Below are 61,511 nucleotides of genomic sequence, written 5' to 3'. Positions count from 1 at the left end.
ACTGAAACCATGTACTGGTTGGATTTTGGCTGTAATCTACCTGGAATGTTGCTGATTTCTGACTGGATTCTGCTGGAAAATATGAATCAGTGGACATAACCCCAGGAAAATATGTACAGGATGCATGGTCACTTATACAACCAGTCAATTCAGATGGATTGACTGGATTATGGCTACATTCTTTGAGTTTTCATTGTAATCTGGCAGGATTGTGGCTGGAATCAGACACTAACTTTGTCCTATTGGATCAGAAATGTGACTATAAAACGCCACTCAACGCAACCACTCAATCTCAGCTCAGTCGCTGGATTCTTGTATGATGTATTCTAGATACAAAATTGCCTTAATGGACTTGATCCCATAACTATAAATAGAAGACTAATTTAGGGTCATTATTAGAATCAGTCGTGTTAGTATTTCACCAGGCTGGAGTGTAGATGTATTCAGACAGCAATTTTTTTTCTTAGTGGAGAGGAAATGTATGGAGCTCCAGAAAATAAATGCAAGATATTTTAAACATAACAATTACTGAGCTAAAAATGGAACCAGACTAGACTTTGGTAGGATTCCATCTGAATTCAAACTGGTCTCAGACTGGATTATGGACCTATTCTGGTTATTGATTTCTGATGCAATCTAGCTGGATTATTGCTGGATTGTACATTGATTTTGACTGACTTGTGGTGCATTTGAGTTGGATTGTAGCTGGAATCAGCCAGCGGCTTTGTCTTAGTGGAAATGGAATTTGCTCCTAGAAAAATAAAGGAAAGGATCATTTATGGTCATCATCGTTCTGGCTGCACCACAGAAGAACTTTTCCTTCACAAATGTCAGTTGTTTTGGTGGAACTTCATTTTATTTTAAGGAAATTACCTTTTTTGTAGAAGATTTATTTTAATGATAATGTATCTTGGACTTTAAAGAGCTGCATTTGAGCACAAAAACAAAATAAACGGGATTATCTGACAGGGCTTCATAATTTTTTTTTTTCAGTCATTTGTTAGTTAGGATTATTTTCTGTTTCTCTCAGCATGGTTGTGGTGGTTAATGTTGTTACCTAGGTCTGGATTTAACCTGTCGTCTCACATTTTCTTGGGCTTAACTCTATATTTTACCACTAAGTTTTAACCCTGTGCACTGTCTCCTTGCCCGACACAGCCTGTTTGTTTGATTTCCTTCTGACTGGCCCGTCGCAACGTGGCTCTGACAGTCATCCACTCCAGCAGCTTAACAAATAGGATTAGAGCGAAGAGGAAAAAAATCTCCGGCAGTAGCAGCAAAGTCCCATCTGCTCACCTGAGAGGAAGCGGCCTGCAGACAGCACACACTTTAGGATCTCTTTTGTCTTCTCTTTTTCTGTTTCTTCTGCCATGAGAACTGGTGGATGGATGAGCGGGAAGTTGCTGATGAGCTGAGAACGTGGAAATAAGGAGCAGCGAGTCCAGGGTGGATCTTTCGGGGAGGTGGTTTTCTTTTTGAGAAATGGTTGGAAAGTGTGGGAAGCTGGTGCTGTGGGTGCTTGGGGCCATGCTGCTTTCATGCTGCTTGTACATGGAAACAGGTCTGTATGTTGATGTTATTAACAGTTATTTCTTTCCTTTTATTGATAAAATGCTCTGAATGATAGTGCTGCTTTACAAAGTAAAAGCACAGTGTCATCAGCAAAATATCACAGTAAAAGTCATGACCGATGTATCACACGCTTTGATTCTTTTAATAAAAATTTTCTAGTATGAGCTGAAGAATTGCATAACAGGGGAAAAACAGCACCATCAGTCAAGTGAAAGTTTGGAGTAGCACTAATTCTATTTACTTTGGTCAGATTATTGATCCTGACACATCGAATCTTCAGTAGTGTTTTCCTGCTGGAGCCATTTTAATCAGCGGCTCCTAATCTGGGGAGGTGTGGCCCTCAAATGGGCCGTCAAAGGAAGACCAGTGACACATTAAAAATGGGAAGGATGGGATAGAGTTTAAGGAGGAATATACAATAGAATTATACCTCTGGTACTCAGTGTGGTAACTTACTATGTTACAATGAGGTCAAACTCAAACTGCAACAATAACCTTCAATAAAGTTTAAACCTGCTCCCTTAAAATCAACTAATTTATCAACTAGTCAATCAACCAAAGGCTATTTGGCAAATATTTTGATTAGGTGATTATAATTTAAAGCACTGTTAGTTCCGGTCCTAACAGAAATAAAAAATAAAAAACCTGACAAAAACAGACAGAACCTATAATTTGTTTTTAAATATGAAGTAACTTTAAGGTAACAGTCAGGTACCTGTAAAGCAGTACCATGTACTTTAGCTGTCCTTAATATTAAGTATAAAGCAGCACTAATATTAATTTAAACCACAGATGCCACCTTTGAGCTGGAGGTGGGTTTGGAGGAGAGTGGAGAATCTACAGGAGAGCCAATGGCAGCCTCTGATGAGTTGTTATACAGACGACACGGCGCTCTATCTCGAAGGAAGAGGGACGTCTTGTTTCCCAGCGGAGTCAAGCTTTGCTCTCAGGAGACGTTCGACCAAGCTATTGCGAACCACCTCAGCTACTTCCATCTCAGAGGTACATCTCTCCGCCCATCTGCACTTCTTTCGATTCACCTGCCTTAATTTTGATATTTGTGCCTGCAGGCGACAAGGTTTTCCCCTTCATCTTCTCTTCAAAGCTAGAGCGTTTTCACTTAGGCTCTGATCAAAGCATAAGCTTGAGCAGCAAGTCTGCTGTCACCTCTGTGGCAGAGGTCAGAGGTCATGCAACGCCAGATGCACTGTTTCTTAACAAGCCGATCAGCTCGTTCAGCCTTTTGGTTTCAGTTCTGTCAATTGTGTTGAGTTGCTGGGATTTTGAGCAGATTTAAAGCATGAGTCAAATCTCTACTTTAATCAAGTTTATCCCTCTATATCAATCAAAAAACATCTCTCTGTATTTAAGTCTAGCTATGGCTTACACCTTAACACAACAACACAGACATAAGCACTTAAAGAAACCACTGAGTAAAGCTCACATGGTTCCAAGGTGAACAATCAGCTTCAAACCTTTATTACAGTGAAAACATGTCTCTGTGTGTCCCAGTCTCTATTTGGGTCAAAAGAAACAGAACAATCATTAAAAAGTTCAGATTTTTTTTTAAATAGCAGCAAAATGAGCCAAAGCAAACTGGACCAACACATGAGCTAAATTAACTTTATTGCTGTTACAGCAAATGTTGGCAGGAGTCATGCAACAGGATTTAACACAATGCACTCAAATACACAAAGAACCACAAATACAACAGCTTCGTAATTCATCCGTCTCATAACCTGAACATATTAAAATAATACAATGATCAGTAATAATGGGGGAAAAAAAGCCCAAAGTAAACACAACGGGGAAGGTTTCAGAAACAAGCACTGAATGCTTTTGGCATGAAAGGATTTCTTTCACATGCCTCATAATCTTACTGTTGATTTGATTGAATTCATGTAAACAGACTCATAAATGACATTTTGTACAGAACAAAAAATCTTTTTAATTAAATAGCAAATGAAACATCTGTGTTTCTTTTCTCTGATGCCAGAAACAAAAAAAAGTATTTCCTCGTTTATACTGATGCTATTTTCTGACCTTCATTGCTGGAATTTGTTCCTTGATTTAAATTTCTCTGATCACATACTGTCCCTGTGTCATGTGCATGATTATAACATTAAAATTAGTTATGCTTATGATTTCATCAATGCTTGGACGTGGTTTCTGCTGGCATGATGCTAACTAAAAACTAATCCCACACCAATAACTAACAACCCCTTAAACACATTCACACATTCAGTTTTTTTTTCCTTTGGGGGGGTATTCTTGGTTCAAACTTTGTATAAAGCAACAGCAATGTGATATTGCTGAAGAAACAGACGTTATTACAGGGTTTCATCAATCACCTCAGCTCTGCTCAGATGAATTATGTTTTTTCCCTCAAAGTGCAGATGTGGTTGAAATTACATCTCATCAACCATCCATCATGTTTCTTTCCCTCCAGCTCTTTTTAGGCCTCGTTTCTTTTCCATTGCACTTTCTCTTCAGATTCATTGATTTCTTTGAGCACATTCACATTACTATGTAACTTACTACAACTACTATATGTCCACTGTAGCCCCAGGAGATTAGCATTAAGAAATGTGTTCAAAGTGACAAAAAGCAACAAATAGAAGCAGCACCGTGGCTTTTTTGTTGGTGGATGGATCTTGGCCTGAAGACAAAGGTGTTTTTAAAATGTACTTGCTTTAGATGTGGACCGGATTTATAATATGGAAATGTTGTACCCTCTCAAAAACACTTGAGTGGAGCACCACTTGGTTGAATAACAGAGCACTATCTAAAGAAGCCTCTAATCATATGGAATTACAGATATTTATATACATTTATAGTCTAATTTTAGTCTCTTTTTTGATTTCCATTGTTTTTGACCACCTTGGGTCTTTTTGCAGATTCCTCTGTGATAATTTCCCTTTCATCCCCCAAAAAAGTAAAGAAATCTGGGAAAATATCACAGCAGCTTATGGAAAACATTCACTTATTCTTATTATAAAGGCATTTTTAACTCACTCAAGAAAAGATGTATCCACTGTCCATATAAGTAAAAATAAAAGGCAGCTAGCCCTTCTGCAAGTATCAACACAGTAAATACATAATAATTCCTCTTCTCTTCAGACTTGAGGGTTGATATGATTTACCTGTTGAGTTTTCACATTTACATTACGTCAGATATAGGTTAAAAGTCCTATCAGTCAGAGCTTGCAGGGGTGCTATTAGTTGTTGAAGTAAAAAAATGGAGGCAGACAAAAAGCTGCTTGTTTGGGCAAGATTATGTCTAAAATAGTCATGTAGCTTTGTGAGGACCACAAACCTGACAAGTGACAGCCTTACAGACAACTTTTGTTTTTTAATGTGGACCCAACAGTAAATTTTACCTTTCAGGATCTTATTATCTTCAGTAATTGGTGTCTCTGTGTGTTTTAGTGTGTCAGGAGACAGTTTGGGAGGCCTTTAAGATCTTCTGGGATCGGCTGCCCGAGCGGGATGAGTACCAGGGCTGGGTGAGCCGCTGCATGGATGGCTCCATCAGTGTCATGGACATAGGCAGATTCTTCAGCCAATCAGAGGAGCATCGGAGTCTCATCAGGAGTGTAAGAACACCACTAAAGCTAATAATTGATCCATTAATTGATATCTTAAACAATAATAAAAATATTTATAAGTTGCAGCCCTGCTTTCAGATAGTGGTATTGGTGCAAAACGTTTTATTCTCCACTGTTCTCATCATTATACATTTACAAAAAGAAGATTGCTGTGGTTTTCCATTCTTCCCCATCCACGTTAAATTAAAATTAACAGGCTAAAGCAAACCATATTCGTGCTTCTTTGGGAAGTTGTAAATTTTGGTGATATTCTTTGCTGATTATGTGTTTTTCTGTATTTCAGAGAGTTGCTCTGGTTGCTGCAATGAACATGTAAGTTACCAGCAATTAGACAGTCAAATGTGTTATTGTGTAAACTGTACAAATATAAATTTAACAAATCACTAAGTGACGTGTCATGTCCATGGATATCTTGAAAAGTAAAAAACAGTAAATAATGTTGTCAGGTCAGACAGGACTATTTAACGATTTGAACTTTGAAAGCTTTCAAGCAACAAAATCTTAATCAACAACTTTGATAATACTGCTAATTATAAACAGTCTACATGTAATTCAGCAGCACAGTCACACAGTGGTTAGCACGGTTGCCTCACAGCAAAAAAGTCCTAAGTATAATTCAACCATTAGGGTCTTTCTGTGTGGACTTTGCATGTTCTCCCCATATTTGCGTCCATATTAGTCCGGCTTCCTCCCACAGCCCAAAGACATGCAGTTAGTGGGGTTAGGTTAATTGTTGAATCTAAATTACCCATAGGTGTGAATGTGAGTGAGAATGGTTGTCTGTCTCTATGTGTTGGCCCAGTGACAGACTGGCGACCTGTCCAGGGTGTACCCTGCCCCTCACCCTATGGTAGCTGGGATAGCTCCGCGCCACCCTGAATTGGATAAGTGGAAGAGAATGGATGGATACATGTAATTCTTAGTTTATTGCTTTCCTAGAACATTATTTTTAACTTAATAAGTCTGTGGTCTTTAAAATAAAATATCTCACTTCAATACAACACATTGTACAACGCTAGTTCAAAGCAAATTATGAGTTTATGCACTATGTATAGCCTAACAGTATTAAATTAAGTTTAATCAGTATTAAATCAATAAGATTTCTGAGGACTTGACACTGAGGTAAATGGTTTGTTAGACTTTTTGTACCAGCAGTGATTAGTTCAAAAACTAAAAGTGGTGGTTGTGTATTTACATCTATGTTGTGTTTGATCACCTGCTGCAGTGTGCCCATCAGCCCTACTCCATGCAGGTAGGCCTGCAGACACTGAACACCAACCACAGAGCTGGGCTGGAGTCAGACAGTGGAATTAGGAGACCTATTTTGCTAATTTAGTGCTCTATATTCTGACTCTGGGATTTCAGAACTTATTACTTATTATTTATAATTGCTGAATCTCTATGCAGCCCTTCAGAATCAGAATACTCTATAAATTTCTAAGGAAATTGCTCCAAATCAATAAGGAGGGTAAATGACTGAACTAAATTAAATAATGTATATATTACAAAGTGAAATCAGGTCCTAATATATATATACAAATATAAATATCGAGAATATTACAGAGATTAAACACATGTGACTGACATTGTACTCTAAACTGTTTCTTTAACACCCCCATCCCACCCTACCCCCTTTTCTGGAAGCCAGCTGAGGGGCAAACATCAGACTTTCTGAGCTGTGTGTGGTAAATAAATGCATGACATAGTTCAGACAGTTGAAAGAACAGTGGTTAACTCATTATTTAACACTATGTCTATGTTTACAGCATATATCTGACAGTGTTCGTTGGCATTAGCACTAAGATCAAAATGTATCAGAGTAGAAAATAAATAAAAAAAAATGTCAACTTTAGTCTAATCTAGAGATTTTGAAGAGCTTTAATGACTCCATCCCAGAGACAGAAAACTGAGCTTTGTTGCTTTCTACTCTGGCAGGACGCTGGCCAGTTTTAGAGGTTGGAGAAGAGAAAGGGAAGTGCTCGCGTGCGTGGCTTGTTTATCATCTCTGCTTTCTTTGGCTTGCTGCATGTTTATTTATTTATTTTACAGTTGTGTGGTTTTTGTTAATAAAAATTCCTCAGTCCAGCTGCATGGGAATTGTTGCAGTTTAATAAATTTAAAGGGGAATGCCAACTATTTTAAGGATTCACAGATGTTTTGTGTACATTGACAATGAATGAGGCTCCAGGGTTTGTGGACCTGTAGGGTTTGGTAAATGTTGGACATAAATACGAGACTTTAAAATTGTTCTTCTCACTAAACTGGGAAACAAGAAGGACATAGAAACCTTAAAACAGATGATGTTCCCCTTTAGAAGTCACATTATCATGCTTTATATGTCTTTTGTAGCACATCAAATCTTTGTTTACTAGACAAAGTTAGACTTCACAGCACACCATCACAGAAGAGGACAAAAACAGAAGTATTAAAGAAGCTGGCACTGTCCTACTGGTTAAATGATGTTTCTCTCAGCTGAGTGCTAGAGGAGATAAATCACGTTTTTGCTAAATGCTTTGCTTTTTGTCTCTGTTTGTCTTGTAGCTCGGAGACACCGACCACTCAGACTGGAGATGCAGTGACCGAGATCTCACCAGGTAAATATTTTTGATATCAGGGAGTCTCCATTACCCTTTCAATGTTCTAATGAGCTTTTAATACAATAAGCAGTTATTCTTAAGATACTACTAGATGCTTTAGTTATTTTCCAGTGTATCAGAAATAATTCCCATCATGGTAATCAGTTCATCTGGCAATATTTGTCTTTTGAGCTCTGTGCTCTGGTCAGTATAAGCCAGTTATTCAAAACGTCCTTAACTTCGACCAATTTTTTTTTTAAGAACACAAAGTACATGAAGATATTTTTGGTAGTAACTTAGTAACTTGGCAGACAGAGCCTTTTACTCTGTTTGGTCAGAAAGCTCAGCTTTGTCCAGAAACACGTTTTGGACAAAAGCCAATCACGGCTCACTGTAGCCTCAACATGTGGCTACACGTGTACACAAGGTGGACCATTGCTGATTACTTGATTTATGCATCTCCAAAGATATATCTCAGCCAACTTGTACAGAGAAGGGTGTTATCATTATCTATTGTACCCTAATAAATTGTGGGTCAAGGAAGTTGATAAACCCACCAGGACACCAGGACTTTGGTTTAAAACTGATAAATTGAAAAAAAAAAATACTGATTTGAGAAGCCCCTGTGCATGCCAAAAACTTCTAATTTAGGGATGTTTTGCCATCTTTGGCATAGCCCTAACAAATATTCATGAATGGGCTTTACAACTAGCTGAAGGAATCTATGGACTGGATGTGCATACAGATTAGTGCCTTACTGGTGACTCTTTTACGAGCCACTGAAAGTCTTTGTTGAAACCCCAATTGGTGGCACAAAGTGTCAGCAGCCGCAGTCACTCACCTTACAACCAAATCTGACTTATGTGAAGTAGGAGTGGGTGCAGGAGGCTGATTCCCGTGACACGCTCCACTCTCAGAATAGATCTGTAAGCCTATTTACGGGCAACTGTCTGGTCAATGGATGGAGACTGAGTAGAGGACTGGGAGCAGAAATGTGGACATGACAGAGTTACTGCAGGACAACTATCAGGGTTAGTGAAATCACAGCTACAGATGGTTCATTTTGACCTTGTTTTTGTTTCATGTCATCATCAGTATGATTTCTGTCAAAGTGCATCGGCTATGAGGTCTTCACATTGACATCCAATAGAAAGAAAACTGCAGAATGTTTTCATGACACTCTTGGTTCATGAAGTCGGTGACGTTCATGATAGTCCCCAGATCTCAATGAGATTCTCAACAGAACCCCTGCTGTCAGAAGTCATGAATTGCAGCCTTTTTTTAGCAGATCATTTTAAGGATTAGTTACTTGTTGGCAGACCTGGAAGTTATTTTATCCAGAGGGAAAACATGGCAGACTTCCAGTGGAACTTTAGGTCACAGGTTAGCATTGTTAAGTAACATTCTTCAGCTCTGCAGTCAATGTCAATTACAAGCAGGAACAAGGAGGCAAAGGACACACCTTGTTTTATGAAGCTGAAAACTGCAATAGCGAGGATAAACTGAGTATTTCTTAAAAACTGGTGCTCTTCTCTTCAGTTCTTTTAAACATTTTATACTTACCCTCATTGTTACAAAGAACCCATTTAGGATATCTGATAAGTTAAATATATATACAGAAATGTTTTGGTGTTGTTATTTGTTGTATTCGAGATTAGTGTATCAACAATAAGGTGAGCAAAATTTAAAAATTCTGCAGTAGAATTTGGTTGTAATGCTTAAAATGCTACCTTTTCTTTGTCCTCCTCCTTTAAGTTTTCTCTTCTTTTTTGCAACTATAGGAGAGAGTGACATCATCATTGGATCAGAGACAATCACAATCAAGCAAGACGATCTTACTGTAGATCTTGAGGTCACTTCTTGGGTTCCTCCGGTCTCTGTGACTAAAGGTCCACATCAAGAGTCTACGGCACACATTAACACTGAGGTTTTAAGTGTTGGGGGCCTGCTTGAGGATTCTGTGGAGGTGGCAACAGAGGCTGATTACGCTGTTACACATAAGCCTTTAAATTGGATCGATCAGGAAATTGGGGAAGACAAAACTATCCCTGAAATATCAGATAAGGAGGAGGCTGTAGTTGAAGATGACAAGATCATTGGGATCATCCCTGAAAATGTGATCATAGTTGACTCTGAGGTCATTCAGGAAGTTACCCCAAAAGGTGAGAAACCTCCATTAGAGGTTGTGGCCCATGAAGCACCCACAGAAGAAACTGTTGTGGTTCTTCAGAAGCCCACCACAGCATCAGAAACTATCAAATTGGAGGAATTAGGGCAGAAGGTACATCCGAAGGTGACCTCTGAGGCTCCTTCAGAAGTCATGATACAGCACATCCCTAAGGCAACCACAGAAGATGCTGTTGAGACAGAAATTAAACGAATTCCAGAAAAATCTCTGGATATCCATGACAAAACGTTCACTGAGGATTTTGTAGAGAAACCCTCAGAGGATTTACAAGAGCCAATTGATGAAGCAATACCACTTCCAATTCCTGAAGAAGCTGAAGGCAAAATACATGCACCTCCAGTAGAACATCCTTCAAAGGCAGTTGTAGAGGTGAGCCAAGAAGTAACCAAAGTCATCACAGAAGCAACAGAAACTGTATTACTGATAACAGATGCAGAAGAAGAAGCTGAAATATTCAATAATGTGACTCCAAAACAAGGATCTGCCTCAAATGTAGAAACAGAAGTCCCCTCCCAGGCCTCAATTCTGACGACAACACATAAGATGGAAGTAACAGTTGTTGAATACACTCCAAAGGACAAACCAACACTAATGGCTGAGGTTACTTCTAAGCCTGTTCTAATATTAGAACATAACAAAGGTGAAAAATATAGTGTCACAGAGGAACCGCCAACAATACAGATAACTACATCCAAGGAACACAGCAAAGAAGAAATACCAGTGGTGTCAAAAGAGGAGGTAAAAGCAGAAGTCAAACAAGAAGAGGTTGTTCTGGTAGATAGGACTAAACAAATAACACAGACTGGTGTAGAAGGGCCAAAAGATACAGTTGCTGAAGAAGTTGCAGTTCAAACAGTAACAGCACCAGAAGCAGCAGCAAAAGAACTACACAAAAAAGCTGAAGAGGCGACAGTTATAATGGAGACTACATTAATAACCTCAGACGATGTCGCAACAGACACAACAGAAGAAGAAAGAGCTGAGGTAGTTGTAGAAATACCTTTTGAAGAGGAAAAACATGTAACACAGATAGAAGGGAAAATATCGGAAGCTACAGGAGAACCAGTTAAAGATGAAGATGATACAAGTGATGACTTTAGAGAAACTGTACAGGAGGAAGGAAGAAAGGAAGAAACTACAGAACAACCAAAACTTTTAGTGGAAACTTTACATGAACCTGAACCTCTCAAACCTGTGGAAGAAATTGTAGATATAGTAGAACCTTCAGAAATGACTACAAAGGATGTCAAACCCATAGAAGAAACAACAAAGGAGACTGAGCCCACAATAGAACCAGCAGAAGAAGTAGAACTTGTAGAAGTCATCAGAGAAGAGACTAAACCTCTGGAAGAATTGGCACAAGAACTGGAACCTGTTAAAGAAACCACAGAAAAGACAGAACTAATAGAAAAACCAGTGACAGAGGCCAAATCCGTAGAAGAGATTCATGAGAAGTCACCACAACCCAAGAGAGAACCGACAAGAAAAACAGAACTAAGTGAAGAAATGACAGTGAAACCTGAACTCAAAAATGACCTAGTTCAAGAAGCAGAAGGACCAGAACTCAAAGCAGTACCCAGAGAAGGCGAACTCATCAAAGATACTACAGAAAAAACACAACCCACAACAGAACCAGCCCAAATTGAATCTATAAAAGAAACTGGTGAAAAAAATGAACCAACAAGACAATCTATAGAACAATCAAAACCCAAAACAATAACGGAGGATGATAAACCTGATTTTGTTTTAACATCTGTCAATAAAACTCAAGAAGCAGCTGAAGGGGAAACATTTGAGGACAGAGAAGAAGCTGCCTTTGAGAGCTTAGATGAGGTAACGGAGAAAGAAGCTGGATTTGAAGATCCAGAAACAGATGAAACTTCACCAGAAGTTACAGAGACCCCTTCAGAATCTGATGAAGAAATCACTCCTGTGCTTGTTGTTGTTCCAGAAGACACAGAGACATCTGCACCTGAGATAACAGTGGAACCTCCAGGTGGATCTGAAGTGGGAAGTGAGGAAGAAATCTCAAAGGCTCCACTTGAAACATCTCCAAAAGCTGTCACTGATGCCCAACCAGGCACAATTTCAGAGGTAGAAACCCCTAAGGGGGTCACCCCAGAGTCTCCTAAAGAGCTTCCCAGTAAGGAAGATGGTGCCTCAGATGAGGGCAGTATCCCGGTAGCTTTAGAAGACCCTGATCAAGAATCAGCTGAGGGTGACTCCCCAACTGAAGAAGTGGATGAAATCTTAACAGAGACTCCACTAGAAGTGGCACCTGAGTCAGTTGATTCCATCACCCTAGAAACAGTTGTGGATTTCACTGAAGAGAGAACACAAAGTACTACACTGGGTGCCACTGAGGAGTCTACCCCTACTTCCTATTTGGAGGTTACGACCAAGTATGTGGTCGAATACAATAATGGTAACTTTCCCGATCTTACAGAGAGGGTTTATGACGTAAATGGCAACTTTTTTGGAAACAATGGCTTCAAGTTGGAGGATGAGGAGGAGAACTTGGTAAGAAGATATGTTTAATCAGATGACTTGAGGTAATCCCTTCATACATGACATTCCAGTACCAACCCCATATCCGTATGCCTACCTTCAAATTTAGATTGGCAATGAGATAGACACGTTACTTCTGCCCCCGAGGCCCCTGAAGGATGAGGTGGTAGAGTTGAGCATGAAACTGAAAGAGGAAACCTACAACGATGCGCTGAGAGACCCAAGCAGCTTTGAGTATCAGCAGCTGGCCAGACACTTCAAACGCAGGGTGAGTCAACTATATTTTCAATCTGCTCTATATATGAAGGGGTCTGTGCAGACATGCCATGTAATGTGCACTTTTTAAGATGCTTTACCACTATGAAATGTTGGGTTGGATATACAAGACTTTCTGAGATATCAACATACCTGCTGTAGTCATTACCTGAACAGTGACTTGTATACAGCATTAAGAGTATACTCACGGGTATTTTTCTAAAGAATTTTATATGCTTGACTGCAAATTCTTTGCATTAGATAACAGCCAAAAATGTCAAATGAAAAAGAGTAGGAGAAGGAGTGTGATTCTTTTTTCATTCATATAAACCAAGAATATTAATGCAAATATTAATGACTCAACAAATCTGAAGAAGAACCTTAGAATCTGTGGTCAATCTTTCATGAAATCAGTGCAGCTATTTAATTGAGTTTATTTCAGTGAGTGAAATGGATTTGAAAACTCTTTTTAAGGCTTAATATTAGGTCTGGTGGTGCGGTGCTTTTTTGGAGTAGGAAGTGAAAATGTCAAAGTCAGAGTGGAGTCCCAAATTATTGGCAAATGCTAGCTAGTTTTCTCAGCAAGCTGACACAAATACTTGTACATTTGTGCTAATTAACATATAAATAAAATCCCAAAATTTCGCTCACCAAAAGAGACTTCTTGAATGGCCTATTAGTACAATTAAGCATAGAACAGCCATACTAGTACTCACACAATTACATTTAAAATGCTCCAAAAAGCTCAACAGCACAAACACAGTCTATCCTAGGGAATCGATTTGCTGACACGAAGCCTGGAAGACAGCTAGCAGCTACAGCTCCATATGTCATCATCTGTCTGCCAGTCTACGAGGTCATGCCTCTAATAATACAAACCTTGAGTCTTAATACAATTTAAACAGATGAGTCATAAAAATTATCCCCTGTATAGTTGTTATGAAGGGGGAAATTAGGGGTTTTTTTGTAACAGGCTTTTGTATCAGGTAAACATGTGTATTTCTGCTGTAAAGGTGGATATTCTAACACTGAATCACTGCTGGAGCCAGCCTCAAGTAGACATTAGAACAGGGGCGTGGGGGAACACCAGGCCTCAAGGACCGGTGTCCTGCAGGTTTTAGATGGGTCCTTGATCCAAAACAACTGATTTAAATGGCTAAATTACCTCCCCAACATGTCTTTAAGTTCTCCAGAGGCCTGGTAATAAACTAATCATTTGATTTAGGTGTGTTGACCCAGGGTAATATCTTAAATCTGCAGGACACTGTTCCTTGAGGCCTGGAGTTCCCCAGCCTTGCATTAGAGGAACTGCAATCTTTGTTACTTACTTGGTGTCGGTTTATCTAACCCTTTACACATGGGTCAAGTCACTGTACCTGGGGCTATAGGTGCCAAGAGACCTGTTTAATGTAACTGTAGTTTTTGTCTGTTGAACACAAAGTTGTTCAAAGCAAATGCAAACATATGAAAGTAGCAGTTTAGAGTCTAGGGGCCTAAAAAGAGGAGCATCTCCTTCTCAATGATTGTTGTTTGTACTCTGTGAGCTATTTTATGTTGGAAACAGCAGGGATTTTCTGGAAATGATTTTTATCTCAGAATGTTTTTAACTTTGTTCCTCCTTGTTTTGGTTCTGTGCTTCCTGCTGACACCTCTTCTTCCCTCCTTCCTTCTCTTTAACTACTTTCTCTGACGTCCACCATACTTACTCATCACCAAACTGACTTGCTTGTGGTTTCCCACAAACTGCAGACTCAGGAGTTTGGCTGTGTCTTTAAAGGCTTTTGCCTGTTTTTCACGCATTCGGATTCTTCACGCTTTTGAGCTCAGTTTCCTCCCCCCTGCCAGCAATCGGCTATACGAGCCGATGAGGCAGAAACAGAGCTGGAAAACTGCAGAGGACACACAGTACAGTATACGAGCAGTGAGTCACCACGAGCTGCTGGAAAAAAAGCTGCTTTGCCAGGAAAGCAGAGCGCTGGTGAGTTCCCGAACTGCCGGGAGGCTTTCAGGCTCCACTCCACGTTAGTGACGCGGGAAGGCAGTTTATGGTTTAAGTATCGGGGTCAGGCTTGTTAATGAGGGAGTATGAAGTGGATAATAGAAGCAGCAGGAGCTCTGCTGCAGCACAGAAACACACATGAAGAAGAAGAAGCACAGTGCAAATGCAAAATGCTGTTTTTTATCCAGATAAGCATGACTTTAACTGGGCATCAAGAAACCGAATGGCCAACCATTTATCAGTTTATGTCTTTCCATGATGGTTTTACAAAGTGGGAAGACTTCCAACTTGAAGAGCTAATACGTGTTTAAAAATGCACACAGTGGTCACTCTCTGAGAAGACTGTATAAACCTCCAGCTTTATGAACATTAGCAGGTCTTCAGAGTACGTCTCACCATCAGCAGATCATTTTTCTTGATAATTTAAAGCAGAAAAAGGGCTGACATGAACAATACTCATATGGAAAAAGACTTACTTCCACTGTTACAACTTAAAGCCATATATTTATATAGTTAATTATTCACAGTGTATTAAATCTTTACAGATTGCAGTCTTAAGTAAAGGTCAATGTTTCTTTCTCTGACAGTTTGAGTCCACTCATCCTTCGTTGCAGCTTTTAGCTGCACACATTTCACAGCCAAAAGTAATTTAAAGAGATTATTTTCATCTCAACTATGAGACTGTCTGACAAATGAGAAGTCCACCTTCTCTCCAGAAATATTCATCAGTTCTTTAGCAGTTCCGAGCAAAACAACATCAGCTCTGCCTCTAATATCATGCCCTGACTGCTCAGTCCATAATACACTGAAGCCCATGGGCTCGTTCAACCAGGCAGTCAATCCTAAGCTACTAACCCTGGCCTGGGACTAGAGTAAGGTGCTTGGTAACTTTGTTCTAGGCAGAATAACTTGGTTTTTGCTGTTGTAGTTTATCATAGTGATATTCATAATCACTCTTAGTCTAGCCTCACACCTAGGACCAGTCTGCCTTGTGAAACTATAAACTTGGCTTTTGTGACCACTCGGATGATTTAAATCAAATCAAATCAAATCACTTTTATTGTCACATCACATGTGCAGGTACATTGGTACAGCACATGTGAGTGAAATTCTTGTGTGCGAGCTTCACAAGCAACAGAGTTGTGCAAAATACAATAATGTAAACAAGCAAAATACAAGAATGGCTACATCTGAAACTAATAAATATATGTACAATATATAATAGTATATGCATTTCTGGATGTGTATACTAAATATTTTTCTACGTGTGTGTGTGTGTGTGTGTGTGTGTGTGTGTGTGTGTGTGTGTGTGTGTGTGTGTGTGTGTGTGTGTGTGTGTGTGTGTACATATTTTACAAATTAAATAGAGTAAACAATAAATAAAATATATAAAATAAAATATACAGAGTGAGACATGTGCAAAACAGTGGCATTACTGTACAGTATGGAGTGCATAATGTTAAAGTTCCAGTAGTGAAGCTGAGGTGTCTATGAAGTGTTCAGCAGTCTGATGGCCTGATGGAAGAAGCTGTCTCTCAGTCTGCTGGTACGGGACCGGATGCTGCAGAACCTCCTTCCTGAGGGAAGTAGTCTGAACAGTTTATGGCTGGGGTGACTGGAGTCCTTGATGATCCTCCCCGCTTTCCTCAGGCACCGCTTCCTGTAGATGTCTTGGAGGGAGGGAAGCTCACCTCCAATTATCCGTTCAGAGCACCGCACTACTCGCTGGAGAGCTTTGCAGTTGTAGGCGGTGCTGTTGCCATACCAGGTGGTGATGCATCCAGTGAGGATGCTCTCAATGGCACAGTGATAGAAGGTCCTGAGGATGCGGGGGCTCATGCCGAATCTTTTCAGTCTCCTGAGAAAGAAGAGGCGCTGCTGCGCCTTCTTCACTGTTTTGTTTGTGTGTACTGACCACGTAAGATCCTCAGCCAGATGTACTCCAAGGAACCGGAAGCTGCTCACTCTCTCCACAGCAGCGCCGTTGATGGTGATGGGGGTGTGTACTTCTCTGCACCTCCGGAAGTCCACTATCAACTCCTTTGTCTTTGCGACGTTGAGGGTGAGATGGTTGTCTTGACACCAGTGGGTCAGGGCGCTGACCTCCTCCCTGTAAGCTGTCTCATCACTGTTGGTGATAAGACCCACCACTGTAGTGGTGCTGATTTGGTGCCGAACACTTCCTGGATAAGGTGTTTCAGGCCTATTCTACTAGAAACAGAACCTGGATTAGACCTAGAGTGCACTGAGGTCAGTGTACATATAAGAAATCTCTGTGAGTTTCAGACTTTTCTAAATGCTCAGTTCCACACAATGTTTTTCTACCCTTGGTTTTGCACGACATCCTAAAAATGGATATCCCCTAATATAGTCATTTGAGAAACAGAAGCCTCACCCACTTGTTGTTCAACCAATAGAAAAAGCTGCGATCTCATAAAAGGGCTTTATTTTTACACATATATATATGTTATAAGTTGCTAACTTGGCCTCACAAAAGTCTGGTTTGACTCTGATGTTAGAGGTTTTCACTCATGTTTTCTTCCTTTCTTCGACAAACAGATTGAAGATGCCTTTCATAGAGTGCCGGGCTTCAAGACGGTTTACATTGTGGAATTCAGGTACAATTCAGCTGGCATACAGTACAAAAAGAGCACCTATCAAGCCCTCATGTAAAATTAGTTTTGCTAAAGAAAAGATACAAATTTTAAAATAAGTCATTGACTATTGTTTTAGTTATATTATGTTGTGTTTTCCCTGTTTTTTCAGACCCCAGAAGGATCTGGAGCGGTAAGTTGGACAAACGTTAGTTTTTCTATTATCCCCTGATTTTATAGATTCGCTACCTGATACAGACAATACAGTAAAGTAACTTCTCAAAGCTCGTGTGGAGATAAGCTACCCTGTAGATTATGAGTCCAAATGTCATGCTTTCCACGTCATCATGTCTTCACAACCCCTGTGACCTGTAAATAACGGCTCTGCTGTAGCTCTGCTCTACTTGCCGCTTAATGTCTTTACCAACAGTCACCTCTTAAGTGGGATAAGTCGTTGGGTAGCTTCAGGCCACCTGTAGACCCTGTAGTGTTACCGTTAAAGGTTTATGACAGGCTCACTGTTATTCTGTCCGGGAAACCCCACCTCAGGTTAGTCTGTCTTTGTGAGCCCCTAAAGCTACCTGAACTCTGAGAGCTGCAGGAGGAAAACAGTCAGGCTGTAAAATCATCAGATTATAGATGTTTGCATGTCAGCTGTGATTTAAAAAAACAAACTGCTGAAACAACATTATCAGACATCAGTAAAAAGTTACTCTTTTCACTAAATATAGCCTTATAACTTGTAGGTTTTATTATGAACTGCAGTGGATATAATTTCCTCAGACGTTAGTGATAATCTCATAACAATTTGCCAGTATTTATCTTAATTGACATTGTGATAATTTATGGATAATAAAGCAACATCTTTTTAACATTTCCAGATAATGTCTTGATCACTGTTAGTCAAGTTACTTGAAAATAGTAATTAGTTACCAATTAGTGATTACTTCTTCAAGGAGGTAATCCCGTTACTTTACTGATTACTTATTTTAAAAGGTAATTAGTTACTTTATTACTTTATAAAAACATTATACACAACCTGAATACAGACATTTCAGCCCAATTCATTTTTTCTGCATAATCTATCATATAAAATTGAATCAAATGAAAGTCTCTTTTTAAAAATTATTTTAACAGTTTTAATCTTTTAACTTTATGCACATTGCATCAAGCAAAAAATTAGTTATATGCAACTTGAAGAAATTTGTTTAACATTTAAACCTATTTTCTGCATATTTCAGCATATAAAATAAAATATTTTTTTGTGTTTACACTTACTCTTTCAAATAGATCCAAGTAAAACACAGCAAAAAATAAATAAAATCAAAGATTCAGCGGCATTGGGTTAGTGTAGAAAAGACATCTTGATGTCAAGATAATTTCCCAATGTTGCCTGATAATTCCCTACCAAACTAACCTGATGAGATTCAGGTTCCTGTAGTATCGTGAAACAAGCTGACCAGTCCTGTTTTCGTCCTCCTAGGGGTTTGGTGGTCCTTGTGCACTATGCCATCACTCTGGAGGTGGATGGGAGTGGGATTGCCAACGACACGTTGGATTTCATCTCTCTGCAGAACAACCTTGTGGAGAAGAACTACCCTGGTTCCGCTGAGCAGCCCACTGTTGTCTACACCATCACTGACTTCCGCAACTACATCACTGAGGCTCTGCACAAAGACAACTTCATGACCAACAATAGCCTGGAGACACAGGGTGACCCACTGCTGTTGGAGAATGGTACCATACCCGACACTTTACCTCAAGTGTTTTAATATTATTATTGAGAAATAAATAATAAGGTTTTAACAACTCAAATAAAACCAAAAACTATTTAAAGCTCAGTTCAAAACAAAACTGAGTGCAAATCCATTTTACTCTTATTCACGATAACAAATAAATATATTCCATCAGACAGATCTTCAACTCTAACTGATCCTGTTTCTTTCTGCAGCAGAGAACTTGTTGCCTCCTGTGAAACCAACAAGTCAACCATTTGACACCTTTGACAACATGGTGAGTCGAACTTAAACATACTTAAAATTATCGGTACATGTTCTATATATGTTCATTTCCTTAAAGTATCGACCATCTTATAAAGTACAAGCATCCAGCTGTATTACTGTTGATAAAAAATTAAAGTAAACATGAGATGAGTGTGCATTTATACTGTTCTGCTAACTCTCTCACATGGAGAATATGGCAAATCATAGTTCTTGGAAACTAGTAAAATATATAGAATTTTATGTTGATGACACTCTTTAAATGATTTCTGTTTCAAGGACAATGTCCTCGCTGCAGAGAAGCCTCCCGATGCACCGACGCATGAGGCGGATGACAATGATGTTTTCTCAAAGAAGGAGGACTTCCTGTTCGATCCTTTCAGCCAGTGGAAAGCTCCACAGCTTGACAGGACAAGCGAGAATGATGTCTTTTTGCTTGATGAGAGTACAGCGTCTCCACTGAACCCTGAATTTCCACAGAAGACCTTCGATCTGGAGACTCGAAACAGTAAATTCTTACTTACTGTACAGAAAAGTGAATTTTAAATTGAAGTATAGTGTGAACACACTTGTTTATCTTATAATTGTTCAATAGCTTGGTCAAAAATTCTAAGGCTTGAATTGAACACTATCTAAATTCTTGAAGGTGATTCTGAATTCTGCAGATTGGAGTTTGTTGTTTATATTTTAGATTTACAAAGAGCAAGAAAATGCTGGTTTAATAGTCAAAGGGATGATTTTGAAAAAATCAGGAAAAATTGACCATATATATGTATATATGTATATGTATGTATATGTATATGTATATATATGTATATGTATATATGTGTATATGTATATATATATATATGTGTATATGTGTATATATGTGTATGTATGTGTATATGTGTATATATGTGTATGTATGTGTATATATATATATATGTGTATGTATGTGTATATATATATATATGTGTATGTATGTGTATATATATATATATGTGTATGTATGTGTATATATATATATATGTGTATGTATGTGTATATATATATATATATGTATATATATGTATGTATGTGTATATATATATATATATATATATGTATGTATATATGTATGTATGTATATATGTATGTATATATGTGTATGTATATATGTATATATGTGTATATATATATGTATATATATATATATATATATATATGTATATGTGTGTGTGTGTATATAAAATATTAGATATTTTATATATATACAAGAATATATAATAATATGTAATAAACCTGTTCTGTTCTTGACTTTCTCGTTTCTACAGGTGATGGAAAAATTGAAGATGAGGGATTCCTCTTGAGTAATTCTCCCCCTGCCAGTGACAAAACCAACCGAGAGAATGATGCTGTCAGTCCTGAAATTTCCTCTGCAGCCAGACAACCCCCTCCTGTAAACCAGCAGACAATACCTGGGCTCACTCAGAATGATGGTTCTGGCTCTGGGTCCTCTGGAGACGACCAGGAAACTGATCTTTGGATTTGGCAGACTTCAGTGACATTCAGTGACAATGAAGGTGGAAGCCTGGACATGCTCCCACCGCCTGACCTGGAGGAGACTGAAGAGGAGGACATTGATTTAGGCGAGGTTGCTGTTGAACCATTAACTACTAAGAAATCTGTTTTGGTTGACATGGGAGTAGAATTTATTTTAAAAGCAACAGCAGCTCCTGTTTTTGAAGAAGCATCGTCAGAAGGACATTTTGAAAAACCTTTTCTGGATGAGGTCCTGGTGACTCCGCACATAAGCACTGATCCCCGATACTCAACCACAACTCATGCACCTGTTTTTTCTCCCAAAGAAACTCTGGCTGTCGAGTTTTCTGTACAAACAGTGGAAGCGTCTGGCATGTATGATGACTACTCCTTGACTGAGCCTCAAACCCCTGTGGGAGTAGTTACAGATTCTCCTGAACCTGGGGCTTGGACTCAGGAGGAAGCTGTTTTTACTGGACCATCGGATTTAGCTATTGGGCTTCATAAAACCACTGAAGAGGTGGAAGTGCCTAGTGAAACAACAATAGAGCTTTCAATGGTTACAACTGAATCTAAATATGCAGAAAATGGACCTGAGAATGTAGATGTTCAAGTTACAGTTATATCTGGACCACCTAAAGTACCTGATAGGGACAGCCCTGCTACCCCACACACAATCACGGGCAGTGATTTCAGCTTTGATGCCATCACTGATGCACCATCAATAGTTGAAGTTCTTACAGAAAAACCTGAACTGCTACTGGCAGGAATAAAAGCCCAAGATCAGGTTGAAATTTTGGAAGAACAGCATATCGGGACAACAACAACAGCACCAGCAAATAAAGTACAAGATGAGGACCTGATTGTGGATGAGGTGATGATCGCCATTACAACAACTACTACTCCAGTCCCAACTTCATCAGTAAGGCCAGATCACCACAGTAGCATTGCACTCTCACCAGAGAAGGACTCGCCATTCACTCGAGTGTCAGATTCAGTGCCAGATGATGATGATCTGATTCATCATGAGCAACTAAACCATGAAGAGCTTACTGTATCCTCAATAAGCACACAGTCTCCAGATGGGTTAGACCATCTGGTTCACAATGAACCAGCAGTGTTTCACCATGAACACACAAGGTATAAAGATATTACTAACACTTCAGTAATCACACCACCTTCAGATGCTCCTCAATCAAAACCAGCAGTGATTTATCATGAACACCATGAAAATCTTCCTGAAGCTCCATCAAGCACTCCTCCTCCATATGGTCCTCAGTCAAAACCAGTAGTAGCTCACCATGAGCACACAAAGCATACAGTTCTTAATGAAGCACCAGTAAGCACAGAACCTGTAGATGGTCCTCAGTCAAAACCAACAGTTGTTTACCATGAACACCATGAAGAGCTTCCTGAAGCTCCAAGAAGCACTCCATCTTCAAGTAGTCCTCAGTCAAAACCAGCAGTGGTTCACCTTGATTATCGAAACCATGAAGATCTTCCTGAACCTCCAGTAAGCACTCCTTCTCCAGATGGTCCTCAGTCAAAACCGGCAGTGATTCGTCATCAGGACCATGAAGATGCTCCTGAAGCTCCAGTGAGGGCTCCGTCTTTAGATGGTCGTCAGTCGAAACCAGCAGTGGTTTACCATGATTATCGAAACCATGAAGATCTTCCTGAACCTCCAGTAAGCACCCCTTCTCCAGATGGTCCTCAGTCAACACCAGCAGTGATTCATTATGAGCACCATGAAGATGTTCCTGAAGCTCCAGTGAGGGCTCCGCCTTCAGATGGTCCTAAGTCAAAACCGGCAGTGATTCCTCATCAGGACCATGAAGATGTTCCTGAAGCTCCAGTGAGGGCTCCGTCTTTAGATGGTCGTCAGTCGAAACCAGCAGTGGTTCACCATGAGCATCGAACCCATGAAGATCTTAATGAAGCTTCAAAAAACACACCACTTCCAAAGGTTCCTCAGTCAAAACCAGCTGTGGTTTTCAGTGAGGACACAAGACATGAAGATCTTAGTGAAACCCCAGTACACACTCTATTTTCAGATCCACAGTCAAAACCAGCAGTCGTTGTTCCTTCCTCTGTGCAGAAAGTTGATGACCACGTTCCTGTGACTGAACTCCAACCTTTTGAACATGGTGTCTCTGATGTGCCCAGCATCGCTGTCAGCTTTGATGTCTTCCAGTATGGCGGGGTGTCGATTGAAGGGGAAAGCAGTGGCTTCTCCAGTGGAGCTCAGGCCTCTGATTTAGATGCCATTGCATTGCCAACCCGACCTGGCAGGGCGTTAACAATTTTCTTCAGCTTGAGGGTGACCAATATGGTGTTCTCAATGGACCTGTTCAACAAGAGCTCCCCGGAATACAAGGCTCTGGAGCAGCGTTTCCTCCAGCTGGTGAGGATTCAAAGAATCATGACTCAGTGAATAGGAACCTTCCAGATTCATATGCCATGCTACTAACACATCTTTATCTTCACCTCATAGCTGGTCCCATACCTGGAGTCAAACCTGAACAACTTCCAGAACCTGGAGATCCTTAACTTTAGAAATGGCAGCATTGTGGTAAACAGTAGGATGAGGTTTGGTAAACCAGTACACAGAGGAGTCACCAATGTTGTCTATTTAATCTTGGAAGACTTTGCCAACACTGCCTATCAGACCATGAACCTCGCAATTGACAAGTACTCACTTGATGTTGAGTCAGGTAGGATTCAATTCAAATCAGTTCACCCAACAATTAGATGACCCCCCACCCCCCCACCAACATGAGTGAGCACTTTGGGATAGTGGGTTCCTTCCTGTTACAAGGGAACAGGAAGGGACCTTTGGGAGAACCAGGCTTGTGCAGAATTACATCTAATGCTTTTATGAAGATGCTAATTTTGCCAGTTGTGGGTCTCTAAAACTGACACTGAGGTGTTATCTTTATTCTGAAAATATTCAGTTTACATTCATTAACAATAACTGTTTCATAAGTTGAAAATGTTTTTCTCTAAAACTACAGACCCTTGAATTTTAATACAGTTACTAAAATTATGAGATCAGCATCTTGAATGTATCTATCAGTGCCTTCCAGTTTTAGCATATTTCAATTATGATCACAGTGGGCTTCACGAAAAACAACATCCCTAAACTGATTAGGTGTTAGGGACAAACCAGGACACATTTGTCTTCTATATGTGGCGACTTAACCACAATGTACAGAATTAATTAAAAATTTTATCCAGTTGATTCATGGTTTTATGCATCTAAGGCTTGAATTTCAGGGTAAACAGAAACGATCCCTTCAATACCTATATGAATAAATAAATACCTTCAAAATCTGAACACATAAATTTATTTTCCAGTCATGTACTGATAGTTTTTCTTTTTCCAGTAAGTTATTTTTAATGTAGAATAAAGTGGAATACAGTCAGATGTGTTTATTGCTGTAGAGAAATGAAATCAAAGCTACTGTTTACTTGTGCACTTATTGCCATGATGCTCCTCAGACTGTTAAATCCTAAATTTGTATGTGCAGTGTCTGAGCAGCTCTGACAGGCTTCAGCTGTCAGGACTGCGATCTAATACCCAAGATAATCTGTCTGGCAGAAACGTGATCAGTAGCAGCACACACTGACTCACCCTGATGGGACATCATCATGGCCGCTGCTTAGAGCTGCTCCTTTGAGCCTAGACTGGTTTTTATAGTTGCAGTAACTGCAGGTCTTTAAGTGTAGACAGTGAGGATTCTTATCTGGGTTTTGAAAGGAGTGTAAAGACGTATGTGTTAAATGAAGCTCGTAAACAGGTGTAGGAGGGAGAAAAGGAAGGAGAAATCATTTTACTTGTTAAATTCAGATTAACACTGTGGTTCACTTTTAATTCTTTAGGTCTGTATACTATGTTGCTAAAATAACTGTCCCGTTTTCCTGAAAAGTATTATTTTTGTTTTTATGTAATTAGCACCAGGACATTTTTGCAGAATCATAACATTCAACGAGAATATAAAATGTCTCTAATCCTATAAAACTAAGAAAGTGGTGTAAGTTTAAAATAGTGGAATTTGGCAAAAAACAACAACTCTGAGTGGAACAATCACTTAACACATCATTAACAATTTGCCACCAAGAGGTCCAAAAAGAAAGTTTTTTGTTGCTGTAATAGTGTTTCAAGACTTACATGTAACCCAATCTGCCAGTCCAGTGACATACATGTTTGCATTTCAGCAGAGTTTAGGATTTATCCACAGAAGAATGAGATTTTATTTACTGTTATCGGAGGAATTACTCCATATTCCCTCCACCTCTGCTGCTGAGCTGTAGCTCTGTAATCTGTCTGAGCCAATCAGAGGAGCACCTCACTGCCTGATCACCCTAAGCTATAGCAGTGAGTCACTGCATCAGGACTCACTGTGTACATATAATCAGTTTACTCCTCTCATCTTCCCTGTACTCTCGAGGCAGGTTTTCCATTGCACAAGCACATGTCAACCTTATTGGGTCATATAAAGGTTAGTTAGGTTGGTTGTTCTTGAACTCTTAAGGATTTTCCCAAGATACAAACAGTCAGGACTCTTGCTGCTGGTCTGGTGTCTCATGGGACATATTTAAAGTCTTTGATTGTTGTGTTAAAAAAGACTTGAAAAAGCCTAAGAAAAGCATCTAAGATTTTCCAGCATTTTCTAGGGTATGCTGAAGTACATAAACATAAACTGATTTATCCTTGTGCTGCTTTTGTCTTTATTAAGACCAGGCCAACAAACATTTTGTCATTTGAGTGCTGACCAGATGCAGACTCCTGAGGCCTGGAGTTTACTAGAGCTCTTTGAACCCTTACCTCTGTTTATGTAGGATGGCATCTTCTTCTCTTTCTTATGGTTTCATATGACACTGTGTCTTCTAATTGCTCCTTTCATTTTCCACTGTTTGTTCCTTAGGTGACCGGGCTGATCCCTGTAAGTTCCAGGCATGTAACAAGTTTTCCAGGTGTATAGTGAATCAGTGGTCAAGTGAAGCAGAGTGTGTGTGCAACGCTGGATATCTGAGTGTGGATGGCCTGCCATGTCAGAGCATCTGTGAGGTGCAACACGATTTTTGCCTTAATGATGGAAAATGTGACATCATCCCTGGCAAGGGTGCCATCTGCAGGTAAGAGAAAATTAAATATCGCTGTTCTTGTTTCACAATGTTTCTGTATTTTATGCCTCATTGGTTTCATTCTTCAGTATATTACCACATATTTAATTAGTTTACAATGTATAAATATACTGCAATATGTCTGCTTGCACCAATTTGAAGACTTTAAAATAAAGAGAAAACAGTCAGCTTTCTTCAAATAAAATGCATCTTTCTAAGCAGTTAATGTCCTGTAGATACAGATGTAGGTAGTACTTTTTCCCCATTGAAAGTAAAAAAGATCCTTTGCAGGTACAGCAGGTAGAAATTAGCTAGTAGTGAATTCTGGTATAAAGTATCTTTTATGATATGAAGTCAGTATTTTTATGCACGGTCTCTGACAATTAAAGATAAATGTTAAGAGAGGGCACTACCTCCAAAATAAAAGCTGCTTATATTACCTCGATATGTTTTTCTTATCAACAAAATTGCATTTTTAAGTTTTAACCTTTTTTGATTCGCATTATATATTTCTAAAATTAAATTGTCCTTTGTGGCCCTTGTGAATATGTGATTAATGTTATAACAAAATACAAGGCACTTTGTATGATCTGTCTCAGTTGTTCTTAAACATAAATACCTTTTTCATCTGCAAACAGCTACATAGCACTTTGGAGAATATAAATAATATGAACACAAAATGTTCCTAGGTTGAAGGACATCTGTGAAGCATTTAGATGTTCAGCTGTATACTGAATGGAAATTACAGCATTATATTACTTAATGTAATGCTTACATTACTGCTAGGCCAGTTCTAGAAATATTAAATAAAAGAGGGCTGAAAAAGCCTGAAAGCATACCATTAGGCCATTTCAGTATAATCTTTGGTGTTTTTACTGCAAATTTGTACTACAAATTTGTAATCTTTGCTGCAGGTGTCGTGTTGGAGAAAATTGGTGGTATCGTGGTGAACACTGTGAAGAGTATGTTTCCGAGCCATTGGTGGTGGGCATCGCCATTGCCTCAGTGGCTGGTTTCCTGATGGTGGCGGCTGGGATTATCTTTTTCCTGGCTAGGTCGTTACAAGAGCAGTATGATGGGGAGGACACAGAGGACCCCTTACGGTACAACAATATCATTGGCGTTTTAACAACAAATTAAATGAGAAAAAATACATTTCTAGAAAGCAAACTTTTTGAACTTGCGTTGTCTTTCAGGCGAGGTGACAGTTTGCCAACACTTGAACGTGCCACCAAGTTCAACCCGATGTTTGAGAGTGACCCTGTTACTGCCCAGTACTACCGCCGCTACAATGATGACGTGCCCCAGTACTACCATGAGTCTGATCGCGGGCTCCCTCACTTCAGCAGCTCTGCCAGTGTAGGCGATTCTAAAGACCTCAGCAGTGAAGAGATAAAAAACATCTATCAAAACACCACACTCAGTAAAGAGGTAGGAAAAGGCAACATTTCTGCTGCGTAAAGCTGGGTGTCATCTGCATACAGGGAGAATTTGTTGCACTTGCAAAAAAATATGGGCCCAAAACTGAGCCTTGTGGAACACCATGAACATGCCCTCAAATAGTGAAAATGGTAGCTTAAATAAACAAGCTGAGTGTCAGATATTGAGTTGAAAAATATGAATTTCTATTTAGTTTTAGGATTTTGAAAAATTTATTATGTAGCATAGAATTGGGTAACTACTGAGCATGTTGTATCAAGAACAATAAGGGTGCTGATTTTATAACATCAGCAATGTTTAGAAAAGGAAACTTTTCAAGAGGACCCAGTTTATGGGTTTGATTTTTATAGTTCTGGATCACAGGGCAGCTGATAAAGGAAGTGACTTTCACCTCCTACACAAAGCTTTACTTCAAGTAAAATCAATTTGACACCTCAGACAGAGCCGGCCAACTGTTGTGACATTTTTCTGGATCAGAGGTTTTCAGTCTCAGCAGGAGGTCTGTACTACGCAGACGGGTATTTTTACATGCAGGAACTCCTCATCCTCGTTCTTCCCCTCCTCTTTCTCCTCTAGACTGACTCTCACACAAACATGTTTTCTCTGTGCTGACCTCTAACCTCTCTGCAGGAGATTCAAGAACGCCTGAGGATAATCGAGCTGTGCGCAAGGGATCAACACTTTGCAGAATTTGTGCGACAGACTCAAATGTAAGCTTTTTAATTGCTGTTTGTAGAGTGAACATAAGCTGAAGGTGTGAACATCCAATTTAAAAAGAGCTAAAGAAATAATCTTCATGTTAGCTGCATTTTCTGATTAATCCTACTATGACTAACATGGAGCGAGGAATTTAATGATTTCTGAATTGCTAAAACGAGTGTGCAACCGGAAAAAAACTGAATGTTTCAATATAACTTAGAAATGCTTTGTACATAAATGTTAAAATGAAAAATACAATGAATGAAAGCCAAACTCAAACAAATCATATCCAAACTCCATGCCACTGGTAATGAGTTTACTCTGTAGGTTTTTGTGGTTAAGTTGATGATTTTAAACTCTCATCGTGAAGTGTATGAAAAATATCTTTTGTACTCCAGGGAAATAAAACCCAGTGAAACTTCCTCAGCGGTTACACTAACGGCCTGTGCAGAAGCTTCAGACCAAACAAACTGCTTTAAACTCAGCCTAATCTCCATCATGATGAGAGTTGAGTTGAGGAAAAACATTGGAAACATTTAAAAATAGCAGGAATGGTCTGGCGGGTGGCTTTAAACTATCTCTGACCTCAGATGTGCAGAAACATACAAACAATAATCCTCCTTCCTCTCTCTGCTCGCCTGTTTATGTTTCGGTTTAATTTGGGGTTTTTTTTTGGTGGTTTGGAAGTCGCCTGTTTGGACCTCATCAGTCAGCAGCCAAAACCAGCAAACTAATCCAATTTTCTCTTATTTGGTGGACCAGATTCCTGGAGAGGAGAGGGAGCTCCAGCACATAACCATCCAGCAGCCTCTGACCAGGTACCAACAAACCCACCCACTGAAATTTATTTACAGTACACTGGAAAATGTGACAGAGTTAAAGCTACAGGACAGCAGAGATAGTAATTATCTGAAACATATCCCCATTCTCTAAGGTAAAATACATGGCAAAGTTAGATCATTTCTGAGGATGAAGAGCGCGGTCACAGTTCCATTATGCCTACTGATAGTTACACCTCAGTGTCTGCATTTAACTGTAAATACAATTTTTGAACCACAGACAAATCTACACCATGTGCGATTCCTTCCTGTTGTCCTGATATTTGGTTGATCTTGGCTTATATTCAGACAATATAGCCAGACCCAGCCAGGAGCATTGTTCTAATTTTCCTCCTCTCATGACACATAAATCTTTTGCTTTTTTTCTTTTACATTTTTAATAAAGGTTTGTAGATTTCTAGGACTTGGTTTTGATTTCCAACCCTGGGCTGCTGCCGCTGTTTCCAATTTGTTTACTGATTTGTAACAAAACAGGCAAACTGTGAAAATGTCTGAAAGCAAAAGTGGAATAAAGTCAAATCGTTGGTTTTGGAAAGTCTGAAAAATATTGGGCCACTAGGAAAATGTTGGCTAAGCTGATTTCATCTGTACAGGTCATGTACAGCTGAAATAAATGTTACTTCTACATTTCTTGATGTGTCTATGAAGATGACCATGTCTTAGGGAAATATGTAATTTGTTATTTCAGTTTTGTCCCAGAACATATTAAAGTTATATGATGATTATATGATGAATATGAAGATTAATATAGTGTGTGAATGTGTGTGTGAATGGGTGAATGACTGAATGTAGTGTAAAGCGCTTTGGGGTCCTATGGACTAGAAAAGCGCTATACAAATGCAGGCCATTTACCATTTAATATAGACTCAAAGTTCAGACTTTAAGTTGAACAGTTTAACAATAACAGTGCATAAACCATCCTTTATTTTCAGGGTCTCAAATAAAACTAAGGCTACATTGTTGATTTGTAACCCTTTCTGGAAAATCCTTTGCGGACAATGAACTCATTGACTAAACAAGTTATATCCTCTTTGCTTCACTTTTTGTTTATTCACGGCTCTTTTTGGCTTTGGTTTTGTCTTCAACAGTGAAATTTAGCTCCAATGGGTTCAGGTCTAATTGTTCAATATTCTACTGTTTCCCTACATTTGGATTAATGTGAACAGATAACATATTTTTTCTTCTGCCTTGTAACATATCAACATTAAACGGCAGCGCCACTTGAAGCCATTAATATCTATGCTTTCCAACTGTAATGTGTTCCAGCTCGTGTTGTGCCTTTCAGGTCATGATTTGTTCCAAGTTACCTCCAGCTTTTCCTGCTAGAGGTTAATCTCTGATTCATTTTTCCAAAGAACGCTGTTCCTGAGCTCTATGCTTCTGTCGATACAGGAATCCTCTGGATTTTCCCTGTGAACTCATCTTTTTATATTAAGTGATTTTTCTGTATTCATGTACCTACTTCCTGGTTGCCTGGATCTTGTGAAGGGATTTTCCATGGAGATGGACTCATCACCCTCTGTTGTCTTTTGTGAAGGTCCAGGTTTTAATGTTGGTGAACTTACCAGTGTGTTGTTTTGTTCTCTGAATGAACACATTTGTGATTCATGCTTGCCCAATGTTCCCACTGTTTTCTCTGATGGATTTATTTTACTTGCAGTCTGAGGACATACTGTTTTGCTGCACAGATGCAGCTTCCAAATTCCTCACTTGGAACCATCTCCACATCTTCAATCTGCTTAAATGAAGAAGAACACACATTATGAATTTTGTCCAGCTTTTCATTGTTTTGCTCAGCTGCATTTGAGTGTCTGAAAACAGTCGACTATGTATACAAATACATTTAATTCTTCAATGGTTCTTGCTTTATTTCTATTAAACCCCTCAAAAAGTGAACTCTTACAAGAACTTTAACATTCTTTTGTAAATAGCTAAAACAGCAAAAGTTGTCTCAGAGTCTAACTATACATAGAACCAAAAGTATCTCCTGACCTCCCAGTCTTGACCAAAGAATGAGTATTTGATGGAAATGTAGAGAACAATTCTCACCATGTATTTCCTTAAGAGTAAGACTTTATCTAGAGTGGCTGAAAGGGATTAGCATCACTGCAAACATCTCAGCTTGGGAATTGTTTAACTCCTCAGATTTTCTTCTTAGATTTGCTGACATTCCTGCACAATAAAAGCTTAGTTTAGTTGTTTATGTGATGAAAAACGTTTCATTGACCTGCATAAATGTCCTAATTTCTCTACAGAAACCTGCCTTCGTCTGTGTGTTGAGGAAGGGAGTAGAGATGAAGGTGACCAAATGTTCAACAATCTTGGAGTTTATTTTCTAAGAACAGTGTTTTACTTCTGAGGGACCTTGAAATGAACTTGGGATCCTTGAGGTTGCCTCTTCTCTTACCTTGAAACTTCAACTTTTCCTGTATTCACTGTGTTGCTTATTTATTCTGTACAAAGACTTCAGTAACTGCTTTTTAACCTCTCAACAGTTTCACAGCTGCATACCTCTGTCTTACGCTTTCACCTTAGCTTAAATTCAAGGGTTTCTGATAATATCCCAACTTGCCTGTCACTGCTGTCATATTAAAGAAGCGCGTCTGAAGTATAGTTTTTAATTTTTGCACCAGTAACATTATTTTAATATATGTCTTTTGGTATTAATTTCTGTTTTTCTGACGTGGTTTTTCGGACAGCTGTGACTTGCAACGCTCATCCCCATCAGTGCCTTTGCTGCTCTGGTAGCTTTTTCTGGGATATGATGTGTAGAATCTCAGAGCCCTTGTTTTAAATATATACATCACTATAAAACCATGCTTGAATCAGCAAAATTCCTTTTTTTTTTCCTTCTGCTTCATGTTCACCCAATCAGTCACTTTGCAAATGGGAATGTTTACATTTGTTAGTCAGTGCTTGCTGGAACATTAACTGATGTATTGAACATGCATAGCCTGTCATTGTGTTGTATATCTTTGTGAAGTTCAAGAAAGTTATCATTCTCCAAAAAGTTATTCTCTTCTTCAGAGAAGGCACCGTCATGTTCTGACAAGTCATAAGTCACTGCAGTACTACGGTGTACATTTTAGGACATCGTCAGGTATCGGACAAAAAATTGTCAGGTGTCAGTTGTCAAAAAAAAAAATTGTCAGGTATCAGACAAAAAATTGTCAGGTGTCAGTTGTCAAAAAAAAAATTGTCAGGTATCAGACAAAAAATTGTCAGGTGTCAGTTGTGAAAAAAAAAATTGTCAGGTATCAGAAAAAAAATTGTCAGGTGTCAGAAAAAAAATTGTCAGGTGTCAGTTGTCAAAAAAAAAAAAAGTCAGGTATCAGAAAAAAAATTGTCAGGTGTCAGAAAAAAAGTTGTCAGGTGTCAGAAAAAAAATTGTCAGGTGTCAGTTGTCAAAAAAAAAAAAGTCAGGTATCAGAAAAAAAATTGTCAGGTGTCAGAAAAAAAGTTGTCAGGTGTCAGAAAAAAAATTGTCAGGTGTCAGTTGTCAAAAAAAAAAAAAGTCAGGTATCAGAAAAAAAATTGTCAGGTGTCAGAAAAAAAGTTGTCAGGTGTCAGACAAAAAATTGTCAGGTGTCAGTTGTCAAAAAAAAAAAAGTCAGGTATCAGAAAAAAAATTGTCAGGTGTCAGAAAAAAAGTTGTCAGGTGTCAGAAAAAAAGTTGTCAGGTGTCAGACAAAAAATTGTCAGGTGTCAGTTGTCAAAAAAAAAAAAGTCAGGTATCAGAAAAAAAATTGTCAGGTGTCAGAAAAAAAGTTGTCAGGTGTCAGAAAAAAAGTTGTCAGGTGTCAGACAAAAAAGTTGTCAGGTGTCAGAAAAAAAATTGTCAGGTATCAGAACACAAGGTACCAGAGAGAAAATCTTCCTGCAGGTGGCGCTGTTGTCATGTCCCACCCGAATTGATTTCCAAATACGTCATCAACGTGTGACCGTGGGAGAGCGTAAGGTCATTGACCTCACCGGAGTTTTACCGTGGTTCAGGCTCCTAACGACACAAGGTAAGTTTAACTTTTTCTCCCTTTTGTTCATATTTTTGCCACAGTTGTGTTATATTAAGTTGCAGTTATGTTGTGAAAGTTACATATCAGAGACGGAAAGCCAGTTTTGTACGAAACCAAATCAGTACTATTTTTGTCTGGCTAATTCATTCTAGCTAGCGACAGTGGTGAAACGTGATTCAAATTTAAACTGTTCAGTAATTGTTTTGTATACATTTCAGCAAATGGACAAGCTGAAAGCTTACGAGCAGCTTAAAAAAGACCTTGAAAATGGTAATCCAACACTTTATTAAACTTTTTGGTAATGCTTGCAAGTTAATTTTTTTAACTGCAAAGAACCCTGACAATATCATGCTTTAATTATTTAACATGTATGGTATTCATATTTACTTCTCTTTATTAATATGCATGTTAACAGATGTATATAGTTATTACTTTATGATATTGTTGGAGTGCCCGATTTAAAAAATAAATAAATAAATAAAAATGACAAAAGTTAAATTTCTCACAAAATTAAAAGATTGCAATTTAAAAGTTAGATAGTCATGTAGGATCTGTCTCCTACAGTCAATCTATAACTACTTACCCTTTTAAAATTTTATTTGAAGGTGAGATTACCCAAAAAGGCTTTGATAACAACATAAAAAAGCTCCTGACAGCAGAAAAATCAGGTAGGTTTTGATACTTTTGAACAACATGCAAAACAATCTCCTTTATTTAACATGATATGCTTAGCAGGTTATGATTGAATAACCACTTTATTAATAGATGCAATACATTTTGAAAGCAGATGACTGTGCAGTAGTCTGTGATTGTAGTAGAATTCTATAAACCACATGTTTCACATCAATGCCCTATTTATATTGCAGATGACACTACTTCAACACGTGGCAATGAATTTCTCAGTAAGAAAACCACAATTATTTTGCTTCAAGGTCATTTGTAATATAGAACTCGCTGTGGATCAGTTTGATTAACTTTCAGCTTCATCCATTACAGGTGCAGCAGAGGCCTTTGGTAAAGCCAAGAAACTACTACAGCCTCAAGTAAAGAAAAGGCAGTTTCCACTGAATGATAAACGTTTGGACCATGCCAAATCATTATTGAAGGTTAGTTAAAAAGTGAAGCTACCTGTATGACTATCAGCAATATATTAAAAAATAACTTTCTAAATTTGGCTTATTTTTTAATAAATTTCCCTTTTTTTCCTTGATGCTAGGTCAGACTGGCTCCCATGGAGTGGAAGCCAAGAACTCATAGAAAGTGTGGACGGTACCAGAAGTTAATAATGGACGAAGCTCCACCTCGAATCATTCTTCAAGGCCATGAAACCTATGATGATTTAATTACCATAGGCAAAGAACGCTTCTGGCCAGAGCGTACTGAGGGGAGTGAGTTCACTCTTTGCCATTCTGACGGGACCAGGTGGAGTAAGCAGGAGTTCCACAAAGAATACGGAACTGTTTCTGATATTACACATATGTGGAAAAGAACAATATACATCGGGCGACGACAACTGGGTAATAAAGTGTTCAATATTACTATTAACTACTGTCTAGCACTCGAATTTGTATGGTATGAAATAATTTTACTTTTTGTACAGAGGTCGTGTGTTTGGATGATCAAAGTTCCATCTCAGGTGTGTGCCTGCCCAAACCAAATTGAATATTTTTGATGTTATGATTGAACATGGTACACTGGCCATGTTGGGCATTATTCAGATATATTGCAATTAATGTGTTATTTTACAGATGAAGACCCTGTAACTAAAGTGGGTGGTGATGAAAATTGCAGTTTAGGTGAATGCCTGGACATCTAACTAAATCATTAAAATTGACTTCTTTTTTGTTTTGCATTACATTTCCAACCTTTACACACTTGTTTACTATGCTTGGTCATTGCACAGTTACTGTATATAATATGCATCTTATTCTGCAGATGAACTTCCTGAAACCCTCATAGGACAAAGTGTTGCAGAACAGGTAAAACCATGGCTTCATCTTGAACAGAACAATTAATTTCTTATCATTGTCATAAATGTGGATATTTTCACAGTGCACCCTGCAAAAAGTATATCTTGGCTGAATGTGTTCATAGGATTTCCATGCAGAAACATCCAGCTCAGCTGAATTTGAAACAGGGAGAGTCAGAAAGAAAAGCCAGTCCAAGCAAAGGAAGGAGGAAAATGTAGGGTCATCTCTAGGTCCAGGTGGAGCAGTGAGCCAAGACATGTTACCACATGCAGTTATTGAGTCAAAAGAAGCTATGGAGGGAGCTGAAGAGCTATCTGAAGGTGCTGGAAGTAGTGGGCTTTTGATAGATTTTGCACAGTCTTTCAACCCAACTCCAAAATCGCCATCATGTAAGCATTCTTTCCCATTTAGGGCTAACATCATATCATCAGACAAAATTGTAAATAAAGGTTTTCATTCTTCACTATTTGGTACTCAAGTTCCTGGAGTAAACCTAGATATTAGTGATCCAGCAGTTAATAGAAGAATGATTAGCAGTAGCTGTATGTTAATGGATGTTACTTTGTGTTTTTTTTTTTTATCCCCAAGTGTATCTTCCACGTGTTCCATATGTGGAAGAGGCTTTAATTACATACAGTGAGGACAATCTACTGGGAGAAGGAACATTTGGCAAGGTATATAGAGGTTCTTTTCATGGTACTCCAGCAGCTGTTAAAAGGATCATGTGTGGCCAACAAGGGATGGAGGACAGCGACATTCATCATGAGATAAATGTTTCACTGTAAGAACTTTGACACACTTTTTTTTTTTCATTGTCAAAATCGATTCTTCCTCAAGCTGTAACATAATATGCCTCTATTTTGTTTTTTTTATTCGGACATGTTTCTGTTTTATTAGGAGACTGTCTCACCCCAACATCGTCAGACTCATGGCAGTTGCCCGCACTGAGTCCTGCTTTTTGTTGGCAGCTGAATACATTCATGGCGCAACCCTGCAGCAAGTGCTTCACACAGACAGCTGCTTGGTGAAGGTACCAATACTCATAACTTTATGTTTAATACATTTAGGTAGATGTTAATTATCTTAATACCCTCATATTAAAAAAGAACTTTTTATTGCTGGCATTTGTTTAAATATGTACTTGAAACCATCTTTGTGTACAACATATAAAAAGACTGATTCCTTTATTTTTCTCTCATGTTTTCAACCATTTAGAATTACCAAAATGATCTTTAATTGTCAAATGCCAGAAAAGTATCAACTTAGTAAAAGAATAATCTTAAATTTTTAATAATAAGCTCCCTTACTGTTTTGGTAGAATTGCTGTTTTTACTTGGATGAGGTCCAGACATTTTAGGTTTTCTTCTACAATATTCTTACAATATTTTTCAGGAATTTCTGTCCAGTCCTCCAGACAGGACTGGTGTAACTGAGTCAGATTGGTTGGCCACCTTGCTCACACACACCATTCACCTCTGCTTACAGTTTCGCAAGAGGACTGCAATCAGGGCTTTTTGATTGTCACCGCCAAACATTGACTTTGTTGGTCTTAGGTCCCATTGTAATTTATTGAAATTGAAATGGCAATTGCATTTGAATACTAATCCTATTTGAAGTAATACATTTCCAGTGGTAGACATGTTAGATTGTCACACCTGGCTACGCATTGTTTTATTAATATTATATATTGTCTTGATAGCTTGAAGGGGATGATGCCGGTTTCATATCACTGGACTTATCCATGGCAGTAGAGTACATCCATGCACAGAGAATCATTCACCAGGATATAAAGCCAGCAAATGTCATGGTAAGCCATACTGTATTTTTCTTTTTCTCCACTTTGTTTTTGAAGATCAAAATAAAAATAGTATATTATTTATTTAACTTTATTCTCTTCAGTCTATTAAACACTACATTTGAACAATGAGAAACTTTTCTGGCATATTCATATAAAGGATTTTTTTTTAAAGTAAGAAGCCTTACATTGTTTCTTTAATAGTCCAATTTTTCTTTAATATGTTGGTTCTTGCACACCTACAAAATTCCCAAACATGTTGTAAGTTTAGGCTTTACAAACTGAAAGTTTCTATTCTTTTATTAGTCTGTACCACTTGCTTAAGTGGAATGGGGATTAAAAAATGCACAGGACTATAAAACCGGGTTGGATCATTAACCAATCTGTTAATTTTAATGTTTGGTATAATAAACAATCTCAGAATAAATCTGCAGTGATTGGGTGATCTGGGTGCTAAAAGCTTTGAGGGTTTTTTTTTTTTTCCCCAATTATGAGCTGTGGTCTTTGGAATGACATTTTTGATAACATTTGTGAAATTTTAGACAACCTGGTAAGTTCTTATATGTATACCTTATAGGTTCACCACCCTTCTAAAAAGGCAGTCCTGACAGACTGGGGCATGGCAAACATAAGAGACACTGTGATGCTTCGTCAAGGGAGTAAGTTCACTGCCCAGGCTACTGGTCCAGCTGGTGGCACATATCTTTACATGGCCCCTGAATGCATACTGATGTTTGAAGAGGCCTCGTTCCAGACAGACATGTGGTCCCTCGGAGCCACATATCTGGAGATCCTGACGGGTTCCGCTCCGTGGATGGTTAAAAAACAAAGAGAACTGGCTGCACTAATGGCCACCAAAACCCCACCACATGCCCTATCACATCTCAGTGACAAAAACAGTTTTCTTGGTGGTTTGGTGAGCTATGACCCAGACTCAAGGCCTTCCGCATCTGATGTTGTTAAGTTTCTCAAGTCAGGCCTTGATCTTACGAGCCGATATGGCTACAAGTGGTAATGGTGCTACAGTCTGCAGTTCAAAAGTCTTTCAATGTGAATTATGTTCTACATTTTGTTAACAAAAGTTGTGGTAAATGAAACACTGAATCATTATGAAAGATGGCACCTTGTCAATTGTATTTCAAAATTTTATTGTACATTTTGTTGGTCAGACAGTTTTCAAATTACCTGTTGATTTTAAACAAGGATAAATAAATGTTAACAAACACTGTTGTATGATTTTATTGGTCATTGGAAATGTTTACTGGTGCACCTTCCATCCTCTCTCTCTTCAGAAAGATGTATATGTCATTTGCCTCGGCAAACGTAGAAGGTGTAGGAACTGCATTTCTGTTCATGGCAGTTGTGAGCTCTTGGACTAGCATGAGGTATGCAGCAAGGCAACCATCAGGTGTGCAGGGAAACTGGCTGTTTTCTAAAATGTTCTGGCACATGTCTCTGAATTCCTGGTTTGCTACCAGTGAAGGCTCTTCCCTCTCACAGATTAATTGCTTGGCATAGTCTAAAAGGTCTGGGTCAACAATGTGCAGCACATTGCCATATCCTGCGAATGAAAGACAATATTGAAAAGATGTTCACTTTGAATGTTAAAAATAAATGAATAATGACAAAGCTGTTCTAGAACCTGTATAAGAAGCAGTCAGTGTTTACAGATGTTATTACAGAAACTTAAAGATGGAAATATCACTCAAACATTTAGATAAATTTTTAGTTAAAGGTGTCAATATGAAGCCATTTTAGTATTGACAGTAGAAATTCAGAAATCTCTTATTGTACTACAAGTAGGCTTCTTCGGAAGACACAAAAGAGAAAGCACATTATAACAGTTTTACGCTCATTACACTGGCTTCCAGTATATTTTAGAAAATTCATTTTAAAATTTTAGTAATGACTTTCAATGCTCCGAATCGTGAAGCTCCTGCCTTAATTTCTGATCTTATAGAACCCCACGCTCCCTCTCCCAGCCTGTGATCATCTAATCAATGGCTGTTAGTAGTCCCACCAGAAGACCAGAGGCAAGAGATTCTCCAAAGCGGTGGCTCCCAGGTCATGGAATGCTCTGCCTCCATCATTACGTTTCCTTGATTGCATTTATTCTGTATGTTCGATTGTGCTGTTTTATGTTCATCTGTTTTATATTATTGTGAAGCCACTTTGTGGTTTTTATCCTGTGAAGAGTGCTATATCAAAGTAAAAGTAAACTAATGAAAGTTAAAAAACAAACAAAAAAATAAAACCCCACAGGCTTTCAAATGACATACCAGGAGGTGGTGAGGTAAACAGAAGGTCGGGTTTCCCAAATGGACCAGGTGCATTGCGTTGCTTGCGGATGTCATGGGTGTTCCAAACTGTTTGCTCCGTTTTTAAGTCTCTTTGAAGCAGTGGCAAGTGTGAGTACTGCAAGCAGTTGCTATGAAAAAGGAGAATTAAAAAATTAATATGTTCATCTGCTTCTTTGAGGTAGAATAAGTAAAAGCTAAATTTTAATCAGTACTCAAAAAACAAAGGCATTCCTAGACCACATACTTTCATACTGCTGCTTGATTATTTTTCATGTCTAAAAATATTGACTTACATGTGCACAGGATTGTCCAGTTCAAGGATCCCAGACTCCATCATGGCCTACGCATGTTGTTTTGAAAAAGACATAAGTTGTGAAGGTGAGAATTTCATTAGTGAAAAGGTACAGATGTACATAAACACAGATTCTGGCCTTGTGTTTTCAGATAAACTAATCCATCGTATGTTTAACGAAATTTTGATGGCTAGTCTTTGTTAATAGGTTTTACAGGTGAAAGATTTGCTTTACCTCAAATGTTGTCAGCCATTTCTTAATCCATGTCCGCTTTAAAATACTGTTGAAACATTCAGCTCTCTAAACAACAGAAACATGACATTATCAGTTTTGTTGTCAGGTTGTTACTTTAGAAATAGTCATTTACCAGCTTAAAGACATACCTGGTTGTGCACTGATGTCCCCATTCTGAAGCACCTCCATGCCTGATTCCCAAGATCTCGCATGTGAAATGCCATCTGCATTTGACCCACAACAAGGTTCTCCTTTCCTCTGTCCCCCCGAATCATTTGAGGACAGCCTAAAGACACAAACTGAAGATAATTAGTGAATGATGAAAAAATAAATTTATTAACAAAATGTAATCTTTTTTAACCCCCCATTTTTTTAGTATATTGCATACCACCCTGTTCTTGAACAGCCTCAAAGAAGTATCTGGCCACAAAGTTTTGTTTGCGGTTGGATGTGCCCACCTTTAGCCATAGAACCTTCCTGGAAAATCTGAAAAGAAAGAAACAGAAAAGTGGCCACTTGTACATATGATTTAATCATGTTTTGGCACTATGTTTGGTTTTTGTTACATTCCCCAAGAGTGACAGAGGATTTTTATGAAATACAATATAATCAAGTGTGCCTTATATTCAAGTGTTCATATATTTTCACATAACCAAGCCTATTGTTGAAGAATCACCTAACCAAGTCTATTGAAAGGAAAACATGATGCATTCCTTACCTCAGTGTCTGAGATGTTTGACAAACATGATATAATGATGCATTCTTTACTTCAGTGTCTGTGATGTCAGATAAAGCATGATATACTTCTGTATTCTTACCCCAGTGTGTGAAAGATCAGATAAGCTGATCTAATGCCTAACCTCTCTTCGACTTCTCACAAAAGAGAAAGTACTATGTAACCTGCTTTTTCCTATAAATAAAGGAAGCAAGCCTGCATTCGGTGTGTGTGTTCCTCAGAGACACTCACCCGTGCGCACGCTCTTATACACTCTGAGTTTGGTCTGCAGTGTCTTATTTCTCTTGCTTGTGTTTGAACAAATGTCTTCCCCTGACAAAGAGTATGCTGGTTTTCCATTGTATTATGTCTAGGCGTTGTTTCTGGTTCCTCCGGCCAATTTGACTGCCATAGTTGTGTAGGCTTACATGCCTTTGGAATTGAATGTGACTCTTGACTGTGTTCAGACTGACGCGAGGGGAGAGCTGCCTTTTGTTTTGTAATCCCTTGTATTCTCCTGTTTATGTGTTGGTTAGGTAGGTTATCGTAAATTGTACATTTTATTTTCTTTGGAGTTAAATTCTGTTTACTTTATATCAGGGATGTTTTGTTTGTTGTGTTGGTCTTGGCCCTCCCTGAAATTAACTGCCAGTCTGAAATGGAACTTTAAGACTAGCAGGAAATAAGCCTTTTAAAAACCGCCATCTTGAATACTCCTTCACTATTCATACTTTATCTTGGTCCCTTAGACCAGGCTTGGCCAAATCCAGACCTCGAGGGCCAGTGTCCTGCATGTTTTAGATACCACCCTGGGTAAACACACTTGAATAAAATGATTAGTTCATTACCAGGCCTCTGGAGAACTACAAAACATGTTGTGAGGGTAATTTAGCCATTTGAATCAGCTGTGGATCAAGGACACATCTAAAACCTGCAGGACACCGGCCCTCGAGGCCTGGACTTGCCCATCCCTGCCCTAGACTCCTCAGGAGAGATAACACCTCAGTTTACCGCACATCCTTATCTTGAAGCAACTTTGTACTATCACTGAATATAATAAATTAAGTAGCGAATGCCATATTCAAACCTACCCATCAATCCCCAAATGTATCCACATTCCAAAGAACTTCAGTTTATCATTGCCTATATGAAACAACAAATAATAATTACAATTTGTTTCAACAGAAGTACCATCAAAACATGTTTGGAAGGTTAATTGAAAAGATAAAATAAATACCATCAATGTGCCATGTGTCATTTGGACCACGGCTGATGTAATTCCGACGGGGAATTTTCTTCTTTCCAGGAGATCTCCTCTGAAGACCACTTGCATCCATATACCTCATTATATTAGCAACATCGTCTCTACAGTAACAATAGATTTTACTATGAGCTCAACAGTAAAACAAGAGAATACTTGATTATATACACACTATTTAACCAACCTGTAACAAGGCCGCACTCCTCTGACATCCCTTACCCGCTTTACCATTGCCCTGATTCCTTGTTCAGGAGACCACTGTTTCATCTCACTCTAAAAAACAAACAAACAGACAATTGAATGTTTTTTTTTTTTAATCACTACAGAAAATAACATTTATTGTTTCTACAATAGCTCATGACACAGACTTCAGGAAAATATATATTTTTTGCACTGATGTTTTAACGCTTACCTCCACAGCTTTGTGGATTTCAGTAAAAGGTCGTTGGGGGCATCTTCGCTTCAACCCTAGAAGTTTTAAAACTCGTCTCAGATGCCTCTCACTGTTAAAAGACAACACAGACTTACATTATATTGAATGCAAACTGCATGTTTTGTCATTTTAGAGAGTTGTCACGGAAACTGTTGAAATGCAGACTTACCTTATTTTATGCCCATATGAATTCAGTGCACAGCTGATTTCCTTTTGTTTTAAGCCTTTGTTGAACAATGTTATTATCATCATATCTTGAAAGGTTAAGTGTAACAACAACAGTCTAATTGATCACCCACCTCTTACACTGAACATAAGTAATTAACCAGTAAAGTACTAAATCTTTTTATGTGGCAATTACACTAAAAGCATCGTCAATTCAGTGCCCACAAATAAAACGTGTAGCAAAAAATACACTTCTTTGATATTAAATAGGTGAACAGTAGTTAATAAATAAGTTGTACTTTAGTCATTTATTTTTAATGCTCTTTTTTTAATAAAAAAAAAAAGTATTTTTGGTACAGTCATGGGAACCAGCCAGAGTCGGATACTCCTTTCATCATCGTCAGATGACATATTGCAGCAAAGTCTAAAAACAATAACAGAAAAAAAAAATCAGGATCAAAAAATATCCCGACAGTAGCAATATAGAAAAGAGAAATAAAGAAAAAGAGCGACAGAAAGGATGCAGGCTGCTCGTAAGCTTTCAGCTTGTCCATTTGCTGAAATGTATACAAAACAATTACTGAACAGTTTAAATTTGAATCACGTTTCACCACTGTCGCTAGCTAGAATGAATTAGCCAGACAAAAATAGTACTGATTTGGTTTCGTACAAAACTGGCTTTCCGTCTCTGATATGTAACTTTCACAACATAACTGCAACTTAATATAACACAACTGTGGCAAAAATATGAACAAAAGGGAGAAAAAGTTAAACTTACCTTGTGTCGTTAGGAGCCTGAACCACGGTAAAACTCCGGTGAGGTCAATGACCTTACGCTCTCCCACGGTCACACGTTGATGACGTATTTGGAAATCAATTCGGGTGGGACATGACAACAGCGCCACCTGCAGGAAGATTTTCTCTCTGGTACCTTGTGTTCTGATACCTGACAATTTTTTTTCTGACACCTGACAACTTTTTTGTCTGACACCTGACAACTTTTTTTCTGACACCTGACAACTTTTTTTCTGACACCTGACAATTTTTTTTCTGATACCTGACTTTTTTTTTTTTGGACAACTGACACCTGACAATTTTTTTTCTGACACCTGACAACTTTTTTTCTGACACCTGACAATTTTTTTTCTGATACCTGACTTTTTTTTTTTTTGACAACTGACACCTGACAATTTTTTTTCTGACACCTGACAATTTTTTTTCTGATACCTGACAACTTTTTTTTTGACAACTGACACCTGACAATTTTTTGTCTGATACCTGACGATGTCCTAAAATGTACACCGTACTGCAGGTACTGTCTTCTTCCAGACTATCTATTCTTGAGGGTAAGTAGCAGACAGGTGCTGCTAATTAAATGCATTTTAGTCAGTGATCCTTAGTGAGTGTGACCTCTTCAAAAGCAAAAGTTTGGGCATTTTACTTGTCTTGGGCATTCAGATGTATGTTAACACAATGTTACAATCTTTAGAGGAGTGGACATCTCAGCAAATCTTTTTAGAAAGAAGAAAGACTCTTCTCTCTAAAAAGATTATGGCAGCATAGCTTAGGTTTGGAAAGTTGCATCTGATCAAACAACAAGACTCCTGGAACAATGTCCTTTGGACAGACAAGACCAAAGTGGAGATTTTTACCCATTATGCACTGCATCATGTTTGGAGAAAACCAATCATAGCACCTCAGCACAAACACCTCATACCAGCCGTCAACACAGTGGTGGAAGGGTGTTGATTTGGGCTTGTTTTGCAGACACTTGACATGGGGGCCTTGCAGTCATTGAGGTGACCATGAACTTGTCTGCCTGCCAAAGTATTCTAAAGTCAAATCATCTGTCCAGCACTTAAGTTGGATCATGCAGCAAGACAATGATCTCAAACACAGCAAATCTCCAACAGAATGGCTGAAAAAGAAAATAATGAAGGTGTTGCAATGATCCAGGCAAAGTCCATACCTCAACCTGTTTGAAATCCTGTTGTGGGGCTTTAAGAGAGCTGTGCAAAACTCAATGAGCTGAAGCACCATCAAAGAAAAGGAGTGGGCCAAAATTCTTACACAATGATGGGACATGATAATGTCAAACAGTAACCGATTACTTTAAGTTCCATCCATACATCTTGTAGAATCCCCCTCTAGAAGCCAGTAAATCATTGGGTTCACTTGGTTTTTCACAAAACTACACTTCTGTGAAAACTTTCTTCTTCTCATGACTGTAAATTCCTCTCCTTTTCTCAAGAAATTAATATTCTTATTATTGTATTTGCACAAGTTACTATCTTATTTCAACACATTGTTTTCTACCAAGGTGTTATGTTTCTGATAAATATAGTACTTTTTGTTTTCTTAAGGCAGTATCTTACTATCTTGCTTGAACAAATTCCTATCGTGTTTCAAGTAACTATTATTGTTCTGCCAAAGTAAAACATTATTTTACAGGTTACAAGTTACTGTGTTATTCAGACAGGTGACTGACTTGTTCTGAGAAGGTGTTGGTGGTCAAATCAGGTATTTTTTGTACTGACAAGTTACTAGCTTTCCCCAAGAAGTTATGGTTTTGACGAGGTATTATAATATTATGTAAATTACACTGAGAAAGTTTTGAAAATTTCATTCATTTGCTGTTATGTTTGCACAAGATGTTAACTTACATGAAAGCAATCATTTATAAAAAATTCACGACTTCCCGTTTTATGAACCAGGTGCTAACAGAGAGACAAATTATTATGACTGATGAAATAAAGAGAATAGAAGTTCTCATCTGCAAAACAGCCTCTTAAAATCTGTCTTTGTTTTCTCTTTTTAAGTACTTGAATTTTCTGTTTGTTGCTATGAACTAAATGATTTGTACTAACTGTAGTTGATAGTACAACCACTGATACTTGTTTTCATATATGTTTAAGCTTGGTGTATGTTTGTCACTTTAGAATGCTTGAATCCAAAACAACTGTTTCAAAATGTCAGTCGTGACTCAAATGGCTTCTCAACCCCAAAATTCTTCTTTAAAGCAAAGTTGATGGATCATGTTCTATTGTTTTGCATGCAGGTCTCGGGCTTTCTGTTTTCCTCCATGTTTTGTTTTGTATTGTGTTTTCTATGTGGTATGTACAGCCAGCACAGGAGGGCAATATTCTGACCAAACCTGAGTGTTCTAAATGTAAAATGTAAATTTCTGATAAAAAAAAAAATCATCCTACTCCGAGTTTGTTTTAGTGTTTTTCCATAAATTTCCCACTTTTATATAAACTTTTACTATAAATAAGGATATTATATACCTTAATATTTTCTTTCTTTCTATCCAATTATTAAATCTGTCTGGCCACTCTGAAAGTTTCTTTATATTATTTATTTTTTCCACTGATTTAAAATAACCCTAACAAGCCATAATTTTTCACCCAATAATAGCGTGAAGAGAAAAAACTATTCAGACATGATGTGTAATTGTGAGCTAGCACAGTCACATTTTTCTAAAATAAAAGGATTTTTTTTACAAAATCATTTGTCTCACAGGTTTTTTTTTTTTCCTTCTAATGAGAACAGATGAAATATACCACTAATGTTTTCAAAATTTCTGTGGTAAAGAATGTAAACTGTAAATTAAATATGTTATGCTTCAACTTACACTTACTAAATGCTGATAAACATAAGTGTTAACAGTGACTGACAGTCTGACACAAAGTCTGGATGTTCCAGTTGTTTTCATTTACAAGAAGGTTTCTTGTAATAACCCCTTGACTGCTGTCAGATGGAGGAATGTAACCGAGGTGAGCAAATACAGAAGGTGTCAGTCAAACTCATTATCACAACAACTTACTGACAGCAGAGGTGAAGGTGAATAAAAGCTATAACAACAATAAGATTTCAGGTTCATTGTCTATTTGTTTCTCCTGGTTTTAAATGTGATGCTTTCTCTTTTACTCTTTCTTTCTCTGTTTTCATTCTTAAAATTTCTTTGTGTAAATAGTTCTTTGATCCTTATATATACTACTACTACTACTACTAGCATACATTTTATGTTACATTTTTAAATATTTTGTTGTTTTTTTGTTGAAACGTTCTTATTTTACTTTCAGTATATGGAAAATATCTTTATTTGAATCTCTGAAAAATGCCAAACTTAAACAAGAACTGGGCTGAAAATCAGTTTACAACACAGCGGAGGCTCTGCCATAGCTCGGAGCTCCATTTCAACCAGTGGTGTTGGAGATCTTGTTTGCAATTATGAATGTCATCAAATTTTGATCCACCATACAATCCTATCTGGAAAGCGTCTGAAAATCTTGATTTTCAAGTTCTTTAGAACTATACAAACTTTTTGCCTGACATACTGTATTTCTGTGAATACATGTTTCAATAAATCAGTGCACCTATTTCCCATTTTCCAAGAAAAATATAAAGGAGTGAGGGGTGACTCAAGACTTTTGCATACAGTACTTTCAGCTAACAGTCTTAGTGCAGAGAATGATGAGGCTGCTGATAGATCTCTTTCTTCATCATCTGACATACTAAATTCAGACACTCAGGGAGACTGATGACAAACAGATAAAGGAACAAAAGGGAAAATATTTTTGTATTTTTTCATCAGCTTCTGACAGAAGGAATGTTTAAGGACTTGTTGTTGTTGTTTTTTCCCGCCTGTCCCATTTGGTTCTTTTGCCAGGCGAAGAAAGATGCCCAACGGATTAACTTTACCAAATGGACCATCCCGGCCTTGCCATATTGGTCCATTTGATTGAACTTTGTTTTTATTGTTTATTTTATTTTATTTTCACTTGTTACACACGGGACAGACATGACTGGAGGAAAGAAAAGGGAGAAAGAAAGAGGTAGGGAAAGAAAAACAGTGGGGAAGAGGAACGGTGATAAAGGGCAAAAAACAAACAAAACAAACAGACAAAAAATACATAAATATATATCGATCACCTGTTGAGAAAGAAAAAAGAGAAAACAAGCAAAAAAGAGAGCAATATAATAAACAACATCATCATGATAATCTATGTGAATATAACAGTAAATACTAAATATTGGATATTATTGTGCAGCACGTAAGATCGACAGCACACAGTGTGCTTTGAGGTAGGAGCCAAAAAGGGTGTAGTTTGTGTGTGTGAGCACCCGTGTGTACACCTGTGAGCATGAGCGCGCTTGTATTCAAAAGGTTCCTTCATGTAATGATCTGCTAGAGGGTGTGGGGAGCCATAGCGCCGTCCTCCAGGGCATGAAGAGATGGAGGAGATCCAGGCTCCAGACATCCAGAGACCCTCAGAGCACAAGAGACCAAGGAAGACCAACGGAGGGGCAACCGTGCCACTCTCCCGGAAAGAGCTGAGGAGAGCCCCAGATGAGGGGTCACAGCAGCCGCAGAGCAGGGGTTGCAGTGACGTGCCTGTGAGCTCCGCCGGCAGCCAGCTGTGCCAGAGTGACCGAGCTCCAGGCCAAGAGGCCGGGGGCACCCCACCCCCCAAAGGGGCCCGAGCGAGCCCCAGGCTCCAGGCCCCGACAAGCAGCCACCAGGAGTGAGCCGGTGCGTACCTGGACGCCCATCCCCGGACACCAAGAACCACGAACGCACCAATGTCTGAGGGCGTCTGCCACTGGCAGGGGGAGTGGTGTTGGGGGAGTGTGTGTGTGTGTGTGTGTGTGGGGGGGGGGGGGGGGGGGGGGGGTGTTGTGTAATGCTAAGGGTGTAGTGGTGTTTCAGCAGGAAGCCTCTAAGCATTTTGTTTTTGAACTTTCAGCTGTCAGGAATGACTGATGTCTGCTGGACTCTTAAACATCACAGGATCCAAATCCCCGAGCAGTTTGTCCTTGATGAACATGTTTATTTCCATAGTCGATACTCTGGAAACTTTAAGCGCAAATGTGTGAAAAGCCCTCATTTTCTCCTCCTGCTTTCTATTTTTAGTTTTTCCATAGCTTGCTTTTGATTTGATGAGAAAATTTGCTGCACGTTTTGGATGTTGTCCTTTCTCCCTCCTTCGTGTTTTTGATTTTCTGAGCACTCGTGTTTGATGGACCTAATAATGTTCAACACTTCTTCCTCTCTGAGCTCAGACACAAGTTGTTGTCAGCTTGTTTTGGGCTCATTTAGGGTCAAACAGACTTTTAGACTCCAGGAAGAAACAGAAAAAGAGTGTGGGGGTGCCTACTGGGGTCAGCGGGGGAGCTGGCCCCAGGGAGGCGCTGCTTGCCCCTCCCTTTCTTCCCTCCCCATCCTCAGCTGCCTCCCTATCCTGGATGTTAAACTCAATTGTTACACCTGGTAGAGCAGAACGCTGATCATTTTATTAAAGATGAAAGACTTTAGACAGTTTTTCAACTCTCAGTAATGCCATAGTGATCGTTTGATATATGGACCTGCAGCGGAGTTTAGACCCTGACACGGCTAGTGACGTCAGACTGAACAATCGCTCTACCACACCCACCCACACACGCAGGGCTTGGGGTGCAGGTATGTCACCAGGGTGCAGGGGAGGCACTCCTCCTCCGTCCCCTTCTGGCCGCCTGTGCCTCAATTTTATTCTGCAACCTAGACATCCACATTACTCACACTCTCACATAACACATACATATAGGGCCTTGGGGGTGGGCACGTTTTACAGCATCCAGAGGATGATCGGTGTATTCCAACCCACCTCTGGCGCTGGTGCCCTACCCTCAATTTTAAATGCATTTAGACACTAAGGGTTTTCGGGAGGAGCTGTGCTGCTCTCTGAGAGGAAGCAAGTACCCTGCTCTCCTGAGTTTTAAATGCACTTTAGAACAGCACACAGCAACACTACATATGAGCGGGCGTAGGGATGTTTGAGGTCTTCACTCACCCCGGTTCTGTTAGCCGTCAGGGCTGGGGTGCTGGGAGGAGGTGCTGGCCGTCAGACTGGGGTCTGGGATGCGGGGCCTCCCTGCTACTGCAGATAAGGAGGTGGTCCGCTTGCCTCCACCCCAGAGAGAAGGGTTACATTTCCTGGGTCTAGGTGTGGCTTGCCCCTCTGAGGGCGGGGGTACCTGGACCTGGAATATAGAGTATGTTTGGGGAGTGTGACTGTCTGTGCAGTGTCTATTTGTGTCTGTCTACACGTTGGGTGAGTGCCGAGTATTTGGTTGTGCATATGGGGTGGGAATGCACGTCTGTGTCCGCGTGTGCCTGTTCGTCTGTGTCTATATGCCAGGTTGGGTCTTAGACTCAACCTCTCTGGGTACATCTCAGGCCCTCTAAAGTACGGAGGCCTATCTCCCCTCACCACACTCCCTGCCGGTGGCTGATGCCCTCAGACGTTGGTGTGTTGGTGGTCCTTGTCGTCTGGGGCTGGGCGCTCATGTATGTACCGGCTCACTCCTGGTGGCCGATTGGCGGGCCGGGCGCCTGTGGCCTGGCTGGGCTCCTTCCGGGGGGTGGGATGCCCTCAGGCCTCTGGCCTCTGGGCCTGAAGCTCGGTCCTCTCTGGCACAGCTGGCTGCTGGCAGAGCCCACGGGCACGCCACTGCAACCCCCTCTGGCCTCTGCTCCGTAGCTGCGGGTTGACCTCTCGTTTGGGGCTCTACTCAGCTCTTCCCAGGAGGGTGGCACCGTTCCCCCCCTTTTGGTGGTCCTCCTCGGGTCCTTGTACTCTGGGGCCTCTGGATATCTGGGGCCTGGATCTCCTCCATACCTGCTTCACACCCTGGTGGACGGGGCTGTGGCTCCCCACACTCCCTAGCAGATCGTTACATGGAGAAACCTTTGGAATACAAGCATGCTGATCCACACAGGTGTGCACACAGGTGTACACACGGGGGTGTTCACAGACGCGGACTACACCTTTCTTGGCTGCTGCCTCAAAGCACATTGTGCGCTGTCTATCTTGCGTGCTGCACAATATCGTTTATTATTTCGTTTCTACTGTTATCTACTGCTAGCTAGTTTATTGTGATGGTGCTGGGGTTTTTTTATTATGTTGCTCTTTGCTTTCTCTTCTGTTTTTTTTCTCCATACAGGTGATCCAGGTGTTTTGTTTGGGGTTTTTTTTCTTTCTTCCCCCCTTTCTCACCATCTCTTCTCCCCTTTGGTTTTCTTTCTCTCCCTCTCTTTCTTTCATTCTTTCTCCCTGTCCTATCCCCCAGTCATGTCTGTCCCGTTTGTAGCAACCGAAAATAAAATAAATTCAAAATTATAATAAAGGTCAATCAAATGGACCAATATGGCAAGGCCATGATGATCCACTTGGTAAAATAAATCCGCTTAGCATCTTTCTTGGCCTTAAGACAACAATTCTGATGGCTAAAGATCCAAACGGGACACACACAAAAAAAAAAAAAGAAACAGAAAAGAGGAAAAACTTCAAAATTTAAACAAAGTAAGCAGTAAAACGCAAGAAGCTTCTACCAAAGAGAAAACCAGAAATTAGAATGTGTGACATGATGAAATATAATAGCTTCATACATCTGAAATTGAGAAATAAGAGCAGGTTCATGAAGCAAACTGCTTTCATTGTTGTCTCTGTTCTCCATACACCAGGCTTGGGCCGAATAGCAAAAAGGTTGGGTGTTTATTGGATGAAGCAAAGTCTACATATGATGTATGTCCCTTCTTGGAAAAATGTAAGCTGTTTGTCATGAAAACTTTCAAGAACTTTAATTCCCTGAGGTCTAAGCCACCGTACTTGATATTTAGGTAAAAGGTAGTTATTGGCACATTAGTCAGAATGATTGTTTTCTTTGTTCCTTGATTGCCTAGACTTTGGGGAACAATTTAATAAAAACTATAGTTACATATTCTCATCGCCTAGGGTTAGAGTTGGCATTAAGGTTTGTGGTAAGGGTTGTCATGATGATGACTTACACCGTAGAGGGTTGTTTTTTCTCAAAACTAAAGTTCCAAGAGCTTTCCTAACACATTCATGAAAAGAAGAAAAAAATAAATAATTGGATGTTAAAAAAAAGTATCTCCAGCAAAGTCTTGGATGCCTGTTTAATTATCGTTGGAACAAACTATGAGCTGAACAAGCTGTCTGCAGCTGTGGATCCTTAAAAATATCTTATTGCACAAGCAGAAGATTCAGAAAGGTGCAATCCGAATGTTCTGCAGTGCTAACAATCAAAGACAGATTTGGTTGGCTCCCATCTGCTTTGAAGTGGTCACCGTGTACAGGGCTAGGTAACTCCCAGAACTCCTGCTATGTTTAGATTGCTTCCTGGAGGTCCTGCTGTGTCAAAACAGCAACCCTTCAACCTGAATTTTAGCCTGGAAAAGAGAACAAAGTTGTGATGAGCAGCAGTTGTGTTGGTGTGGCCAAATAAGTTTTCATTACAAGTAGAGATGGCACGATACCACTTTTTTATGTCCGATACCGATACCGATATCATAAATTTGCATATCTGTCGATACCGATATGAATCCGATATAGTGTTTTTTAATCAGCAAAACTGTTTTTTAAATATCTTGCTGCATTTTGTATAAGTTCATACTCAAGTTTAAAACAACAACTACACTAAAGCTATTCTGTTATACCTGTATGCAAAAGAGAATATTTCATAGTTCAGCAATACTGATCAATCTAATAAACTTAAACCTACACCATCCTCCCTATTCTGGTATTTTAAAGAGTACTTAGCATAAATATTAAGCAACCTAACTAATAGGGTTCCAACTCCCAGCAACAACAAAAATAAATAAATAAAAAATAGGGAACCACCCCTCACGCGCCACCTCATGATGCTTAATCGACGTAATCAACCTTAATTTGATGCAGTGTGAAAAAAAATGCACAGAAATCAATTATTTTTCAAGAAATATTAAATAGATTCAACAGCTTTCTTCAACAAAATTGCAGACTGCACAGATGGTACCTTCCCAAAGTAAAAAGTACTATAGCTTACTAGGGTATATTAGACTTAATAGTTACTATATACAGTAATTGACTTCTATTCATTTTACATCAAATTAAAACTTTGGGTGTCAGATAATTAATTATTAAAAACAAGACATTTTAAATGAGAATAAGAAAGAAAAGTATGTCTTTGTGCCCCCTTTTCCCTGTTAATGCCCTATCGGCCACCCTGGCTAAACTTTGCTAGATCCGCCCCTGCACAGCTACCAGCGTCAGCTACGTAGAAAAAGATCCTGGTGTAGAAAGTAATATTAAATAAATTCTAACAACAGCTTATCAAGCTTAAACGTGCTGCTGTTGTTCAGCTGCTGGTTTCCTCTTTCTGGTGCAAAGTGGGCCAAAAGCAAACAAGAGACACGGACTCGCGACAGAAAAGCCGATCAGCTGATCATTGATCAGTTTCATGATTGAAGTAGCAGCAAGAAGAGGCAGTCGCTCCATATATCGCTTGTTAAGCTTAACGCAGGAATGCTTTACAAACATTCAGAGATGGACTTACACACTTGCTTTACTTCTCTCGGGGATAACTTTGTCGGAGATGAAATGCCGGGTTGCTAGCGAAGCTCCAAATGCTATCCAGACCACCGACAGGTCCCGCATGCCACAGCCGCTCTATCACGTGATGCATACTGCTCCGACGTGCTAACGTTCTGAGGCGAGTTACGGCGTGTTGCAAGTTTTGTGAGGTGCTTTCGTGATATTTAATGGATCGGATTACATTTTTTATTTTTCTCCGATATCCGATCCAGTAATTTAGGTCAGTATCGGACCGATACCGATACGTAATATCGGATCGGTCCATCTGTAATTACAAGCAGTGCTGTTCCAATGGTTTCCTGTGAATGTTTTTCCTCGGACACCCCAGGATGTTACAGCATGTCTCTGCTTTGAAATCCTATGTTGGATTTATAGCTGTAAGTCTGTGAAAGTCTTTAGGCACATTCACATAGGAAGGGGCAGCCCGTGACCCCTGGATAGTATCCACAGAATAGAGAAAGGATGACATGATGAAACTTTAAAGACCAAAATCAAAACACTGGGTCAAAAACCCTGGCCCAATGCAGGAAGAAATAAAAAAATAATCAAAAAGAAATATGAGAACCACAGTGCAGTTTTTTATTCTGAGCTTTAAAGATCAACAACAGCACAGACCAAACCATAAGTAACAAACCCTTCCACATATTTGTGTCACTGCCCTCTGGTGACAGTAAACAGCGACAACATTTAGATCATAATTTCTGTAGCGCCAGCACACAGTTGTGCTTGTTCTTTGATCAGGAGAACTTCAAGAAGAAACGATGAGCATGATCCTGGTCCTAGACTCCTGACCTGATGCCAAGCTGTTGCCGTTGGGTCTCTAAGTTGTTGACAGAGACCCAACTTTGAGCTATGTGAGGCAATTGAACATGCACAAAGCATGTTCTCAGAATTCTAGGTGCAGAGGTGATCTGAAGGTCTGGAGGTGCACAAGAAGTCAACCTTGAAGGACAGATGATGACCAAGTTTTTAAAGGTATTTTTGCTTTTTACAACCACAGTCTCTGAACTTACTGTAGAGCCAGAAGTGGCTAAATCATTAAGTGGCAAAGCAATGGATTTTATAGCCAATGGACCAGCAAGGGAGTCATGGGGGTTTTGGAGGAGGAGATTTGGAGAGAATTCTTAAATGTCAGCTGGATCTTCTGCTGTGCAGACACAAAACACTGTTTTGTGTAAAACCTCCTTTAGTGGAGGCACAATGTATTAATTCTGTGGATTTTTATAAAGGAAGACACCTGCAGGTGTCAGATCAGGACAAAGCTTGAGTAAATGTAACTAAAACCATGAAAGGTTAAATGAATCAAAGTTAATCTATAACACACAATGTGTTGGAGTTCAGCGGTTTGTTCATCAATCATCTGAGTACAATAATGATGGCAAAACATGCAATTCTAAAATCAGATGTTTGGCTAAGTTTCTGCTTGAGTTTTGAACAGTTCATCCTCTAAACGCCATCTTTGTGCTGCAGCTGATCACTTTTCAAGTCATCCCTTTAATAAGCTGGAAAATATGAAACAAACAGGATAAAAAAAAAGAAAAAAAGAAAAGTCCTTTAGTTCCACATGCTTGTTTCTGAGATATGAGGGGCAAACTCAGAAACTCAGACAGGAAGTTTTGTGGCAAGTCGTGGAAGAGAAAGTAAAAGCAGCTGAAAGATCAGAGTTCTTATTCTGATGAATCACAGGAATGTTTAAACTTAAGTCTTTTATGTTTTTTTATGATTTCTTCTTAAGTATCCAAAAACTATAAAGTGGTGCTGACTTGCAAGGCTTTCTAAACACTCTGAAACCTTTAGGCAGGCAAATGCTGGTAGAGAACAGACTCTCTTCTTTCTTATTGATATCAGGAGTTTCTGTTTGGTGAGTCTGAACAATGTCTGTAAGCTGATTGATTTCACACAAATATGTTTCTGAAGGATTTCAGACAGTGAAACGAGACTGAAGCTGTTTGAACAGAAGAGTTTTATTCAGGCTATTGCTCTCAAAGCACAACACCAACTTTAAACCTGCAGAGTTTAAAGGTGGCGTTGTGTCATTAACTATGTTTCAGTTTTAACTGAAGTCGAGTTGAATCCTTTTATTTTGAAAGCAGTGGAGACAGAGCAGAGCACAAAGACAAAATAAAAGCATTGGGTGGCGTGGTCCTCTGTGAGGCCACAATGACCTGAGCGTTCGGGATCTGAGTCGGAAACATTGTTATGTAAGGTTACCTGGACAGATGAGAAGCAGCTGCTTCACCTGGGAGCAATAACTCCATGATGACATCAGAAGCTGCAGACAGATGCATCATGGGAATGCTCGCCTGCTCCCTGCTGACAGAGCTCCCAACAATTCATTAAAATGTCAGATGAACCAATCACAAATCCATCTCCGCTACCCATCATCCTCTTTGTTTCCTTTTTCTCCTTAGTCCCATTCATCTCTTATTTAATCCTTAATTACCTCTTTTCTTTTCTTTATCACTTTAGCTTGCTTTCCCCTTCATTATTCCTTCCTTTCCTTTTTTTGTGTTGCCCTATTATTTTTTCTTTCACTATTTCCTCCTTTCTTTATCTTTTCTATCCTGTACTTATTTCCTTCCATCTCCTTTACTGTCATTCCCTTTCCTCTTTTCATTTCCTTTCATCATTTTATTATTTATTTTCCTTTCCTCATTACCTTTCCTTTTCCTATTCCCCTTCTTACTATCTTTGCCTTTTCTACATTGCTTTTTCTCTTTTATGCCCCTCTGCAGGATTCCAGAAGCTGACTAAAATGAAAATGGAAAAAAAAATGATTTAAGGGCGATGCAGTAAAGCAGCTTGTTTCAAGGCCCAGGATAATATAAAAAGTGATTATTTTGAGCTGTGACTGATGCAAAGCTGTGAGACTCCAATATTAATACAGGGTGGGCCATATGGCTTATATGGCCCGAGCATTCCTAGATGAACAGTTTCCTGGAAAGTGGATTGGTCATCGTGGGCCAGTTGAATGGTCCCCAAGGTCTCCCGATCTGACCCCCTTAGACTTTTATCTTTGGGGTCATCTGAAGGCAATTGTCTATGGTGTGAAGATACGAGATGTGCAGCACCTGAAACTACGGATACTGGATGCCTGTGCTGGCATTTCTCCTGCAGTGTTGCTATCAGTGTGTGAAGAGTGGGAGAAGAGGGTTGCATTGACAATCCAACACAATGGGCAGCACATTGAACCCATTTTATAAGTGGTCAGAAACTTGTAAATAACTCTTGAAAGATTAAAGTTACATTGAAACCAAGCACACCATTGTTTTTCTTGTGACATTACCAATAGGTTTGATGTGTCACATGGCCCTCTTCCTATTGAAAAAACAAAAGTTGTATCCAAGATGGCCGACTTCTAAATGGCCACCATGGTCACCACCCATCTTGAGGAGTTTGCCCCCTCACATGTGCCACAAACAGGACTTTAATATCACCAACCACTCCCATTTTATTACGGTGTAGCCATATAAATGGCCATCCCTGTAGTATGGCTCAGGTAAGGGCAGAATAAATTCACCTGAATCTTATTGGTGAAGTAGGTTCGTTCAGAAAACACATGATTGGTTGTTTTGAGCTGAAAGTCTTCAGCCCCAAAGTCCTGAACTCATTTGAATCCAGACACGCTTGCAGCTCTTCCAGTGAAATGGGAGGAGATTAAGCCGCAGGAAAACCAGGTCCTTCTGCTGACAGTTAAATCAGCTCATGAAGAATCGGCGGCCGCAACTGTAGGCCACTTTCTTTTCATTTAAGGCTGAATTATGAAGCCGCAGACTTGTTTAGGTTGGCGTCGGTGCCATAGTGAAACCGGAGTGCTGCACAAACCGCCAGTTGAAGGCTGCGCTGCTTCTTTATTACTGTTGCAGATGGTTGATGTCACTCTTCTGCCCCACACCGGTGAGCAACTGGGGCCTGAATAAATCACCAGCTTCCATCAGAATCCATGAGTTCCTACATCTCCCACAATGCACTCCTTCTAGCTCAGTTTCCCTCACTTCTGCCTCTCTTTAGGAAGTAAATACCTCCAAACTCTGATAGAAGTGAGCTCACAGTAAATGTTGAAAACTGTCTTGTTGGCTGAACATTTGGACCTCTGACGTCGCGATAATGCATCATTTCCAGGGTTGAGACAGTGATTCGGAGTTTGGCTCCACAGTGGCTCTGCTCGGGCAGGTGTCTCTTTGAAAGGTTTCTGGAAAGTATCGGGACTGGGCCATGTGGAGGTTTAATGGGAAACTCAGTCCTTGGAGAGAACAAGCGCCCCTCTGATCATCCCGTCACAGACAGTTAGCTTCGGTTGTGTAACCGCTTCTCAAAAAACAAAAGAAAAACCTTGAAACTGTGAAGTTTTTTCCTTTTTTTGGGAAAAAAAACAAAAAAAAAACCAACAAAAAAACCTCCCAAAAAAAACTTCTTCTTGGAGGTTGGAGTGATCAGTTTCATCTAATGGGTCTCAGGTTGAGTTTCATGTGCTGGAAAAAGCAGAGGTGAGGGATGAAATAACTGTTTGACGTCACCTCAGGCTGCAGCTCCACTCAACAGGTGACGTCTGGATCATCTGAGACTGTCGACAGCTTTAATGGAGACGACAGCATGGGTCGCAGGTCAGCTTACCTGAGTGCCAGCGTGACATCAGAGGTAGATAAAACACTGAGCAATTCAGGGTGGTAAATATTTAAACCAGCTGGTCTCGCTGAAGATATTTAAAGAAAAAAACTGTCTTTTTTATGGACAAGTTGTAAAGTTTCCATTTTATTATGAGGAAAAGCATTCTGGGTGAATTATGTATGTAATGCCAAATGTAAATCTCCAGTTTTACTGTGAGAATGAAAGTAAAATAACTTCCTTGTCTCTTTCTTTAGCTTCATTCAGGTGATTTGTTCTCCTGTCCCAGGTTGCTGACATGTGGACCATAGGCTGCAATCCTGGATCACCCTTTTCATGTTTGATTTTGTTTGAACAACATATATATTTCATATGTACATGTACATATATCCAGCATCTATCTTACAATAGTCTATAGTTGCCTGCTCAGGGATTGGTTACACAGGCCTAGAGACTGGCTGTGTCTGTCCCTGGTCTGTTAATGATCATGAAACTGATCCAAAGGCCCACAGTCAGTCAACGATGCCAGTTTTGTTTTTTAAGCAAATGTACTGTTTATCAGGTTAGGGAAACCTGGAGTTAGCTGAGACTGAAGAAGAAGGATGGTTACCTGGATTAGTGATTAAATGTTTCTCCCAATGAAAATGAAATATCTAGAAAAAAAGCATCAACTTTCCTCATCTGGAAGAGTGAGCTTACATTAGGACATTTTCTGGAGGTTGCTAGGTGATGATACTGCTCCAAAAACCTCGTGATTGTGTTGTTGCCACCAGGTTGCTGCAGTCATGCATAGTTGTCATCAAAGATGCTGTTTTGTCTGCAAATACTCGCTGCCTAACCACTAAGCAATAGCAAAATTTTACTTTGAAGGGAATCAATCGCTGTTTGTGTTGCACTCTTCAAAGTTTCTGTACCAGTTATAGAGTATCTAGCTAGTGTTTCCAGACGAATCAGCATCTTCCTGATTCCTGAGCTCAGTAAACACTTTCCTGATGAGCTTATAGTTCCAGTCACTAGCTTCAAGTCTTATTTACTAAAATATGATGTTCATTTTGGAAATTATGGTCTCATTAGAGTCAGACAGGCCCAGAAAGCAGGGGAAGATTTAATATGGAGCTGCAGTTTAGAAACACCCCTCCCTTGTCACGTCTGGTTTCAAATGGTTAGCTTGAGGCCTGATGGTGGCTACGTCAGTGTGGGTTGTACATTGGAAACTGATGAGCCAAATAGTTTAAATTAGAACAAGAGAAAGGGACTTTGGTAACACTCTACAAAGACTCATATTTTCTTGTTTATATAAAGGTTATAGACATTAATCTACAGCCATACTTTAGACATTGCTCTGTGTGCTATCTGCAGTCCTCCTTAGAAGACAGAGTCCTTATTATTCCATCTCCTTATGCTCATCTTGGAATCTTTTGTCTCTCACTCTGGAGACTGAAACATCAGATTATGGTCTGAAGGCAGTAACTTGTTCCACTGCAGCTGATTGAAGCGACTGGATTGAAGCGACTGGACTGAAGCAGTTTGCTTCATTGCTTTGACTGCAGGAACACACACACAGAAAATCTGTCGTCTGCAGCTGGAGGCCATTCAGGAAAACCTGGTGAAACCCCCGGACGTGATGCTTTCACTGCCTGTGTCCAAAACAGAGATCACTGCCACAAACTTAACTGCATGTAGTTTCAGTTCTGCTCTCAATAACAACAATAACGTGATAACATCTGCTGAAAGAAGGGATCAACTTCTGTTTCTTCTTTTTTTTCTTTTTAGAAGTCTATCTGTAGCTATGGAAAAGGGCCGTTTGTGAGGACACTCAATTCAGCAGCTCACAGTTGGAGTTCCATGTGTTCAGATTAAAAAAAATGAGGAGGCAAAGCAAGTATGTGAGGATGGGTTGAGATGGAATAATTCTCCAAGGAAGGACACAGACTTCCTTGATACAGCAGGAAACATATTTGCATTCATAAATCTGTTTTGAATTACAAAGACACACAACAGTCAACTGAAGCTGCCAGCATTCCAGAGATGTTATCTCCAGGGTCAAAACCAATCTCAGCCTGATGGCAAAAACTGAGCAGTAGATTAATGGATATTGAGTCTTTTTCCAAGTATAACAGAGGTCCAGGCAGACAAAGCAAGAACTGCCAATCAGATTACAGTGATGAAGCAACATTTGATTGACAGCTAAATGTTTGTGAACAGATGGCCACACAACATCCAGTCCAGGTACACAGACTAATGTGACACAAGAGCCTTTTCCAAAAAATAGAAACAATGTGTCTCTTTTGTTCCATGATAAACTTTAAGAGACTGGACCATCAGAGCCATTGCCTGACGGCACTCACATATATGGGAACTTATTCCCACTAGCTGTTTTTTTTTTAGGCAGAGTTACTATTAGACTTATCTTAAAATTTTCAGATACTATTGGAAATTTTGAGGTACTAATCTGATATTTTCAGTTTGTGAGTAATAGTCATAATTTTGAGATTCTAACCCAACATTTTCACAGATGAATGGCATTTTTTCTTTCTTTTTTTTCAGTGTAAAAACAAGCTTCCAAAACGATGTCATCTTTATAAACCTGTGATGTGAGTGGCTCAATCTGTAGTCAGTTAGATTGTGGGATAACAAAGAGCCAGAACTTGATGTCAGGAGTTTGAGTTGTGTTTGGGATGTACAGCTTTTTTAAATGTATGATTATTTTTTGACCTCTCTCAGTCAATAATATTTTAATTATTTCATTTTGTTCTAACTGATTTAACATCCAAATTCAAAGACACTCATCTATCCCAGGGGCGCTTGAGTGAACTGTTCCTCACTGTTTGGTGTGCTACTCTAAGCTCACACCAGTACATAGGAGATTTGATGTTATTCATGTTATTTTATGCAGATTTAATGTGTTTTGTGGATTGCAGGATTGCACATGTAGCCACACTTTGGTGAGTTTCATGAGACATCAAGTTCAGATTTTTTTGTTCATATTGTAACAGTAAAACCTCTAAAGCTCCATTGCTTTGAGATTTGAGAGACCAAACAACGTGGTTACATGAATAAATGAAAGCACTTAGTGAGCACGACCCCCCCATCCCCGAAGGGCAAAGTGTACTGATTTTCACATTTGGTGTAACTTTTCAGATTTCCCCCCAAATTAAATCCATCTTGAAAACTGTGGATGCTAGACTGCTAACAAGCAGATGTATAGACAAACAGAGAAATGCAACCAATTGTGTGCCAAATGTCTGTATTTCTCAATTCAGCTCAAACTGTCTTCCTTCAGCATCAAATTTTCTTTTTGTTACAATTTATGCTTTGCTAGCTACTGCACAATCTTAACTGCTGTGCAAACTATACAGCTACAACAGTCTGAGCCCCAAACTATTAAAGTGCTCATTTAATCTTGTCTGAAACATGCACCCTAGGAGGCATCCTTTTCAGAGGCCCAAACGAATGTTAGCCTGCTCATCTTGTACTGTAAACTGGCTTCATGAGCTGAGAACCAGTTGAAGAGAAGCCATTTATGTTTGAATGGCTTTGAATGTTCTTTTTTTGTTGTTCTTTTTATTTGTGATGGGGACAGTATTTCTCATCATGGGGCTGGGCCATCAAGTATATGGGGTTAGAGCTGGGCGATAGAACGATAACGATATGTATCGCGATATAACTTTTACTCGATAGAGAAATTAAGCTATCGCGATAGACCTCGCCGCTCTTGTCCTCTTAAAAAAAAAAAAAAAAAAAAAAAGGTCAGCCGATCCAAATTCAGTAGCGCAGAGCCGAACCAATCACAGCCGCAGCGTCACGTCGCGTGACTTGTTACGTACAGCACAAGTGCCAAGCCGCACGTGTGTTTGTTTGGGAAGCAGCCAGCGGGTAATGGAGCCAGCGCATAATGGAGGAAATGAGTGTGCCGACTAGAAAAATCAACCGAGCGTGACCGAAGAGAAAACAGATGATGGTTCCAATGCCGGAGAGATTGTCGAACGGAAGAGCCATAGAAGTTCCGTAGTGTGAAGGTATTTCGGCTATTTCAAGTCTGACAAAAAACAGAGTAGCGTGCACTGTAAATTGTGCCGAAAGCAAGTCTGGAAATACAATAAACTGGTGCATGCGTCACACTGTGCGCCACGTTATTGTTTCGGTGAAATGAATTTCTACAATACTGTTACTGTTAATTCTACTCTCTGCAGTGTTTAAATGCTTACATATACACACAGTTACTGTCCCTCCACACATACGACTCTGTTCTGCTTCTATGCCCCAGCTTTGTTTACTTTTTCCCACCGAGGCTTCTAGACTTCTGATTGGCCAACATTTCTGCACGGTTAGGAATCTAGCGCCACCTGCTGCTTTGGCATGTTCATAGCAGCGTTTTCCTTCATTTCTGCCTTTATGTGTGGACGG

At 39.4% G+C, this 61,511-nt stretch overlaps 3 protein-coding genes across 6 annotated transcripts; 2 read left to right on the top strand and 1 right to left on the bottom strand.

Annotated features, from left to right (window-relative positions):
- The first annotated feature begins 1,284 nt into the window (after nt 1–1,284).
- LOC101463721 (uncharacterized) lies at nt 1,285–33,978 on the top strand. 4 transcript variants are annotated; one of them, XM_076880794.1, is made up of 23 exons: nt 1,285–1,561; nt 2,365–2,574; nt 5,002–5,168; nt 5,464–5,492; nt 6,406–6,432; nt 7,722–7,774; nt 9,538–12,464; nt 12,562–12,720; nt 17,266–17,324; nt 17,473–17,493; nt 18,784–19,037; nt 19,252–19,313; nt 19,580–19,808; nt 20,593–23,204; nt 23,295–23,514; nt 25,729–25,939; nt 26,842–27,030; nt 27,124–27,358; nt 27,998–28,077; nt 28,829–28,884; nt 31,161–32,915; nt 33,137–33,820; nt 33,915–33,978. In XM_076880794.1, the coding sequence occupies exons 1-20, from the start codon at nt 1,483–1,485 to the stop codon at nt 28,860–28,862; spliced, it is 7,857 nt and encodes a 2,618-aa protein (XP_076736909.1). In that variant the 5' UTR covers nt 1,285–1,482; the 3' UTR covers nt 28,863–28,884; nt 31,161–32,915; nt 33,137–33,820; nt 33,915–33,978. The 4 variants fall into 4 exon arrangements, with proteins under 4 accessions (XP_076736909.1, XP_076736908.1, XP_076736910.1 ...); XM_076880793.1 differs by having other exon boundaries at nt 31,161–33,820; XM_076880795.1 differs by lacking the exon at nt 33,915–33,978 and having other exon boundaries at nt 31,161–33,586; nt 33,785–33,817.
- Nucleotides 33,979–34,904: 926 nt separating this feature from the next.
- On the top strand, nt 34,905–37,916 carry LOC106674948 (uncharacterized). The gene is made up of 5 exons (XM_076880798.1): nt 34,905–35,277; nt 35,477–35,669; nt 35,786–35,918; nt 36,588–36,695; nt 37,261–37,916. The coding sequence occupies exons 1-5, from the start codon at nt 35,145–35,147 to the stop codon at nt 37,696–37,698; spliced, it is 1,005 nt and encodes a 334-aa protein (XP_076736913.1). The 5' UTR covers nt 34,905–35,144; the 3' UTR covers nt 37,699–37,916.
- On the bottom strand, nt 37,815–43,311 carry LOC143415215 (uncharacterized). Its single transcript, XM_076880797.1, has 13 exons — nt 42,863–43,311; nt 42,471–42,508; nt 42,089–42,173; nt 41,899–41,989; nt 41,671–41,759; nt 41,463–41,590; nt 41,317–41,368; nt 39,899–39,996; nt 39,660–39,796; nt 39,511–39,576; nt 39,277–39,323; nt 38,963–39,111; nt 37,815–38,244 (listed from the first exon to the last, which is right to left on the bottom strand). The coding sequence occupies exons 2-13, from the start codon at nt 42,493–42,495 to the stop codon at nt 37,922–37,924; spliced, it is 1,290 nt and encodes a 429-aa protein (XP_076736912.1). The 5' UTR covers nt 42,496–42,508; nt 42,863–43,311; the 3' UTR covers nt 37,815–37,921.
- Nucleotides 43,312–61,511: the final 18,200 nt, after the last annotated feature.

The sequence above is a fragment of the Maylandia zebra genome, linkage group LG23 (genome assembly GCF_041146795.1).
Source record: "Maylandia zebra isolate NMK-2024a linkage group LG23, Mzebra_GT3a, whole genome shotgun sequence".
NCBI classification, from domain to species: Eukaryota; Metazoa; Chordata; class Actinopteri; order Cichliformes; family Cichlidae; genus Maylandia; species Maylandia zebra.
Note: the sequence above shows the minus strand (reverse complement) of the source record. Positions and strands in the feature narration are given on the sequence as shown.

Coding starts and splice junctions, on each gene's coding strand:
- LOC101463721 (XM_076880794.1), top strand. CDS start 1,483: ATGGTTGGAAAGTGTGGGAAGCTGGTGCTGTGGGTGCTTGGGGCCATG. Junction 5,169..5,463: donor ATCGGAGTCTCATCAGGAGT/GTAAGAACACCA, acceptor TCTGTATTTCAG/AGAGTTGCTCTGGTTGCTGC. Junction 17,494..18,783: donor CCCCAGAAGGATCTGGAGCG/GTAAGTTGGACA, acceptor TCGTCCTCCTAG/GGGTTTGGTGGTCCTTGTGC.
- LOC106674948 (XM_076880798.1), top strand. CDS start 35,145: ATGTTACCACATGCAGTTATTGAGTCAAAAGAAGCTATGGAGGGAGCT. Junction 35,278..35,476: donor AACTCCAAAATCGCCATCAT/GTAAGCATTCTT, acceptor TTTATCCCCAAG/TGTATCTTCCACGTGTTCCA. Junction 35,919..36,587: donor CAGACAGCTGCTTGGTGAAG/GTACCAATACTC, acceptor TTGTCTTGATAG/CTTGAAGGGGATGATGCCGG.
- LOC143415215 (XM_076880797.1), bottom strand. CDS start 42,495: ATGTCATCTGACGATGATGAAAGGA. Junction 39,797..39,898: donor GGCTGTTCAAGAACAGGGTG/GTATGCAATATA, acceptor TTGTGTCTTTAG/GCTGTCCTCAAATGATTCGG. Junction 39,112..39,276: donor CTGGACAATCCTGTGCACAT/GTAAGTCAATAT, acceptor CCTTTTTCATAG/CAACTGCTTGCAGTACTCAC.